Here is a 60948-nt window from a genome sequence, read left to right as displayed (position 1 = left end):
AGCCTCCTCAGTGCTTTTATCAGACACTGAGTAGATCCTAGGATGAGTGGTTTATACTCCCCTCGATTCGAGGGTTTATAGTGCTCAGCTGAGTTCTGCTCTCCAGGATGCCTATCTTTTAGTGGCCGCTAGCTAACGCTGCGTGTGACAGGCTGGCCCGCGGAGCATCCTTTGGGAACATACTGGCATGTACCTTTTGCGTTTCTTGACATTCTTTACTGAAGACAGTAAAAGGGATTTTTTTGTCGCTGGCTGGCCAGGGCTCTGGCTGACTTATGACCTCCTTTTGTAGTCGGTTTGCTTAGCCTGGAGCTTGATAACACTGCCACAAGCTGATGCCACATGTCTGCTGAGGTTATAGGCCTGTGGGGCCTTCTTTAGCACGTGATGGCGTACGCTGTACGCCCATCTCAGCGTGTGGGTTTGACTTGCTTACTGTCTTTTTGCAGTCACTCTTACCTGCTCTACTCTTTTGGAGTTTGCGCCTTGGAGACTCTGTATGTCAGACAGGGTTGGCCCAGACTATGTTTGGCTTTCGCTAGATTAGTACGGCCTCCTTGGTGGCATGGGGGGTGATTTTATCCCCTCTAGTGACTGGCCTGGATTCCTTCTGGTCTCCTGGCCACATTCCCTTTAAGGGACCACTTTCTACGGGTTGTTGGTCCAAGATGCCTTTAGCAGCCTTGGCAGGCCTTTCACGGAAGGCCTCTTTTAGGCTCAGCTTGGGCTGTTAGCCATAGGGAATGCTGTCACTGACAGCCTTGGAGAAGTTGCTCCCGGTTTTTCCCTGGAACTGCTGGACGTTTGTCCAGACATTTTGGTCATGCACTCTCCTCTAGCATGGCGGCATGGGTATATCATTCCCCATAGCGCAATCAGCGCTGAGTTGAGTTCCTTTTCGAAAGGGAACATCTCAGGTTACGCATGTAACCATGGTTGCCTGAGAACAGGGAACAAGACTCTGCGCTTCCTTGCCATGCTTCAGGATGCCTGCTGAACAGTCCCTCAAAGATGAGAAGGTGTTGACTGCTTCCTCAGGCGCTCCCTTTATACATTACGGTTTGCGCCGTAATGATGTCATAGGCTGTCGCCGGCCAGTAGGATTGGAGTGTTGTGATTCTTGGCATTTCGAACACCTGTCGTGACGGTTCCCCATAGCGCAATCAGCGCAGAGTCTCGTTCCCTGTTCTCAGGGAACCATGGTTACATGCTTAACCTGAGACGTTATCGCCAGCAGGTGGTGCTTATTGAACCCTTTTTTTGTTCAGAGATTATGCACTCATCAGTGAGAGAGAGACAGAGAGGTTTGCAATTTGTGAACACAGAGCAGGATAGAGTACAATAGGAAAAAGTCAATGACTCTATAAATGTTTTGTAAGTTTATTTTTAGTCCACCCTGAAAGTCTGTCTTGCAGATATGGACTAAAATCTTCCAAACTTCCAAACCTTACAGCCAGATTCATGAAGATGAATTCTTCAAAAAGTGGTGGTACAAGAGGATGTGGTGCTGGTCCTTCAAGAGTCACTCTCAGTCTGTCTTTATGTATTTTAAACACTTCAGCCTGTGATTCTTATTAAGTGCGGGTCATTTTGAAGGAATCTTTACCTAACCTACTTAGGGGAATTTACAGTTAAAGACCCAAAAGACCAGATATGATGAACGAAGACCTGGAGTCAGAGTTGAAAAAATAAATTGAAGAAAATTTTACTGAAGAATAGTTTGCAGTTTCATCAGCAGAAGGCAGCATCAAGTCTCACATTTTTTTGTTTGTAGGCCACTCTGCGTACATTCACATTTCCACAACAATTATACTCTAACAGAGTCCACTAACTATGTCATTACTTCAGGTTGAATGAGGTCAGGTCTCAAGCAGAGTGCCAGTTGTCCATTGATACCAATACAGGACCTACACACAGAACAGAACACATATACAGATACACATGATTCACAGCTTCTTCAAGGCTGAAGTTGATCTGAGCTCTACTCTGAACAGGAGACTTTGCCAAAACATACTGATAACATGTTCTTTTCTCTCATTGAGAGGAACAGACAATATTCATCATTATTCTCTAGTGTTTGAAGATGAAAAGGAAAATAAATGCTTTAACATAAGTTGAAGAAGTCATTCAAATAATGTAATATTTAGAAAGAAATATGTTGATTAAAGGGATAGTTCCCCCAAAAAGTACATTCTGCCATCATTTACTCACCCTCAAGTAGAATGTCAGTAACCAAACAGATCTCGCCCCCCATTTACTACCGTAGTAGGAAAAATAAATACTATGGCAGTCAATCGGGGATGAGGTCCATTTGGTTACTGACGTTCTTTCAAATATCTTCCTTCTTGTTCAGCAGAACAAAGAAATTCATACAGGTTTGGAACTATTTGAGGCTGAGTAAAGAGTTTCAGGTAAAGGAACGACTGCTCCATAACACGAGTCAAGCCATGCGTTCCATTTGGAAGGGCTCATCCCTATGTCCTAATCCCTTTAAAGGGTTTACCCTCTGGAGTGAGAGCTTCAAAGGGATGAAGGGTGTAGGGGTAAAAAAAAAAAAAAAAACTATTTTTTTTGGAATGCACTTCTGCGTCATCTTAATGAGACAGTCGAGGAGGATATATATATATATATATATATATATATATATATATATATATATATATATATATATATATATATATATATATTTATTTATTTTTGGTTTATTGCACCATAATTGTGTCTATGTATTTGAAACATTTGAATAGACTGATTAAGGGAGCTGTAAAGTATTTTTATTGAAGTACAATGTTGTTTTGACCATAATAATGTGCCAAATCTTACTCGTATAAATATTACAGTAATTCAGAAAAATACTATATATACATTTATAGGTAAAATCGAACTCTGAGCCTCCTGTACCTATTCTGTGACGTCAGATAACTTCCCTGTGCAAAGGATCATGGGGGCCCGAAGTGGAAAACGGGAAAAAAACAACTGGGGGACTTATACAAATTGACAAATTATGAGAATTAAATGACACTGAAATAAGAAAAAGAATTACAAACAGTAATGTTGTTAAGGCTTTTTTTGTTTTCAGACCATTGAATTGAAGCAAGTATTTTCAAAAGAAGTACTTTTACAAAAACAAGAAAAAGAATGTGGAATTTAGCTATAGTAACAAGATTATAACAATAACAAATAAATAATGACATAAAACTGATTTATTTTAGATTGTTCGTAGTCAACAAAAAAGAGCAACTGGAGGAAATATAATTTTTGAATTTTTTTAAGTAGTGGTTTGCAGGGTAGCACTTATGAAGTATTTTAAAAGATCGCTTTTACTTTTACTTTATTGGTTAGGAAAAAGAAATGTGGAAGCATCCACACCTTTTCCAACAGATATTATCTACTGCAGGGATTCCCAAAGTGTGGTGTGCACACCCCTAAGGGGTACGCGAGCTGCCGCCAGGGGGTGCGCGAGAGGAAAAATGTAATGGCGTTCTGTTTTTTTAAGTGGGATTTTTCCATACAATAAAAAACAACATTAATAGTAAACATTTCCTTTGTAATCACTTTTATTTTAAATAAAAAACTATAATTTATTAGTTTTTGATAGAAACGTAGAAGAAGACAGCTGCTGTCTTCTTCTACGCCAGTGGTTCTCAACCTGCGGTCCATCACGAATGTAAATGCGGCCCGCGATATGCCGACCACAATTAAAAAAGCATTACAATTTATTTTTGTTTTTAAATTTAAATTGAAGTGAATTAAATAAATATAAATGAGCTATAATGCTTTATTTGTCATATAAAATCATTTTGGTGAGCATTTATTATTTTCAGACATCAGGCAATGACGAAATCACCCAGTTAACGAAACGAACACTTACAAGTGCGCGCTTTGGAGGAATTCAAACAGTTGCCATTATTTTTTGTAAATTTAAGCCTCAAAATGCTCAAATTTGTTATTAGATGAGAAAAACTAAAAGTGGAATATACAAACAAGGAACATATGCAAACAAGAAGAGTCGCAGCATCAGCAGTAAAGGTAAGAAGAATGGAAGAATTAGTGCGAGAATTAATGAGCGAGATGGGCAGCCTTCCTGTTTGCTCTGTAGTAAAGTAACGTTACTAACTTGACAAGCAAAACCTACAATTTCAAAAGACTGAACTGTGAATTTGATGTGTGTGTTTGATGTATTTTAAATCAGTAAAATAATCGCATCAGTGCACTGCGGCTGGAATGAGCCCAACTCGGCCGCACGTTCGCGGATCCGATGCTGCGCGAGGGATTGCGACGTGACAGAATGCTTGATATAATCGTCAGAGATTGTAATTACAAGGCGCTCAGTGTTGTTTGTAAAAAGAGCTGAGTAACATTTGCTTATTAAGGCGTTTATGTGATTGTTTGGTGCTGTTGAAGAGAGTCATACAGAATTAAATAGCAACTTAAACTCGTCACTCGTCCTCTTAAAAGTGGAAGCTTGTGCGTAGCTTTGTTGCACTATATTGAAACTTTGTTGATGTTATTGTCATGCGTGTTCTGGTTATTTGTGCATGATTAAACATGAGTCTTTATATGGCGATAAAACAGCTTTGTTGCGTTTTTTTTTTTTTTGAAGTGGGGATAGGGGGTGCGCCAACCCGGTTGGGACATAGAAGGGGGTGCGCAGGAAAAAAAGTTTGGGAACCGCTGATCTGCTGCATTACTCCAATAAGCAGTAACAGATGGTAAAGTAACATTGTTTTGCTGGAATAGTGAGCGGACAGATTGTCTCAGGTTACGTATGTGTTAGATCAAAATCTCAATAATAGGTAGAATATTTGTAGTCTCAGTCATCAGTTAAGAAACAGGCGCCTCAACCCCTGTGATGTGTGGCAGCAGCAGTGCGAGATCTCGGGAGAATGACAAAGCAGACACAGATCAAGTGACACAGATCAGCAAAACATTTCTGGTTCGTGTGACATCAATCATCGTTTTGCAGACTGAATTTCCCATTTTGTGTTTACCATTCTGACTACACACACACAAGTGTCCCCCATTTCCAATTGCACTCTAACTTCTTCTAGGTCAATTCACTTTGTTGAAAGTTCACATGCATTTGAAACAGTCATAACTCCATTATTCCGATTCATTGTAAGTTAGGGGGACAACGGACCAAACGCTGTGTATGGCATGACAAATCAAACAGTCCTTCTAGGACCAACGTTTCCGAGGAAAAGTGGTCCCTGAAATTGAATGTGGCCAGGGAACCAGAAATACCACATACCAATGCTGACCCAATCCCTCCACATCTGCAAAATTTCCCCGCTGATGTGGATGAATTCTGGCTGAGTACAGGTTCTTCCATGCCTTCTCAATCTCAACGTGGAGATCGGGAAGGAATGGAAGGCTCACCGGAGTTACAGGGTTATGGCCGGAAAGGAACCGCTAATCAAGCCTTCCAAGTGCGGTTTCTTTCCTCATGCGCCCCCAAGGCAGCTGCAGCCTGCCAGAGGCGCGGTCCATAACCTCCATTAACTCTGCATATGCTGAGCAAGGAGGCCTGGAGGAAGCTGCGGGCTCGCCCACTTCTTCCTCCACTGCCATCTCCTGCTCTCTGGGGCTAGCTGCCAGAAAAGCACTGGCTCCAGGATCCGACGATGTTAAAGACAAAGAATCATCGTCATCCAGGAGCCGCTGCTGGAGGCTGAGAAAGGTTCACACCCCTCTCAAACTCCTTGGCGAGCTCCACCTGCGAGCCCCATGATCTCAGCCCCTGCTCTGCCTCAGCACGAGCAGGGCCGGAACCACCAGGAACAGGCGCCGGCGCCTCTCCCCTCGAGAAGATGGCCAGACAGGAACGGAGCATCTTCATAGAAAGACACTCACAGTTAAAGCAGACAGCACCCTCGAGTACTGTCCGCGCGTGCTCTTCGCCCAGACAAAAAACGCAAAGGTTGTGTGTGTCCTCGGGTGTCAGACACCTCAGACACGGGTCAGCACACTTCCTAAAATGTTTTTCTTTGCACACGTTCTCAGACATATTGCCAAGAAGTTGCTTTCTTACCGTTTTTGCTGATACAACAGTGGCTACAACACAACAGTCACGAAAGACAAAGAGATACTGACTGCTTCTCCAGGCACTCCTTATATAATTCCGGGTCGTGCCCCATTACGTCATAGGCTGTCGCCGGCCAATAGGATTGGAGTTTGTTGATATTTTTGCCTTTCAGACACAGAGTCACGTGGACGTTCCCCATAGCGTTTCAATGAAAAGTCTCGTTCCCTCTTTTGGAAGGGAACTATTGTTATTTTTATAGGGTAAAGCAAAACACAATTTGCCAACAGGAGTATTAACCAAACTCAGAGAGACTGAAAGATAGGATTGAGTACCTCTCAGTAAAGTAAGAACACCTGATGGGATTGAACCCATTACTATTGCAAATTCTTTGGGAGAAACAGGAAACTGAAATTCCTTATATGAGAACAACAACCTTTGAGTAACTGACTGACTAATAAAATATTTTTATCAAACCAAAGGAGCCACAACCAAAGGAGATGCTGACAGCCGACTCCAAACAATGACTACCATCATCTTTAGCTATGCCTCAAAAAGATTTGGCTGGGTAGAGAAAGGAAAAACCAAGCCCACCTCCTATATCATGAACCGCACAGCTACCAAGATAGACCACCTGTGTCATTTCAGGATGCGGGTCACTTCGGGGTCAGAAACATCAGACTGGCATCACATTGAGAAAGGAATAATAACAGGTTGTACCATCTCTGTTATTCTATTCTCTCTTGCCATGAACATGGTGGTCAAGTCAGCTGAGGTGGAATGTAGAGGGTCCTTAACCAAGTCAGGCATACGACAGCCCCTGTAAGAGACTATATGGATGATCTTACCATCACAACAACATCGGTCCCAGGGAGCAGGTGGATCCTACAAGGACTTGAGAGACTCATCACCTGGGCAAGGATGAGTTTCAAGCCTTCCAAGTCAAGGTTCATGGTGCTGAAGAAGGGGAAAGTGGTTGACAAGTTCTGTTTTTCCATCTCAGAAACTGACATCCCAACCATCACGGAGCAACCTGTCAAGAGTTTGGGGAAGCTCTTTGACTCCAGCCTGAAAGACTCTGCCACCATCCAGAAGTCCAACAAAGAACTTGGCCCACCAAGGTTGACAAGTCTGGGCTGCCTGGTAGATTTAAAGCCTGGATCTACCAGCATTCCATCCTGCCTGAGTCCTGTGGCCTCTACTGGTCTATGCAGTCCCAATGACAACAGTTGAGTCCCTTGAAAGGAAGATCAGTGGCTTTCTTTGGAAGTGGCTGGGCCTCCCATGCAGTCTTATCAGCGCTGCACTGTATGGGACGAGTAACATCCTGCAGTTGCCATTTAGCTGCCTCACAGAAAAATTTATGGTTGTACGCACCAGAGAAGCCTTACAGTACAGGGACTCCAAGGACTGCAAGGTGTCATCGGCCGGCATTGAGGTGAGGACAGGAAGGAAATAGAAGGCTGGGAAAGCTGTGGTGGTGGCAGAGTCACGCCTGAGACAAAAGGCATTGGTGGGCACAGTGGCGACAGGCAGAGCGGGCTTGGGCTACTTCCCAAAGACTCCGGTTAGCCAGGCCCGTGGCAAGGAAAGACACCATCTACTCCAGGAAGAGGTCCGAGCAGGCGGGGAGGAAGAGCGAGTGAGCAGGGCGGTGGGACTCCGGCAGCAGGGAGTGTGGAGTAGGTGGGAGAGTACACTGCAGCACAGGATCACCTGGGGAAACATCTTGCAGGCAGATTTCCATCGGGTCTGTTTCCTGGTACAAGCTGTCTACGATGCCCTGCCAAGCCCAGCGGACCTCCATGTCTGGGGGAAGAGCGAGACACCTTCCTGCCTTCTTTGCTCTGGAAGAGCTCTTTACAACATCTCCTCAACAGCTGCCCAAAGGCTCTGGCTGATGGGCGCTAACGCTGGTGCCATGACCAGGTGCTTAAGGTAATTGCTGAGAGTTTAGCCTCAGCTATCAGCTTCAGCAAGAACCATCATGCTTTAAAGAAGGCAGTCCCCTTCATTAAAGCTGGAGTGAAACCCCAGGCATGCCCATAATTAACACCAGGCCTCCTCCACAGTGCTTCAGATTGGCAGCTGCAGGTTGACCTGGGAAAACAGTTGAGGTTTCCTCAGCACATTGCAACAACAAGTCTCCACCCAGACATTATAGTTACCTCCAAGGTTTTAAAACAGCTGATCATGCTGGAACTCACGGTGCCCTGGGAAGAACGTATCGAGGAAGCTAACGAGAGGAAACATGCTAAGTATCAGGAACTGGTGGAGGAGTGCAGGGAGAGAGGCTGGAGAACCTTCTATGAGCCCATAGAAATCGTCTGTAGAGGCTTTGCAGGACGGTCTTTTTGCAAAGTCCTCAGTCGTTTGGGCGTTACGGGCTGGCCAAGAAGAGGGCCATTTAATCTGCAAGTGAACTCGCAGAGAAGGCCACAAGGTAGCTGTGGATAAAGAGGGCTGATCTGTGGGCTACTACTAGGACGCAAGTCGGGGCTTGTTCAACCCCAGCTGGGTCGCCTGGGTGAGAGTGTATGATGTTACGAGACCCGAAACACCCAATGATCCCAGGATACATCACTGAGGATGCGTCTCAGTGCATCCATGAGATGTTTCTTGCATATTCTAAAAAACAAAATATAGATTTATTCTTGTATAAAATATTAAAGTTATTCCAAATAAAATATTTATGAGGTGAGAAATTGTGCTTGAATATCAAAGACCAAGCCAAAAGGGCCTGTCTATGAAAAGCAGATAATGTTGCTTGTAATTTTTCAATTTGTAGTTACATAACAGAAGAAAATCAAGGCCACCAAACTGAGAAAAGACATAATTGGGAATAATGTTCCATAAAAACATTGGGTTCTTTCTAAAGTGTTTTAGCCAATTAATTTTGAAGGAATAATTTAGAGTACTAAAAAATTAAGACCACCCTTTTCGTTAGTGTTCATTACGACAGACTGTCTTATATAATGAATTTAATATTTCCACAAAAAATTAAAGAGTATCTGATCAATAATTTTGCCAAGCTTTGGCTTCAGATGAACAGATTAAGCAGCATAAATAAGCCCAGAGAGGCCTTCTGTTACAGTACAGACTGGTCAGAGACGGAAGATTACATGTAACGTTGTTTATTGACACAAGCAGAGTGGTTTGCGAACACAGGCGAGTAAAACTAAAGTAGCAATAGTGAATGATGAGAGAATGAGTAATGATACTGTCCTTTGTGTTTTCCAGAGTGAAGATCCAAGTGGCAGTAGAATAGTTGAGACACTGGAAGATGACGACACGCACAAACACACGGTGAACACAGGAGGTAACTTGGGAAAGCTGGAGACAGGCAAGTATAACACTGGAAGTCCTTGAAGTAAGCATGAAGTTAAGTCCTTGTTGCCAACGAGACTGGACAGTAGGGCTGCACGATATATCGCATGAGATTGTCACGCGCATTTCGTCAGTAAAGCCGGTTCCCTGATTACCGCTAAATCGCCATCACCTGCTTTCAAATGGAGCGGCATTTAATAGACAGAGCCGTAGATCACTGAAAAGCCACGCAATATCGCGTTCATTATCGAAGGCGATTCATCTGCGATATGAACGCGATATTGCGTGGCTTTACTGACGAAATGCGCGTGACAATCTCATGCAATATATCGTGCAGCCCTACTGGACAGTGTGTGTGAGTGTCTTTTATGTGCCAGTTGATTAGAGTGCTGATGAGGTGTAGGTGTGTGTGATCAGTACTCTGGTAAGGTAGTGTGCTGTGATTGGATGGTGCTGGAGCCTGGCGTTTCTTTGACACTTTCAGCCTTTGTAAGAAGTACCCTACCTCTCAAAGAGAGATCTCTTTGTAGGCACTGGTTAAATCTCTTCGGAACTTTAATTTTCAACTTCTTACGGATAAAGGTGCATCTTTCTTTTTGGTCCTTTACTATCTGAACTCCTAGATAACAAACCTTTTCTCTTACAGGAATATCATGAATAAGGAGGTCATTGCAGTTTTTTATGGGCAAAAGCACACATTTTCGAATATTTAAATGCAGGCCTGAGACTTTGGAGAGAAAATCAATAATATTTATTGCCAGAGGGATCTGCATAGCATCTCTAATGCCTCGTTTCCACTGAGCGGTACAGTTCGGAACGGTACACCTTGATCAGGCTTGCGTTTCCACCACCAACAGTATCCTTACTTGATAGGCGTGGTGTAGCCGGAAAGTAGTGATTGATGTCATTCTCGTGCGAAGAAGAAAACGACACGATAAACAACAATGGAGGACATACCATAGACATCATATATATGTATATATATATATATATATATATATATATATATATATATATGGGACATACAGCAGATCTTGTTCTTGCTTCTCGGCTTGAGGATGTCTGTCACAACAAGAAGACGAGCTTTGCTTGCTGCACGCCAACATTCGGTGTTTCAGAATACCAAGATCGCAAAGTTCAGATGTCCATGCAGCAGCACCTACCAGCAAGCGGAGGAGAAAACCTGCGTAATTTAAAAACTATTTTATTGTCATGAAATGTAGTTTTAAAAGTTTTTCAGGTGATGAAGTTGTTTAAACCTAAAATCTGTGGTTTATTTATAAACATAGCGCCTATTTGAAAATTTGATCTGATGTCAGAGTTGTGAGATCCAGGCGATCACCGGGCGCTCTTTGCTAATGTACCCAGCCGAGAGCAGCTGTACCTCGGCTAGTCCTTCTGACATTCGCCGCTGGCTCAGATGTCTCTGTAGTGGTTAAAAACAATGTATCATTCATCTTATAATGGGCAATCTTTGGTCTCATGAATTTATAATTTGTTCTCGGGCAAATCGTTTTTTGCTGAGGGCAAAGCGAAGTTTTATAACTTTATATATTTATTTAACTTTACCATTGTAGCGCGCTGTATGTTTGACTGAATTGTTTGCCTTTATTTTATCTTTGTCTTTATTTCTTATTGTATAGCTTGTCATATTTTATACTTATACTTTTATAATGGTTATTATTGATAATTAAAACTGACTTTTAACAAAAAGAGAAGGTTGTTTTGTCTTATTTCATTTTATTATAGGCTACATACAGTGAAGATACTCAGAGTACATATGCACATATTGCCCGAACCACACATTAATAGGTTTCTTTTTTTTTTTTTTTAAATAAAAACGAAAAGAGGCTGGGTTGTGTTTTATATTTTGTTTTGTTATATAGCCTACATGAAGTGAAGATAATCAACATGAAGTGAAGATAATGGAAACGGCAAAAAATGCGTACTGTACCGTACCGAACCGAACCGTACTGCTCAGTGGAAATGAGCCATAAGAAAGAGAGTTGAATGATGATCACCTCTCCTTCAGCAATAGCTATTCCTTTCAGACTCCTGGGGCTGTATTCACAACATTTTATCTTAGCACTAAGAGTTCTCCTAAATAGCAGTAAAAGTTCTTAGCTAAGAGTTTTCTCTTAAAACCTATTCACAAAGCAGCTGAGACAAACTTTTACTAAGGAATAGACAGAAGTCTTAAGCTAAGAGTAAGGGCGGGGTTGACCTCGTTGCTATGGAGTAAACACACAGTGATTGGCTGATGGGGAGGAGTCTGCGATTTAATCATAGAAATATTGTAGAATGAGGTGTCATGTTTCCATATTAAAATAAAGGTTTTAAAATACAAATGTTGCCCTATTCAAATAAAGATTTTTAATACAAATGTTGCCATAGTCAAAATAAAATGTCGCCATATTGTTGCCATAAAGGTTTTAAAATGTAGGCTAAGTGTCACTAATTAAACTAGTATATACAGTTAATTGTCCGCCTCTTAGATGTCTGCATCTCAAGAGAATGCAGAATTCAAGCGACAAATTATGTTTCATAAACAAAGTTTATGAGAAACACATTCAAACGGTCTATCTAATCATCTTGAGAGGAGGAGCCGACTCGCCTATAGTTACTTCAACAGTTTTCTGCATCCCTCCTCCACCCCGTCCCTCACTCTTGGCTGGGGATATGAGGAGAACTCTGGGTTTGGGTTGAATTCCAGGCTCAGAGCCCTTGATCCTCATGGACAGCACACCAAATACGCTTATTATATATATATATTTTATACTTTATACCTTACTGGCATAGGTAATCAGACAATATTTATTTATTTGTTAAAGATTTATTTTTGGCATCTCATCATAATTTCAAATCTATAAATCAAATTGTATTGTATTTATGAAGAAAAGGTTCAGCACCCAAGGCTCTATCACTATTGCCTCAATGGAGTTCAGTGTCTTTAGGTGGATTAGGACTGTTTGTGATTTGGTCTTAGTGACTTAGGAGTCCTCTTGACTACTCCTAACGCTTCACAGATTTAGGAGCTAGATTTAGTGCTAAAGTACTTTGTGAAATACTCTTAGAGCAAACATTTAGGACTCCTAAAATTAGGACTGACATGCCCATTATTTTTAAGAGTTTCTCCTAAATCGGCAAGTTAGGAGCTACTTTTAGCATTAAGATGTTTTGTGAATATGGTTTTTATGTACAGAGTACAGAGGAGTTGAGCTGCGAGAAGAAAAAGGTAAGGTGAAATAGGGCAACCCTGCCTGATTCCACTTGTAATTTCAAATGGCCTGTTTACACCTGGTCACTTTATGTGTTTTCTCGGATAGGATAGCTATCCGATCATGAAAAGACCAGGGGCCGTATTCACAAAACATCTTAAGGCTAAAAGTAGCTCCTAACTTACCGATTTAGGAGAAACTCTTAAAAATAATGGGCGTGTCAGTCCTAATTTTAGGAGTCCTAAATTTTTGCTCTAAGAGAATTTCACAAAGCATTTTAGCACTAAAACTAGCTCCTAAATCTGTGAAATGTTAGGAGTAGTCAAGAGGACTCCTAAGTCACTAAGACCAAATCACAAACAGTCCTAATCCACCCAAAGACACTGAACAGTGAACACCATTGAGGCAATAGCGATAGAGCCTTGGGTGCTCAACCTTTTCTTTATAAATGCAATATATTTTGATTTATAGATTTGAATCTATGATGAGACGCCAAAAATAAATCTTTAACAAATAAATAAATATTGTCTGATTACCTGGGGCAATGGTTTTCATGAGTTCACACTTACAAATGATTGAATAGAGTAATATATGTATATTTTGGAATATATACATTTTTATTAAAACATTTATTTGAATAGGGCAACATTTGTATTTTAAAACCTTTATTTTAATATGGGAATATGACACTTCATTCTACAATATTTCTATGATTAAATCACTGACTCCTCCCCATCAGCCAATCACTGTGTGTTTACTCCTTAGCAACGAGGTCAACCCCGCCCTTACTCTTAGCTTAAGACTTCAGTCTATTCCTTAGTAAAAGTTGGTCTCAGCAGCTTTGTGAATAGGTTTTAAGAGAAAACTCTTAGCTAAGAACTTTTACTGCTATTTAGGAGAACTCTTAGTGGTAAGATAAAATGTTTTGTGAATACGGCCCCAGGTCTAAATGCCCTCTGAAATGCATTTGAGATGGATATTAATTCGATCACTCAGACCACTTCAGGAGGTGGTCAGGCACAAAATGGTGGGTTGCACCATGTTTTAGAATAACAGAACTACTGCCATTCGTGTATAAAGTTATGGCACTGCAGAAGAAATCTCCAAATACAAACCTTTCAAGACACTTAAAATTTAACTCCAAAGTGTCAAAAGCTTTATAAAAGTCCAAAAAGAGAAGAAAACTATCATCAGAAATTAAGCTATAATAATCTAAGATATCTAAAACTAAACGTATATTATTTGAAATGTGTATTATTAATGAACCCAGATCGAGCTTCATCAATTTTAGAATTGAGCACATTCTTAATTCTTTTGGAGAGTATTTGAGCTAACACCTTATAATCAATATTTAATAAACTTATTGGGCACCAATTGTCAATAAAGAGCAAATCTTTATTACGTTTACGAATGAGGGAAATTATTCCTTAAGTCATAATGGAAGGAAGTTTGTGATTAATGCTCTCATTACAAATATGAGAATATCTGAGAATTGTTTATAGAATTTCTCTGTCATGCCATCGTTGCCAGGTGACTTATTACAGTTGAGATGTTTTATGGCATCAGCTACCTCTTCTAAGTGTATATCCTGATCACAAAAATCTTTTTCCATAGCACTAATTGAATGTTCATTTTCTAAGGAATCCAAGAAGTGGCAGAATCAGCACAGTAGCTAGATTTATCAAAAAATGTTATGATAGAAGTGAGATATTGTTTGATAATCATTCAGTAACAAGACCATTAATAATCAGGTGGTGAATTGTATTACGTTTACCCTGCTGTCTTTCAAGGTTAAAAAAGTATGACGAATTTTATTTGCCATTTAACTCTCGACCTGACAAAGGCTCCTTATGCTATACATTAATAGATCTCATCTAATTTATGATTTAAATTAGTCAATTTAAACTAGGCAAACTCTCTTCAGGTGAGAGCCTGTCAGGAATCACCATTGAGAAAGAGGTAATTTCAGACAAAATTTGCTCCTCAGAAATTCTGTTGAGTTTAGAAAGCAGAGCACCATAAGACCTTAGATATTTACCAATTTCATATTTTAAAAGTTCCCAGTATCCACAAAATGCTCCTTCCTTTTGTGCCAAATCCCAATTAAAAGGTAATAATTTATGTTGTAATTTAACTGAATCATGCAAGATATTCATTTTCCAAAAATTATGATGTGGTGCTACAAAGGAGGAGAATCTCATACTTGAATAAATTGCCTTGTGGTCTGTTAGGGGAGTAAAAATAATATTAACCAAAACATTCTCCTTTGAAATGCTGTCTGAGTCTGTGTGCTGAAACCAGCAACTTCAAGTAAACGGCAAATTAAAACATCATTGAAGAGACTATTGTTTAAATGGGAAAAAAACTTGAGAGCCATTACCAGTCCCGTGCAGCCGTTCAGCCTGTGATTCTTGGGCGTCTATTTTGTAGGATTCTTTACCTAACCTATGTAGGGGAATTTACAGTTAAAGCCCCAAAGACCTGATATGATGAATGAAGACCCGAAGTCAGAGTTTAAAAAAAAATAATAAATTGAAGAAAATTTTAATGAATAGTTTGCAGTTTCATCAGCAGAAGCCAGCTCTCACAAAGAGTTCATTAGCCACTCTGCGTACATTCACATTTCCACAACAATTATACTCTAACAGAGTTCACTAACTACAGGTGCCTGTCATATAATTAGAATATCAAAAAGTTGATTAATTTCACTACTTCCATTCAAAAAGTGAAACTTGTATATTATATTCATTCAACTAAGGAAAATCCCAAATTCAGTATCTCAGAAAATTAGAATATCACTTAAGACCAATACAAAGAAAGGATTTTTATTATTATTATTAATCTTGGCCAACTGAAAAGTATGAACATGAAAAGTATGAGCATGTACAGCACTCAATACTTAGTTGGGGCTCCTTTTGCCTGAATTACTGCAGCAATGTGGCGTGGCATGGAGTCGATCAGTCTGTGGCACTGCTCAGGTGTTATGAGAGCCCAGTTTGCTCTAATTGTGGCCGTCAGCTAGGGCTGGACGATTAATTTAAAAGTAACCGAAACCGAAATTCAGAACCTCTAACTGACGCATTTTTCCCATGTCGGTTACTTTACACTGGACCTCAAGCAACATGGATTGTGTGCCTTTCCTCTCTTCCTCCAGACTCTGGGACCCTGATTTCCAAAGGAAATGCAACATTTACTTTCATCAGAGAACATAACTCTGGACCACTCAGCAGCAGTCCAGTCCTTTTTGTCTTTAGCCGCTTCTGACGCTGTCTGTTGTTCAAGAGTAGCTTGACACAAGGAATGCGACAGCTGAAACCCATGTGTTGCATACGTCTGTGCGTAGTGGTTCTTGAAGCACTGACTCCAGCTGCAGTCCACTCTTTGTGAATCTCCCCCACATTTTTGAATGGGTTTTGTTTCACAATCCTCTCCAGGGTGCGGTTATCCCTATTGCTTGTACACTTTTTTCTACCACATCTTTTTCTTCCCTTCGCCTCTCTATTAATGTGCTTGGACACAGAGCTCTGTGAACAGCCAGCCTCTTTTGCAATGACCTTTTGTGTCTTGCCCTCCTTGTGCAAGGTGTCAATGGTCGTCTTTTGGACAACTGTCAAATCAGCAGTCTTCCCCATGATTGTGTAGCCTACAGAACTAGACTGAGAGACCATTTAAAGGCCTTTGCAGGTGTTTTTAGTTAATTAGCTGATTAGAGTGTGGCACCAGGTGTCTTCAATATTGAACCTTTTCACAATATTCTAATTTTCTGAGATACTGAATTTGGGATTTTCCTTAGTAGTTATAATCATCAAAATTAAAAGAAATAAACATTTGAAATATATCAGTCTGTGTGTAATGAATGAATATAATATACAAGTTTCACTTTTTGAATGGAATTAGTGAAATAAATCAACTTTTTGATGATATTCTAATTATATGACCAGCGCCTGTATGTCATTACTTCCGATTAAACGATTCAGGCCTTAACAGGAAAGATTTCCAAAACATACTGATACTTTTCTCTCAGTGAGAGGTACAGACAAAATTTATCATTATTCTCTAGTGTTTGAAGATGAAAAAAAAAAAAACTTTAATAAGTTGAAATGAAAAACATTGAATGAGTTAAAAATTATTATCAGATTCATGTCTCTCTTAAAAGTGTTATGATCTCTTCTTCAGCTCCATGAAGCACAAGAACAATGAGTTCATTTAAAAAAAAACTACTTCTCTCCTTCATAAAAGAACTGAGTGACACAAATTCATTACGAAAATTAACACAAACTCCTGAAATTGAAATTTGTCAACTTTGGATGATGTTTCTTTTTCGTGTCTCATTGCAGCTGATCAGGAAAGATTTCTATAGAAGAGATGCTTTATCGTGTCATGTTTGGTGTCACTGCTTGATCTGAAGATGATCTAGTTACTGTGATTGTGACCGTACACTAGATCATTGATCAAACTCTGATGTGTTTCTCTCCAGTGTGAATTCTTTCTTGTGTTTCAAAGGCTTCAACATACTTTTGTCTTTTGTGCTGTAATATTAGGAATGAATCTTCAGGTGTTTCTTCAGGACTGATGCTCAATGAATCGGTTTCCAGCAGTGATCACAGTTAAATGCCCTACTGAAAAATCCAGCTTAAACCAGCTACGACCAGCCAACCAGCTTAGGTTGGTTTTACCTGAATTTTTCAGCAGGGTGGTCTTTCTTCAGAATGAGAAGACATGATTTCAGAGCGAAAGCCTGAGCTGCTTCTTCCCAGTGTGAACTCTCATGTGAATCTTCAGCCTTCATTTACATCTGAAATGTTTTTTTACACAATTTTCAAAAATCAAAAATGTTTTAGAAAAAAAAATTTTTATTATTATTATTATTTTTCACATAAAACAATGTAACTCTAGTGAGCATCAGCATGTTCTTCAGCATCACGATGAATGAAGAACAAACACAAACCTCCTTGTTCTTCAGTATTTTATTGGTTCATTCTGCAGGTTCTGGATCACTGGCGTTCTCTCTGTCCTCCTCTTCCAGATGCTTTCTGGTAGTTCTGACAAAAACAAACATGTTTCATTTCCAACAGACACAATGTGAGATGAATAATCGGTAACACTTTATTTTAAGGGTCCAGAATAATGCATTAGTTAAGCATTAATTAATGATTAACTTGTTCACAATTAAGCATTAGTTAAGAATGAACACTAGTAATTAATGATTAACTTTACATTGTAAGGGTCAGAATTATGCATTAGTTAAGCATAAATAAACTAGTAATTAATGATTTACTTATTCACAATTATGCATTAGTTAAGAATGGACACAATAGTAATTAATGATTAACTGAATGTACAGTAAATGCCTTTTAGTCATTATCTACAACTTAATAAACCATATATTATTTTTGTGTAGTGATGTAATTATATTTCTGTGCCATTCTATTAAGTTAACTGAACAATAAACTAGTAACTATGCTTAATTACTGATGGTTTTGCAGTTATAAATTGCTAAAATAGCGTAATAAAGACAATTTGACCCCCATAGTGAAATGTATATCCTCATTAATTATGGCACTTATTGAGTGATATTCAAGTTTATTGAGCAGAATAAGCCAACAATTAAGGCAAAATTACCATTAGTACAGTACTAATAAAGGCAATTTGACCCCCTATTCTAAAGTGAAAGCTAAAGCCTCATTAATTATGGCACTTATTGAGTGATATTCAACTTTATTGAGGAGAATAAGCCAATAATTAAGGCAAAACTACCAATAATACAGTACTAATAAAGGCAATTTGACCCCCTATTCTAAAGTGTATACTAAATACATGGCCCTTATTAAAACAATTATTAATACATACATTTTACAGACACAAAATATACGTTTTTTTGTATGTTTGGATAAAGGGTGATAGATACAACATGGACGTATTGGCAACATTTAAACGTAAGAATATTAGGCTTTTAGCTACCGCCAAAATACTTAAAAGATTTACTAATCTTTTACATCATAAAGATATCTGTATAATTTCCCTTTTACCGTTTTATAGATAAATGTTTTATCCCTAAACTCAAACACAACCATTTTATAGAGAATATAAAATGAACGTAATGGATTTTAATATTAAGAAAAATGACAATTTTAGTAACACTATAGCATCAAAAGAATGCTTTGAGCCACTTAATCCACTTAAACCTCTAAACCTATACATAACCATTTCTTAAAAATATGTAGAATAGTAGAAAAACCTAACAGACAGAAAAGTATAAACTTAATCACAATAATTTCTTTATTAAGAAGATTTCAAAAGCGATACCAATAGCTGTTCGAATGACGATGTGTGCAGTTGCAGTCCTCTCTGGTGATATACAATCGTTTTATATCAGGTACAGAGCAGAATTTAAGTTATTAATCCACGAATGGTATTCCGCTTCACTTCACGGCATGTCGCAATCTGTGACGAAGCAGGCGAGAGCCAATGAGCGTTGACATCACTGCCGTAAAACATGCCGTGTCAAGCTTTTTGAGGCGGCAATTTTTGAATTCATAACGATCGCTAGAGTGGTTTAAATTGACGTCTTTTGTGAATTTATGTTGCATTTTGGTGTATTGTCTAGTCCTGTGTCTGAGAAAACGCCTTTTGTTTCCCACGGCGAACAAAATAAATATTACATGATAGTTAGATGATTACAGAAATGTTATTCATTTTAAGGTTTTAAAGTGTTGTTTTGTTTAACATAATTCTTTGAAATGAGTTTGCAGTGAAAGTCACAAATAGCAAACTGTTTTTACATGTAATAATTTTTAGTGCTGTCAATATTGTATGTTTCAGTGTATGAAAACGTAATTAAATATGTGTTGTAGAACCACACTTTGCGTAAAAATACATTCTTGTGCGATCACGCTGCAGAATAATTCAAAACAAATAGCGTAAATAAGAACCTATAAATGGATCAAATTATCTTTACTGTATTAGTGGCAGTTTAGCCTTAATTATTGGCTTATTCTGGTCAATAAAGTTGAAAATCACTCAATAAGTGCCATAATTAATGAGGATTTAGCTTTCACTTTAGAATAGGGGGTCAAATTGCCTTTATTAGTACTGTATTAATGGTAGTTTTGCCTTAAATGCTGTCTTATTCTGCTCAATAAACTTGAATATCACTCAATAAGTGCCATAATTAATGAGGATATACATTTCACTTTAGGGGTCAAATTGTCTTTATTACACTATTTTAGCAATTTATAACTGCAAAACCATCAGCAATTAAGCATAGTTACTAGTTTATTGTTCAGTTAACTTAATAGAATGGCACAGAAATATAATTACATCACTACACAAAAATAATATACGGTTTATTAAGTTGTAGTTAATGACTAAAAGGCATTTACTGTACATTCAGTTAATCATTAATTACTAGGTTATTTTTGGTTAGTTATAACATGTGTATTTTCAAATATTTAATAAATTGTAAATAATGGCTAATATGCCCTACTATATGTTAAACTAATCATTAATTACTATTGTGTCCATTCTTAACTAATGCATAATTGTGAACAAGTAAATCATTAATTACTAGTTTATTTATGCTTAACTAATGCATAATTCTGACCCTTACAATGTAAAGTTAATCATTAATTACTAGTGTGTTCATTCTTAACTAATGCTTAATTGTGAACAAGTTAATCATTAATTAATGCTTAACTAATGCATTATTCTGGACCCTTAAAATAAAGTGTTACCGAATAATCAATATTTCAGACTCTGTTCAGGCTAATCATGTGTTTAAATCACGAAATCCTTGAAAGTCTTGGGTTTTAATGTGGACCAAACCTTCAGTTTGTGTTGTTCAAAACTTTTACTTTCAGGATCAATGTAATAAAACTTTAAAATTGGTTAAATCCTACAATATTTATATGTAGTATACAAATTTATATTTTGTAGTTTTATTTGTTTACAGTGATACAGTACACACACATCCCTGACAGCAACATAGTGTTGGCCCAGATCCGGCCCACATCTGGTCCATATGCAATCCACATGTACCAGATGTGGGCCGGATCTGGGCCACATTCTGTTGCTGTCTGGGATTAAGACATTTATTAAAGCAGTTAAGAAACTAACTTACACAGAAGCAACAGTTTCTTAACACAAAGAGGCACTACTCACTGTAATTGTTTTTCGTATGAGTGACTAAAGAAGATAACTGAACGAACCTCTTCCCACACGGATCGCTGTGATGTGGTTTCTCCACTGCATGGATCTTCATGTGTATCTTCAGGTGACTTTTAAAAGAGAAACTCAATCCGCAATGATCACACGTGTGCGGCTTCTCTCTGCTGTGGATCCTCTCGTGTATTTTCAGATATGATGACTGATTGAATCTCTTGTCACAGTGTGAACACTTGTGCGGTTTCTCTCCAGTGTGGATCATCTGGTGTGTTGTTAGATTCAATGACAAACTGAATCTCTTATCACAGTATGAACACTTGTACGGTTTCTCTCCAGTGTGGATCCTCTCGTGTGTTTTCAGATATGATGACGCACTGAATCTCTTGTCACAGTATGAACACTTGTACGGTTTCTCTCCAGTGTGGATCCTCTCGTGTATTTTCAGATATGATGACTGATTGAATCTCTTGTCACAGTGTGAACACTTGTACGGTTTCTCTCCAGTGTGAATCCTCTCATGTGTTTTCAGATTTAATGACACACTGAATCTCTTGTCACAGTATGAACACTTGTACGGTTTCTCTCCAGTGTGGATCATCTCATGCGTTTTCAGATTTAATGACACACTGAATCTCTTGTCACAGTATGAACACTTGTACAGTTTCTCTCCAGTGTGAAACCTCTCGTGCAGTTTTAAATTGCTTGCTGTAGTAAAACTCTTCCCACACTCAAAGCACATGTACTCTCTCACATCATTATGAATTTTCTGATGCACTTGTAAACTGTAGAGCAGTGAAAAACTCTTTCCACACACAGAACATGAATGTGGCTTCTCCTTCGTATGGACTACCAGGTGTGTCTTCAGGTTTGATGCCCTAAGAAACGACTTGCCGCAGTGATCACATGTGAACTTCTTCTCTCCATTGTGGATCCTCATGTGAATCTTAAGGTGGGATAACTGCGCGAAACTCTTCCCGCACTGATCACATGAGTGTGGTTTCTCTCCTGTATGGATCTTCATGTGTCGTATAAGATGAGGTTTTTGTGAGAAGCTCTTTCCGCACTGATCACATGTGTGTGGTTTCTCTCCAGTATGAACTGTCAAGTGAACATCAAGATTAGATTTGTTTGTGAAGCTCTTCCCGCACTGATCACATGTGAACGGCTTCTCTCCAGGATGAACTGTCATGTGAACATCAAGATTAGGTTTGTTTCTGAAGCTCTTCCCGCACTGATCACATGTGAACGGCTTCTCTCCAGTATGAACTCTCATGTGATGCTCAAGACTATCTTTCCTTGAGAAGCTCTTCCCACACTGATCACATGTGAACGGCTTCTCTCCAGTATGAGCTCTCATGTGACGCTCAAAATTACATTTGTTTGGGAAACTCTTTCCACACTGAGTGCAGGTGAAAGATTTCTTGGCTCTTCTTTTCTTTAAAAATGTCTTTTTAGTCGTTGAGCGACTCAAAGCTTCTTCTCCAGGTTTGACATGATGTTTCTCCTCCACTTCCCTCAGTTCTTCACTCTCCTCCTTCACTTCCATCAGCTCTGAAATGAAAGAGAAAAGATTAATTTCATTTTCAGTAAATCAAAATAATTCATAGAGAGAAATATGAAGTGAAATGACATAAAAGATCCCTGATATAACAGCAGAAAGTAGACAACTGCTATAAAATACGACCATTTTGCTGTTTTTCTTCATTAATTAAATGAACAGTCAGATTTTATTGACTTCCATTCATACACATGTGAAAGTGGGACACCAGAAACGAAAGCTCGAGCGAGACGTCATATCACGACCGTTGCGGTGTCTGTAGAAATTTCACATGCTCAAAGTCGAGCAACTGTGGCTTTAACTAGTTTTAAATGTCTATCACGCTAGTCGAACTACTGGTTTATGTACATTACCGCACTGGTGCACGATTATTTAATAAATAATTCACTACATTTGTGTCTGTATATTGTTTCACAAAGTAATGTTTAAGTGAAGCCTGATGCCTTTCACAAAAGAAAGATCCCAGTCTCTTCCAAACAGTGAGGTGTTGGAGATCTCAGAAGTGAAGACCAGGAGACTCAGTTGTGTCTTCAACAGGATTCTTTATTGAGAACATGTACTGTTGGTCGCTGCAGTCATCAAGTCCAGCTAAGGCAGTGTAAGTTGCAGTTTAAATACATTTTAGGGATAGAGAATGTTAAATAATTTCTTATTTCTTGGGCTTCATTTTTTGACTATGTTTTTCTTGGGATTTTGGGGTTTGGGGGCTCGTCCGGGATATTCCTAAGAAACCTTAACTTTATTTATTGACTGATTGATTGCATTATTATTATTATTATTATTATTATATGTCCTTACCAGATACTATATTAACTTGATGTATTATTATTTTATGGAGCTGTAGCTGCTGGGGAAAAATGAGAACAGTTATATTTTCTGTAGTTCACCACTACATTACCAATGTACTTCCACTAAACAGAATCTATGTTTACCCAGCCAAAATTATATCAGTTCTGACAACTCCAGAAATGTGAAAAGTGTCCATTAAATAGTTTTAACTATGATTCTAAATCCAAAATTGCTTCATGTGGCTTTGAATGTAAGATGAATCACTTGTTCATATCAGTAAGCAAGAGTTGTTGTGTAAGCTTTTTGTTATTCTTTGTCAGTTTAATATATTGTCAGGTAATACATTTTCCATTAAATACAGTATAAAAGGGTTAGAGCTAGGGCTGGGCGATATATCGAATGCTTTTGTCATGCGCATTTCGTCAGTAAAGCCGGTTCCCTGATTACCGCTAAATTGCCTTCACCTGCTTTCAAATGAAGCGGCATTTAAAAGACAGAGCCGTAGTTCATGATAAGCCACGCAATATAGCGTTCAATATCGACGGCGATTCATATCGATATTGAACGCGATATTGCGTGGCTTATCAGTGAACTACGGCTCTGTCTATTAAATGCCGCTTCATTTGAAAGCAGGTGATGGCGATTTAGCGGCAATCAGGGAACCGGCTTTACTGACGAAATGCGCGTGACAAAAGCATTCGATATATCGCCCAGCCCTAGTTAGAGCACTTTACCCCGTTGAAAAGTTGCAGTTAAAGTTAAGATACAGTACTCCGTATGAATGACCATAACCCTCTGAAACCCAATTTAGAAAATAATCTTGATATCTATTTTAAATCTGATGATTTGCTGGGAAGAGATATAATGCATACATTGGGAGTTGAAATTATGTTTACTAAAAATGATGTTTCTCTTTTCTTCTCTTTTGTGCTGATGGTATCCACTGAGCCACACCCTCATCCTGCCGATTACATGCTGAGTGAAGCTAAGAGTGAAGGACGAAGCAGGTTTCATCAATCATAAACCGTACACTGCAGATGGACAAAGTTGGCGACTGACACAAGATTTGAGGAAGATCAATGACCTGATCATTCCGCTTTCACCAGTGGTACTGGATGTGGTAACTATAATAAATGTAATATCACCTATACAGAAATTCTATAATGTCCTTGATATATGCTCTGCTTTTTGCAGCATACCGATATCTGAAGAGGCGCAGCCATTATTTTAGTTTACGTACAAACAACAACAATTTACATGGACATGTCTTCCTTAGGGCTACGTTGACTTGCCTGCTGTGTCTGTATGACAAGGCTTTGCGTCAATGCATTGATACCAAAGCCTCACCACAACAAACAATCAAGTGGACTGATGAAATGGATGCTGCCTTCAACGAGTTGAAACACTCCATCATGTCGGCCCCCGTGTTGGGCCTTCCTGACTACAAAAAGGACTTCCACCTTTACGGTATTGCAGCGGGGAAACTGGCCCAGGAACACAGTATGAGTTATCGCCCTGTGGCGTATCTTTCCAAAACATTAGACAACATTGCACAAGGTCTGCCTTCGAGCAGTGGCTGCTGCCCTGATGGTACAAGATGCTGAAAAAACAGTCCTCTCACATCCATTGACATTACACACCTCACACCAATTAAATGCAATTTTACGTAATATTAATACACTAGCACATGACAACACAGTCTTTCAGGTTATGAGGCAACGTTGTTAGCGAATACAAATTTAATAATTAAGCCAACATTCATACGCTGTCATTGCTTTGAGAGAGTTGCTCGGCACTGCCGACCAAACCACTGACAGCACTGATGCGGTACATGATTGTACATGATTTACAGCCCTAGACGCGGGGGATAGTCTATATGTTGACGGTTCATGTTCTAATCCATCAGATGGTGTATATTTATGTGGCTATGCAGCTGTTAGACTCCCTGATGAAGTGGTAGAAGCAGAATCATTACCATTCACATCAGCACAGGCAGTGGAACTAGTGGCACTAACAAGAGCTTGTGAGCTTTCAAAAGATAAAATTGTCACAATTTATGCTGATTCTAAGTATGCGTACAGTGCAGTCCATGACTTTACCAAAACATGGAAACAAAGAAAGTAAGCCAGCAAATGGAAAACCAATAGCACATTCTGATTTGATAGGCGATTTAATTAATGCAGTGCAGCTGCTGAACAAAGTGGCCATAGTCAAGGTGAGGGGACACACAGCAGGAGATTAGGGCTGGGCGATATATAGCATGCGATTGTCACGCGCATTTCGTCAGTAAAGCCAGTTACCTGATTGCCGTTAAATCGCCATCACCTGCTTTCAAATGGAGCGGCATTTAATAGACAGAACCGTAGATCACATACAAGCGACGCAATATCGCGTTCATCATCGCAAATGAATCGCCTTCGATAATGATTATTAATGATATTGCGTCGCTTGTAGGTGATCTACAGAGGAAAAAAAGAGGTAATAAATTGGCTGATACAGCTGCTAAAGAGGCTGCTAAAAAAATGTGCAAAAGGGCAACTGAATATGGGGAAGTTGCTACGATGGCACACATGACTAATTTGCCTGATATTGATGTCAAAATATTACAGAGTCAAACTACAGAGGCTGACTTACAATACTGGGCCTCAAAAGGCTGTCAGCCAGACAAACAGGGAGTTATCCGAGACTCTGAAGGGAAAGTGGCCTTGCCAAAGTCGACACTTGTGCTGCTTATACGTCACTATCATGGTCTCTCACACACAAGTGCTGCAAAGACAGCTCAAGCAATTAATGCTTTGTATTGCATTGCAGAGAAACCAACACACCAAGCACCTGAGAGACGACCTTAAACAAAGCATGCAAATGAAGTATTCAGGTATAGGAACACGTCCCAGACTGTAGAGGTTCACCAGTCCTAATCCAATCAGCATAACTATTCAACAAATGGGACAGAGCCATTAAAGACAAAAGGTGAGAGTCTCAGCAATCTGACTCAGACAGATATCATCATCTTAAAATGCTAAATACAATGTTAGTATTTCATGGGATGTTATGTCAGGACGTAGAATCAGCAGATCTTAAACAGATTCTTAAATTTGTAATCCCACAGAGGCATTCAGGTTATTATGTAATTCAGCATGTTTTTTTCTTTTTGAATCAGATCAGTATACAATTTATGAGAAATATAACTTTATCAGTAACTATAAATCAGATTTTGCTTTAGTTGTGATTACAAAACTGTCAGCTATTCTGGAAAGTTCATTTACTTGATACAGTTTACTGATTATTCTTTAAAAAAAATGTTGTAAATATATTGAGAAATGTCCAAAATTTTGATAACATGGCTACAAAAAAGTGAACTAAATATTAATGTAAAATAAGAGCTAAAATAATATTTAGTTCGACCTGATGATGACAACCAGTATAAAAGCTCCAAACCTCCTTTTACTGAACATTTTTGAAAAACAAAAACGGATACAAAAGTTTCATTTAACTGTTTATCTAAATGAGCAGAAGTACTTGAATCTTTCTAACATGAATGTTGTTCAGCATCATGAATGAATGAAGAATAAACACCAACCTCTTTGTTCTTCAGTATCTTCAGTGTGTTTCATTCTGCAGGGTTCTGGATCACTCATGTTCTCACTCTCCTCTTTAATGAACTCAGTCTTTACAGATTCCATCTCTTCTTGATGCTCGTCTTCACTTCTGGACTGATGGGAATATTCCAGCATTTATTGGAGAATTGTCAACAGAAGGAGCTTAGCTGATGATGTGACTCCCGTGTGGGAGGAGCTTCATTGATGATGAATTCCAGTGTGGGAGGAGCTGATCTATCACAATCATAAATATATCAGTTACAGAGTTTGTTATAATATAATGTAACAAAATTATTCCAAGTATAATTAATGAGAAAAACTGTTGAAAGCATAACCTCAGAAATAAATGTACACATTTGTACCCAACCCAACAAATACCCTCAGTCTGTTTAAACCAATGAAACGAGCTTTAAGTGTCAATTTACAGCAGATCTGAATAAATGAGGTGAAAACAGTGTTTTCAGCAGCTCTATTAATATTGATGATCCTCAGACTATCAACAGTTATTCAACAAGACATTCAGATCATCATCAGATCTGATTATTTGAGTCAGGATATATGAGAAAAGACTATAAACTGCTCTGCTGAGAGACATTACTGTTATTTCTCAAAATATGACATGGATAAAACACCAATAACACAAAAACACGAATGACACACACGTTCATATCCACAGCATAATGTCCATATTAATCTAAATATAGTTTGATTTTCTGACAAGTACATTCATTGCAGTAATGAAATTAGATCAAAACGACAATGATTATAAAATATTTAAAAATAAAGAGCAGCACAAAGCGATATTTAATGTTTCTGTCAACCTGCATTCATATTGAGCTATATTAACATGCATTTAAAATGTCTCACGTGGCTCATTATAGGCTCAATAAAGTATTTAGCAGTTTCTGTTCCAGTATTTTAACAAGAAACTTACCAATTTGATCAGTCAAAGATGTGAAGAGTGATAAAATGGCAGCAGCAACACCTGAGATCGATTCCCATCGATTCCCCTCACAGATCTCAAACTTTGACTTCACTAAACATTACACTGATTCTTGAGAAGTGGGACAAAACAGGATGCAATATTGAAAAAAATAAACCTTATTCTCAGGCAAGTTAAACTACATTTATGTATCTTACATGTAATAAGCTACTGAGCAATGCTTTGATACAACCTCCCAACTTTACTCTTTTTAATCAAAATGTGCTTTTTACCTTGCCATCACTTATATTGTGTCAACACCGTCAGACAACAAAAACACAAATTAATTTTCACTCACATTATGCAAGACCTATAAAAAGTATAGTAAACACTCATTTTTACCAAGGCTGACAGAGGCCACAAAAAAATACTTTCAATATGTGTATATATATTTATTATAAAGATTTTCATTTGTGTTTCTTTAAATTGGACTGTGAAATATAACTTTAACTTTATCTTTAACAAAAATCAAGATGATTTTAACATTTCAAAACCCATTCTCATGTTAGCAGACAGATTACATTTTTACCTATGACCAACAATTCCTAAACAAATATAAAATATCATAATGATATATCAAAATATTCATCTGACGGAGTTGACACATCTGACGGTGTTGACGAAAACCTGACTTGTAGTCATGTTAACTATCAAATACTTGAATCAATCAATTACTCTATTAAAACAAACACAACAAACAGTGAGTATGTTAACAAAACAAAAATAATGACTTTATTCAACAATATCTGTAGAACCTGGAAGCGCTGAACATATAAACAGCATAGAAGAATGACACAGAAGCGAGGATACTGTTGAATAAAATCGTTATTTTTGTTTAGTTTTTGGGCACAAAAAGTATTCTCGTCTCTTCATAATATTGAGGTAGAACCACAGCACTTAAGTTGAACCACTTGAGTTTTAACAATGTCTTTAGTACCTTTCTGGACCTTGAAAGTGGTGATTATATTGCTGTCTATGGACAAGTCATAAACCTCTTGGATTTCATCAAAAATATCTTAATTTGTGGTCTGAAGGTCTTATGTGGAACGACATGAGGGCAAGTAAAGGATTAAAAGATTAGTTCACTTTAAAATGACAATTAGCCCAAGCTTTACTCACCCTCAAGCCATCCTAGGTGTTTATGACTTTCTGCTTTCTGACGAATACAACTGGAGAAATATTAATAATCACCCTGATGCTCCTAATCTTTATAATGGGAGTGCACAGAAACCACCTGTTTGAAAACACAAAAGTGCATCCATCCATCATAAACATACTCCACAAAGCTCTGGGGGATTAATAAAGTCCTTCTGAAGCGAAACGATGTGTTAAAAAAATATCCATATTTAACTAAGGAAGAAGCATTTTTAACTGTTAGAGTTTTACACTTTCTTCCTAAGTTGAATATGGAAGGCGGTCTGGCGGAAGCTAGATATTTTACTTCATAATGTGTTGAATATGAATATTTTTTTTTACACAAATGCATTGCTTCAAGTCAGATGGACTTTATTAACCCCCCGGAGCTGTGTGGAGTACATTTATGATGGATGGATGCACTTTTTTGAGTTTTAAACAGGTAGTTTCTGTGCATTGCCATTATAAAGCTTATCGGAGCAGCAGGGTAATAATTAAATTAAGCCTAACTCTGCTAGAAGTGATGACTAATCCACAAAAGCAATATACGCTGTCAGGTCATATAGTTAGTATTAGTACAATATTAGAAAAACTATACACTATTTTATATTTAATATAATTAAAAATGACTTGAAAACCACAAAAATATGATGACTTCATGTTGAATGTCAACTCCGTCATTGGCCTGTCACCACCATCAGACAGAAAATCTGACGGTGTTGACACTGACGGTGTTGACATATTGGCATTTCTTTCACAAAACAAATGGAGTTCATGTAGTAGCCATTTTGTTTTCTCTGTTGATGCTATATGCTAATAGAACCTGCTTCAGGAGAAAAAAATAATCTAAAAATTTTGAATAATTTCCTCATGAATTGGAAGAGGGTGTTGACATATCATGGTTGTGACACAGGGAATATTAACATTAAGATTTAAAATATTCTAAAATTATAAAACTTACTAGAGCCTGTCTGACATTGATGTACTCTGCAGAGGTGGAATGTGGCAAGGGGGTCCCTCAGAGTGACAGCTGCCCCTGATATTCCCTGATATTATTACATTTTAATAAATGTCTGACGGTGTTGACAAAAAGTGGGGACACAACTTGGAAATCTTATAAAACATGCATGTGTCATTGAAAAACAATATTGCTCTGACATGAAATATTATCAAGTATTGCTTTTTATAAAACAAGCTTTTTCATCATTAAATAAAAACATTTTTATCCATTTTATTGCATACAAATTTTTGAACCCTTCTCTGTGGACACACTGTTTTAGATGTAGTGAGAAGACAATAAGTGTTATACATTTGATATAATAATGATAAAATTAAATTGAAGGGGATAATTGTGATAAATACTTTCTATTATTAATCCCTCATAACATTTAAAATAGAAAATATTTTTATTTTTAAACCTAATAGCAGTTACAATTGCTGGACATGTTTTGTCCCATCTCTCAAGAATCAGTGATTAAACAAACACACAAAAGCACTCAGAATCGCTCAGGTCTGAATGAATTCAACACATTTTCCTCACACACTCACTGCTGCTGCTGCACTAATGTTATTTCAGCAGGAAGACGCCAGAAAAGACACAAAAGTAGCGCTGTGTCCGATGAAAACAACACAGAAACGAGCCTGTCTTAAACAAACTGTATCCACAAGTTCCCCACGCCCCATGAGGCCTTGCGTCAGAAGTGGGCGTGTCTTCCGGTTCAAAGTAAAGAAGCGGGACGTTACACTCGTTCATTCAACAGTTGACAGTCACTCAAGATTTAGAGATGATTCCAGCATTAATATTTGAACAATGTTTACAATAACAGAATGTAATTTATTCATTTGTGTCAGGAGTTCAAATCATGCTGACTCTAACTGATATTTATATTCACATAAAAAGATCATTGCATACCTATTCACCTGCTTCCATTTATTTACCATCACAATAATGCACAAAACAATTTCATTAGGGCTTTTAAGTCCAATACATTTAGAAAAATGATCCTATTGATAAAATAGCATGTTTACGTCACTTTTCCGAGCATTTCTATTTTTTTCCCCTGAAATTATGAGATGATTACAATGCAAGGAGGTTTGAGCGATGTCTTCAGCCAGAGCAACAAGAGAGCTCATGAGAGGAAAAAAGGAGTTAACATGTGTGACAGATGTGGATGCATTAGTCCAGTATCAACAAAATAACTATGAAATGCGACGGATTTCTACCATATTCAGACAAAGTTTGTTACTGAAGATAAGTATCTGTCAAATTTAATAGTAAGAGGTACAAAGAATTGGATGTTTGGTTTATGTTCTGTGAATGAATGCATGTACACAAGCTAAAAAAAAATGATAATGAAATTTTAAATAAACTATGATGTTCGTGTCAAATTATAAATAAGATATTTGTAGTAAAATCTCCCTTTATTTTTTCCTAGATTGCTTCAAAATATTTGAAGTAAGAGCTGAAGGCCATAATTGAGTTGTATTTATGATTTGAGCTTTTTTATTAAAACAATAATTTAATATCCTCTGTATCTGTTTGCTTTATTCTTAAAGTGGAGTTACGCAATCAGTGCAGGTTTAAAATACAGACCATTTTGATCAACATCTATCTGGAAAACAATGTGCAATTGCACTGAAATTTACAATTGCACACAGTTTTTGCACTGAAATGTACAGTTATCGCCAGCAGGTGGCGCTTATTGAACCCTCTTTTTGTTCAGAGATTATGCACTCATCAGTGAGAGAGAGACAGAGAGGTTTGCAATTTGTGAACACAGAGCCGGATAAAGTACAAGAGGAAACAGTCAAGGACTCTATAAGTGAAGTGGCAGTAAGTTTTGTAAGTTTATTTTTTAGTCCATCCTGAAAAGTCTGTCTTGCAGATATGGACTAAAATCTTCCAAATCAATTCATGAAGATGAATTCTTCAAAAAGTGGTGGTACAAGAGGATGTGGTGCTGGTCCTTCAAGAATCACTCTCAGTCTGTCTTTATGTATTTTAAACACTTCAGCCTGTGATTCTTATTAAGTGTGGGTCATTTTGTAGGATTCTTTACCTAACCTATCTAGGGGAATTTACAGTTAAAGACCCAAAAGACCAGATATGATGAACGAAGACCTGGAGTCAGAGTTGAAAAAAATAAATTGAAGAAAATTTTACTGATGAATAGTTTGCAGTCAGCTTCAAGTCTTACAAGGAGTTCGTACGCTGCTCTGCGTACATTCACATTTCCACAACAATTATACTCTAACAGAGTCCACTAACTTATGTCATTACTTCAGGTTGAATGATTCTGATTGGCTAAGAAAATTAGACAAGATTAGAAATTTTCCACACGTGGGCAGATAGTCAGAAGCATATCTCCCTTCGTCACAGTGATGATGATCAGACCCTGAACTTAGGCACAGGATGTTAAGTCATGAAAAGGCATCTGCAGGTCTCAAGCAGAGTGCCAGTTGTCCATTGATACCAATACAGGACCTACACACAGAACACAGATACACATGATTCACAGCTTCTTCAAGGCTGAAGTTCATCTGAGCTCTGCTCTGAACAGGAGACTTTGCCAAAACATACTGATAATATGTTCTTTTCTCTCATTGAGAGGAACAGACAATATTCATCATTATTCTCTAGTGTTTGAAGATGAAAAGGAAAATAAATGCTTTAACATAAGTTTAACATAAGTCATTCAAATAATGTAATATTTAGAAAGAAATATGTTTATTAAAGGGATAGTTCACCCAAAAATGTAAATTCTGCCATCATTTACTCACCCTCAAGTAGAATGTCAGTAACCAAACAGATCTTGCATTTACTACCATAGTAGGAAAAATAAATACTATGGCTGTCAATGGGGGATGAGATCTGTTTGGTATACTGACATTCTTTCAAATATCTTCCTTCTTGTTCAGCAGAATAAAGAAATTCATACAGGTTTGGAACTACTTGAGGGTGAGTAAATGATGACAGAGTTTGCATTTTTGGGTGAACTATCCCTTTGATAACTTGATTATACATCACTCAAAAGATATATCGTCCCCTTGGAATTATAAGGTTCTATCTGACATTTTTGTCAGAATTGAGTTATTCACATATTCATATTCTGTGACAACTTAATTACATTATATAATGTTTCTTTTTTTAAGTTATGTACATTTTGGTAATTTTTTTTTAGAAAACCAAAAGGTTCTATCTACAAACCCGATTCCAAAAAAGTTGGGACACTGTACAAATTGTGAATAAAAAGAAATGCAATAATTTACAAATCTCATAAACTTATATTTTATTCACAATAGAATATAGATAACATATCAAATGTCATGCCAAATATTGGCTCATTTTGCAACTTATTAGGTCAATTGACAACATGATTGGGTATAAAAAGAGCCTCTCAGAGTGGCAGTGTCTCTCAGAAGTCAAGGTGGGCAGAGGATCACCAATTCCCCCAATGCTGTGGTAAAAAATAGTGGAGCAATATCAGAAAGGAGTTTCTCAGAGAAAAATTGCAAAGAGTTTGAAGTTATCATCATCTACAGTGCATAATATCATCCAAAGATTCAGAGAATCTGGAACAATCTCTGTGCTGAAGGGTCAAGGCCAAGTTGTTATCAGCGCTCAGTTCAATAGCCTGCATCTCTGATGGTATGGGGTTACATGAGTGCGTGTGGCATGGGCAGCTTACACATCTGGAAAGGCACCATCAATGCTGAAAGATATATCCAAGTTCTAACATATGCTCCCATCCAGACGCCGTCTCTTTCAGGGAAGACCTTGCATTTTCCAACATGACAATGCCAGACCACATACTGCATCAATTACAACATCATGGCTGTGTAGAAGAAGGATCCGGGTACTGAAATGGCCAGCCTGCAGTCCAGATCTTTCACCCATAGAAAACATTTGGTGCATCATAAAGAGGAAGATGCGACAAAGAAGACCTAAGACAGTTGAGCAACTAGAAGCCTGTATTAGACAAGAATGCGACAACATTCCTATTCCTAAACTTGAGCAACTTGTCTCCTCAGTCCCCAGACGTTTGCAGACTGTTATAAAAAGAAGAGGGGAACATTTAGGGATAGACACCTGGGACACGTATTTAAACAAAGCATGCAAATTAAGTATTCAGGTACAGGAGCCCGTCCCAGACTGTAGAGTGTCTCTAATCCTAATCCAATCAGCATAACTATTCAACGAATGGGACAGGGGCTCTAAGAGCCATTAACAACAAAAGCTGAGAATCTCAGTAATCTGATTCATTAGACATACAATAAAGAGAACAAGAACTGACAGAAAACTCTTGCTGGAGACTTTACTAAACAAAATCATTCATCTGTTGTCATCATCTTTACCATAAAATGCTAAAAACACTGTTCTTCACCTTAGTATTTCATGGGATGTTGTGTCAGGACAGGGAATCAGCAGATTTTAAATGTGTAATCCCACAGAAACATTCAGGTTATTACGTAATTCAGCATGTTTTTTGTCTTTTTTTTAATCGGATCAGTATGATATCGGCCAATACTGAGGTCCCCGGAATCGGAATCTGAGGCAAAAAAGGCGGATAAGAACATCCCTAATTCAGGTGGTTTATAAAGTTTTATGTATATGTTTTATGTGTTTGAATTATTTTTACATGTTTTATTTGTCACTTGATCTTTAATAAAGTCATGATCTTCTACAGCATGATGGGAGCACAGGAAAATAATCTCAATCCATCGTCTCAGTGTTTCCACAAACTGTACATTCATCATCCCTGTTACCAATGTTATTATAATAAGAAGAATCTCTGTAACTGTGAATAACTGATACAATTTATGAGAAATATAACTTTATCAGCCACTATAAATCAGATTTTGCTTTAGTTGTGATTACAACACTGTCAGTCATTCTGGAAAGTTAATTTACTTGATACAGTTTACTGATTATTCTTTAAAAAATGTTGTAAATTATATTGAGAAATGTCCAAAATTTGGATAACTTGGCTACAAAAAAAGTGAACTAAATATAAATGTAAAATAAGAGCTAAAATAATATTTAGTTCGACCTGATGTTGACGACCGGTATAAAAGTTTCTCAAACCTTGAACAACAAAAATGAAACTTTTGTACGAGTTTAACTGTTTCTCTAAATGAGCAGAAGTGCTTGAATCTTTCTAACATGAATGTTGTTCAGCATCATGAATGAATGAAGAATAAACACCAACCTCTTTGTTCTTCAGTATCTTCAGTGTGTTTCATTCTGCAGGGTTCTGGATCACTCATGTTCTCACTCTCCTCTTTAATGAACTCAGTCTTTACAGATTCCATCTCTTCTTGATGCTCGTCTTCACTTCTGGACTGATGGGAATATTCCAGCATTTATTGGAGAATTGTCAACAGAAGGAGCTTAGCTGATGATGTGACTCCCGTGTGGGAGGAGCTTCACTGATGATGAATTCCAGTGTAGGAGGAGCTTTACTGATGATGAATTCCAGTGTGGGAGGAGCTTCCCTGATGATGAATTCCAGTGTGGGAGGAGCTTCACTGATGATGAATTCCAGTGTAGGAATAGCTTCACTGATGATGAATTCCAGTGTGGGAGGAGCTTCACTGATGATGAATTCCAGTGTGGGAGGAGCTTCCCTGATGATGAATTCCAGTGTGGGAGGAGCTTCACTGATGATGAATTCCAGTGTGGGAGGAGCTTCCCTGATGATGAATTCCAGTGTGGGAGGAGCTTCCCTGATGATGAATTCCAGTGTGGGAGGAGCTTCCCTGATGATGAATTCCAGTGTGGGAGGAGCTTCCCTGATGATGAATTCCAGTGTGGGAGGAGCTTCACTGATGATGAATTCCAGTGTAGGAATAGCTTCACTGATGATGAATTCCAGTGTGGGAGGAGCTTCACTGATGATGAATTCCAGTGTGGGAGGAGCTTCACTGATGATGAATTCCAGTGTGGGAGGAGCTTCCCTGATGATGAATTCCAGTGTGGGAGGAGCTTCACTGATGATGAATTCCAGTGTGGGAGGAGCTTCCCTGATGATGAATTCCAGTGTGGGAGGAGCTTCCCTGATGATGAATTCCAGTGTGGGAGGAGCTTCACTGATGATGAATTCCAGTGTGGGAGGAGCTTCACTGATGATCTGCTAAAATCATAAATATATCAGTTACAGAGTTTGTTTTTATACTAAATGATAACAGAATACAAGTTAAAATTATATTTAAGTATAAATAACTTCAGAAATAAATGTACACATTTGTACCCAACAAACACCCTAAGTCTGTTGACACCAATGAAACAAGCTTTAAGTGTCAATTTACAGCAGATCTGAAGACATCAGCATAATAAATGAGGTGAAAACAGTGTTTCAGCAGTTTCTCTGTTAATACTGATGATCCTCACACTATCAACACTCATTCAGATCTGATTATATGAGAAAAGACTATAAACTGCTCTACTGAGAGACAATACTGTCATTTCTCAAAATATGACATGAATAAAACACCAATAACACAAAAACATCATTTCATATCTTCATCATATCCACAGCAGCATAATATGCACATATTAATCTAAATATAGTTTGATTTTCTGACAGGTACATTCATTGCAGTAATGAAATTAGATCAAAACAGACAATGATTATAAAATCTGTAGAAATAAAGAGCAGCACAAAGCGATATTTAATGTTTCCTGTGTCAACCTGCATTCACATTGATCTATATTAGTATTTATGTGTTTAAAATGTGTCACGTGGCTCATTATAGGCTCAATGTAAGTCTGTTCCAGTATTTTAACAAGTCACTTACCAATTTGATCAGTCAAAGATGTGAAAAGAGCATCGATTCCCCTCACAGATCTCAAACTTTGAGTTCACTAAACATTAAACAAACACACAAAAGCACTCAGAGTCGCTCAGGTCTGAATGAATTCAACACATTTAATGTGTGTTTCAGCAGGAAGAGACACAAAAGTAGCGCGATGAAAACAACACAGAAACGAGCCTGTCTGAAACGATGGCTGCGTCAGAAAACTGGAAAATGCTGCCTTCCGAGGACACATTTCAAGGTAGTAAGGCATCAAGGCATGTCGGAATCCAATGTTAGCTTCACTTCCTCTCTCATGAGATACCTTCCTCAGATCGATTTTTGAAGGAAGCATAGATGTATCCTTAGCTGCCTTTGATATCCCACAATCCTTTGCTTTCCGTTCTGTGACAGTTGAGCTAGAAAAATAAAGATGGCGTCCGAAGGTTGCGTTTGCTGCTCAGTTTGTGTATAAATGTACGATTTTGATCAACATATTTCAATTTTGATATCATTTCTATCGAGAAATTACTACCGTAGTAATTAAATATTTGTTTAGTTCTCACCAAAGCTCGTGCTATATTGCTGTAGATCATTAAACTGTTACACTGCCTCAGAAGTCTGTCCGAAATCAATTTCGTGAGGTACCTTCATGCACAAATGCTGCCGTACAAGTCATTCTCTTATAAGATGGCGAGGCAGCAAGACAGCTACCTAGGTTTTCGGACGCAGCCACTGTATCCACAAGTTTCCCACGCCCCATGAGGCTTTGCGACAGAAGTGGGCGTGTCTTTCGGTTCAAAGTAAAGAAGCGGGATGTTTTTTTGTTTGTTTTTTTATTGAACATCAGAACAAAAGAAACAAAATATACACCTACAATGATATGATAATAATGATATAATAACAATGATAAATATAGTGTAGCGTATGCACACGTATCAGGATAATCAATAAACTTTGGAATGTTCAGAACGCTTTTAGCATGCTGGACTGGGTTGTAAAACCCCCCCAGAGACTGACCAGATCCACATTCCAACACCCCACACACACAGGGACACACAAAAACACACACACAGACAGACACAGAAACACACAATCATACATTTTCAACTGTATTTGTAAACTACCACTATGTTGAAATATATATTTCATATATTTTTAGGGCCTATGCATGTTTCCTAGTGTTTAAATGAGTGTATTTGTGCTAGTGTGCATTTTAACGATATAATTTTGTCTGTAAACCATAACTTCTCTCCTATGCCTTTCTGACCTATCGAGTTTGGTCTCTCCGTAAAGCTCCGGACACGAGCTATTCACTGAGATATGTCACACCGCTGATAAATGCATTTTTCTATGTGTTTAATGATACTGTGAAGAACGCACTCCATTTGGAGATCTGATCTGAGAGTCATAAATCATGCAGATTAAGTCGTGAGGCCAAACAAAGGAAAAGCTTTCCCGCCAACTTTGCACCCATGTTATTGGCTACCCCACCTCAAGGAGGTGTGTCGGCTTATCTGTCATAAAAGCAAAGACGCACAATTTCTTGTGTGTTCTCTCCCGATTGTCTCACGAGCATCTCGTGCACGTTTTTCCCGGACCCCTCCGGTGACCACGCGCTGCCACCGCGCTCAGCTTCGGGATCGCCATCTTCCAGCGAAACTCACTCTCGTCCTCAGTTCAAACCTTCCCGCTGAACGGAGGAAGCCGACGAACTGCACCAGCGCTAACCTGAAATTCGACACACGCAACCAATGCAAGTATACTGCCGTTTCTCAATCTTAGATGATGAAACTGATTTCCGTGCTGGCTTAGGACTGGTTGTGAGTTTGCTACGTGCCTTCTCTCTCTTTCCTTCTCTACTTCTATTCTTGTACATAGGTGTGTATTTTCTTGTATATATATTTAGATGTATAACCTCTGTATTCGTAGTTTGCATATATTAAAACGTTATTCACGCTCTATTGTTCTGTTTGTTCTTTCAGCGGAAAACCCAAGTCACTTTAACGTTTTTTCGATCGCTTTATGCTTTAGTTATTTTCATGGCCAGAGAATAACTCCGTTTATAATATTCTGTGAGGGACTTAGTTTGCTGGACAAACGAGCAGTTTCTCTAAATAATTATTAAACCAGAACTAATCATATATGTAATTGATTATAATTCGTTGTAATTGATTCACAATATATGTTTAATTCCCCATTGGGTCGATATATGAATCATAATTTATTCATAACCTTATGAATTATTATATTCATATTTCATCCATAAATTGATTAATAACCGCTACATTTCGTTACAATAGCTGCAAGCAGCAATTCGGGGCCAAGCCCCAGAAGGGGCAGTAGCGCAATACGGAGCAGGAAGAGCAAAAACAGCAGAAATTGAATGTACATGCTAAACAGCTGGTTCAGAAGGACAGGTGGAAATGAAATGAAAATCAATAGAAGTTCAGAGAATGAACAGGGAATGAACTAAAAACACTTGTATCTCATTCAAGAGGAATAAAGATTAGTACAATGCTTATTTGGATAAAAAAGGTATCAAAATGACTCATTACACACAATTGTATAAAGGAACCCCACACGGGATTCGAACCCACGACCTCCGAGTCCAGTGTCCATTTCTCATCTCATTGCACCACTGTGCAGGTGAATGTTGGCACACCTGCCGAAGTTCATTAGTTCATGTGAAAATGAACTCAAAATGAAGAATTTTTATAAAACTGCACTGAATGTTATATTTAATAACTACTTTAGATCATTCTGCAGCTCATCATGCTGTAGCGCAATACAGAGCAGGAAGAGGAAAAACAGCAGAAAATGAACAAACATGAAACAGCTGGTTCAGAATTACGGGCGAAAATGAACTCAGAATGTACATAAGCTTAGATGAGAATGAACACAGCATGAAACAAAAAGCATTTATTTCTAATCCAAGAGGCAGTAAAGGAATCAAAACACACTATTTCATAAAACCGCTCCACCTGGGATTCGAACTCACTATCTTGGGGTGCAGAGCTCATCAGGTAACTGGCTTTACACATTGAGCTACTTGAGGATGCACATTCAACAATCTGTGGAAGAGAACTTTTAGTGTAAGAAAGAATTTACAAAAAAGCATTACTTAGCATGCTAACCATATTAGCATGCTAAGCTAACTTAATGCTAATGAAGCTCATGGTTAACTTGATAGCTGAAGAGCCACATTAAAGAGAATGACAACTGGTTAGCATGCTAAGCAATTAGCATGCTAAGCTAACTAGCATAAGACAACAAACACAAGCAAGGTCACATTCAGAGATGAATATCTTGGGAATGGTAGCGAATATCAAAAATCTGTTCAGTCATTTCTGTGCGGCTCGGTCCAAAGATCACCTGAGCTGATTTTGGACAAAATTGGACAAAAATTGTAGGAGGAGTAGTGAAAAAATGGAATACTGTACTTTTCAAAATGGCCACTACTGTACTGGGTGGAGTCTTAATGTAAGATATTGAATGTGATCAGTATGAAGAGAGGAATCAGTTGTATTGACATTCATTTTTCTGGAACAAAGGGTTCAAAAGTTATAACCTTTACAAAAGTGAATATTTGAACTGGTGGTGGCGCTATAGACTTAGTCCTAGATACTCCAAAGTTGGTCAAATTACTTTTAATTACTATCACTACAAGCATGCCAAATTTGATAATTTTCCTTCTTATGGTTCATTGATTACCATACAGGGGGAAGAAGAATAACTACGAATTTGGACATAAAGGAATTGCATGTGATAGCTTCAGATTAGACCAGTTTTAGGCAGAATGCCTAGAACAGACACAAGTTCTGCATCTTTTCCTGCCACAGTACCTCATGCGGTCTGGGCATGTGTCACACTGAGTTTCGAACCCACGATGCAGAGCATTCGGGATCCGTGGCGTAACACATTGAGCTAATCAGCCATGCAAGTTCATCAGTATGCTAAGCAGAGGTTTCAGTGTGAGAAAGAGTTCACAAAAAAAAAAAAAGCTTCATAGCATGTTAACCATATTAGTATGCAAAGTTATTTAATGCCAACTAAGTTTTGGTTAACCTGTTGACTGAAGACCACATTAGAAAGAATAGCAATAGTTTAGCATGCTAAGCAATTACTGTGCTAAGTTAACTAGCATAAGACAACAAACACAAGCAAGGTCACATTCAGAGATGAATATCTCGGAAATGGTAGTAAATATAAAAAATCTGTTCAGTCATTTCTGTGCGGCTCAGTCCAAAGATCATCTGAACTGATTTTGGAAAAAATTGACCAAAATTTGTAGGAGGAGTAGCGAAAAAACTGTTTTTCATTTACTTCAATACGGCAGACAGGTACATTTAAGGAAAATGACAAATGATACATTGTCGGAATCGGCATAAGCCAGGGAATAAAATGACATGAAGCATACACATTTTGGAAAGTGTTTTCAAAAGTTATAAGCGTTTTTGTAATAATCATTACATCTGTGGAACAGTAGGTGGCGCTGTGCTGAAACTTCTCAGGTACCTTCACGACCTTCTAAAGGTCATACATACCAATTTTTGTGAAGATATGTCAAATTGTTTAAAAGATATCGCAATTTATGACAAAATTCAAAATGGCGGACACGTGATTCATCCAATATTGACAGAATCGGTATCGTCGGATTCGGCATGATCCAAGGAATCCATAGACACCAAGATCTTGATTTTCTGACAAACTGTTCAAAAGTTATTGGCCAAAATAGCCATTTTCTCATGACCTGTAGGTGGCGCTGTTCCCAAGTTTGGCATAGACCCTCAGTCCATGGTTCTGATGAAGGGTACCAATTTTTGTTTCGATTGCTCAAAGTTTGGCCGAGATACAGCCTCTATACTAATTTTGGGTCGACCTCGTTAACTTCGTGACATCATAACCTTTGAACAAAGATGAATAAAAAAAATCTGTTCAGTCATTTCTGTGCGGCTCAGACCAAAGATCACCTGATCAAAGTTTGGACAAAATTGGACAAATTTTGAAGGAGGAGAAGCGAAAAAAACAAATACTGTGCTTTTCAAAATGGCCGCTACTGTAATGGGTGGAGACTTAATGTAAGAAGTTGAATAGCATCAGCATGAAGAGACGAATCAGATGAACTAAATTTAATTTTTCTATGACAAACAGTTCAAATGTTAAAACCGTTAGAATGTTGAAATTTTGAACTGGTGGTGGCGCTATAGAGTTGGTTCTAGAGACTCCAAATTTGGTCCAATCACTATTCATGAGCATCTCTACAACTGTGCCAAATTTCATCATTTTCTCATGTTCCGTTGATAGGGCTGCCATAGACTCCCATTCGGGAGGAAGAATAATAATAAATATAGCTGCGAGCAGCGATGGCGGGCCCAAGCCCGGTGGCACCGCCACCCCGGTGGCTTCAGGGCAACTGTGCACAGCGGGCAATAGGCACTTAAAACGGTTAAACATCAAAGGACTATGTCAAATTCACTCCACATTTATTGCACTACAAGGTGCCGTTATAGAGCCCCTCCTCCCTGCCCATTTTCAAAGGATTACATGTGCCAAGTTTTAACATTATTCTGATGAATTTTGAAGCAAATCAGGTAAAAATAAGAGGGTGATCTCAATGTATGCTGAAAGTGACACATTTTCTGCTTCCAGTTGGTGGCGCTATGACTTTGAATCACAATAGTCAAATCCATGTGATCAGCCTTGTACAACGAAGACTAAGCCAAAGTTTCATCAAAATCAATTAATGTATGCAGAAGTTATAACACTTTGTTTCCCTTTTCTTGCCATAAATTCGTTGCCTCGCCACGGCCAAACCGTTTGAGATATCCAAAATCCGTTTGCAATTAAACAACTTCAATGTGTTAGCAACAAGTTAAAAAAAGCTTGGTGTAAATTGGATAAACCCTGTAGGAGTAGTAGTATAAAATTCATAGCCTGTTTTTTCAAATAATTAACATTCAAACCAAAATAGCTGACTTCCTGTTGGTCGGAGCTAATGAATGTAAATTAGAAAATTGTCCGGCTTGATGAGAATAATATGTGTACCGAGTTTGGTGACTGTAGGAAAAACTAACCCCCCCACTTTTGTCAAAAGGTGGCGCTACTGAGCCCCTCCACCACGCCCATTTCTATGGCTTTGTCCATGTCTACTGGTTGACAATATTGATGTGTGTGTCGAGTTTCATGCAATTTGAAGCATGTTAAGAGCCTCAAAAACACTCAAGAATATTATTACAGTTTGACCTGTTGCCATGGCAACAATATTTCAAATATCAAAAATCCTGTGATAGGTCTACATCTGCTGTGTATTGACATTACACTGATGAAGTTTGAAGCAAATCAGGTAAAAATAAGAGGGTGATCTCAAAGCATTTTAAAAGTGATACACTTCTTGCTGCCATTTGGTGGCGCTATAACTTTGACTCACAATAGTTACATCCATGTGATCAGACTACTACAACCAACACACTCCTGAAGTTTCATAAACATCAATCAATGTATGCAGAAGTTATAACACATTTCCTGTTTCCCTTTTCTCGCCATAAATTCGTTGCCTCGCCACGGCCAAACCGTTTGAGATATCCAAAATCCGTTTGCAATTAAACAACTTCAATGTGTTCGCAACAAGTTAAAAAAAGCTTGGTGTAAATTGGATAAACCCTGTAGGAGTAGTAGTATAAAATTCATAGCCTGTTTTTTCAAAAAATTAACATTCAAACCAAAATAGCTGACTTCCTGTTGGTCGGAGCTAATGAATGTAAATTAGAAAATTGTTCGGCTTGATGAGAATAATATGTGTACCGAGTTTGGTGACTGTAGGAAAAACTAACCCCCACTTTTGTCAAAAGGTGGCGCTACTGAGCCCCTCCACCACGCCCATTTCTATGGCTTTGTCCATGTCTACTGGTTGACAATATTGATGTGTGTGTCGAGTTTCATGCAATTTGAAGCATGTTAAGAGCCTCAAAAACACTCAAGAATATTATTACAGTTTGACCTGTTGCCATGGCAACAATATTTCAAATATCAAAAATCCTGTCATAGGTCTACATCTGCTGTGTATTGACATTACACTGATGAAGTTTGAAGCAAATCAGGTAAAAATAAGAGGGTGATCTCAAAACATTTCAAAAAGTGATACACTTCCTGCTGCCAGTTGGTGGCGCTATAACTTTGACTCACAATAGTCACATCCATGTGATCAGACTCCTATAACGAACACACTCGTGAAGTTTCATAAAGATCAATATATGTATTAAGACGTTATAACACATTTCCTGTTTCCTTTTTCTCGCCATAAATTCGTTGCCTCGCCACGGCCAAACCGTTTGAGATATCAAAAATCCCCTGGCAATTTTTAATCATCAGTGTGTTGACTTCATGCTGACCGAGTTTGGTGGCGATCGGATTAATCGTCTAGGAGGAGTATATCAAATTCCAGAGCATGCGTTTTTCAAACAACCCTTAATAGCTGACTTCCTGTTTGCGTGGCGATTAACTTAGAGCGCGAAAGTTGTTCGGCCCGATGAGGTCTATATGTGTACCGAGTTTCATACTAATACGTGCAAGCATGTTTAATATATGGACCAAATTTTCAGACTTTTTTCAAGGGGGCGCTGTCGAGCCCCCCTGCCACGCCCGGGTACCAGCCTCTCCGGCGTCCTAATGGCCGCGGATTCCAATGTGTGTGCCAATTTTCAAGAGTTTTTGAGCATGTTAAGGCCCCCAAAAAGCCCCGGAAGACGGAAAAAAAAAAAAAAAAAAAAATATATAGCTGCGAGCAGCGATGGCGGGCCCAAGCCCGGTGGCACCGCCACCCCGGTGGCTTCAGGGCAACTGTGCACAGCGGGCAATAGGCACTTAAAACGGTTAAACATCAAAGGACTATGTCAAATTCACTCCACATTTACTGCACTACAAGGTGCCGTTATAGAGCCCCTCCTCCCTGCCCATTTTCAAAGGATTACATGTGCCAAGTTTTAACATTATTCTGATGAATTTTGAAGCAAATCAGGTAAAAATAAGAGGGTGATCTCAATGTATGCTGAAAGTGACACATTTTCTGCTTCCAGTTGGTGGCGCTATGACTTTGAATCACAATAGTCAAATCCATGTGATCAGCCTTGTACAACGAAGACTAAGCCAAAGTTTCATCAAAATCAATTAATGTATGCAGAAGTTATAACACTTTGTTGCCCTTTTCTTGCCATAAATTCGTTGCCTCGCCACGGCCAAACCGTTTGAGATATCCAAAATCCGTTTGCAATTAAACAACTTCAATGTGTTAGCAACAAGTTAAAAAAAGCTTGTTGTAAATTGGATAAACCCTGTAGGAGTAGTAGTATAAAATTCATAGCCTGTTTTTTCAAAAAATTAACATTCAAACAAAAATAGCCGACTTCCTGTTGGTTGGAGCTAATGAATGTAAATTAGAAAATTGTCCAGCTTGATGAGAACAATATGTGTACCGAGTTTGGTGACTGTAGGAAAAACTAACCCCCACTTTTGACAAAAGGTGGCGCTACTGAGCCCCTTCACCACGCCCATTTCTATGGCTTTGTCCATGTCTACTGGTTGACAATATTGATGTGTGTGTCGAGTTTCATGCAATTTGAAGCATGTTAAGAGCCTCAAAAACACTCAAGAATATTATTACAGTTTGACCTGTTGCCATGGCAACAATATTTCAAATATCAAAAATCCTGTCATAGGTCTACATCTGCTGTGTATTGACATTACACTGATGAAGTTTGAAGCAAATCAGGTAAAAATAAGAGGGTGATCTCAAAGCATTTCAAAAAGTGATACACTTCCTGCTGCCAGTTGGTGGCGCTATAACTTTGACTCACAATAGTCACATCCATGTGATCAGACTACTACAACTAACACACTCGTGAAGTTTCATAAAGATTAATATATGTATGCAGACGTTATAACACATTTCCTGTTTCCTTTTTCTCGCCATAAATTTGTTGCCTCGCCACGGCCAAACCGTTTGAGATATCCAAAATCTGTTTGCAATTAAACAACTTCAATGTGTTCGCAACAAGTTAAAAAAGCTTGGTGTAAATTGGATAAACCCTGTAGGAGTAGTAGTATAAAATTCATAGCCTGTTTTTTCAAAAAATTAACATTCAAACAAAAATAGCCGACTTCCTGTTGGTCGGAGCTAATGAATGTAAATTAGAAAATTGTCCGGCTTGATGAGAACAATATGTGTACCGAGTTTGGTGACTGTAGGAAAAACTAACCCCCACTTTTGTCAAAAGGTGGCGCTACTGAGCCCCTCCACCACGCCCATTTCTATGGCTTTGTCCATGTCTACTGGTTGACAATATTGATGTGTGTGTCGAGTTTCATGCAATTTGAAGCATGTTAAGAGCCTCAAAAACACTCAAGAATATTATTACAGTTTGACCTGTTGCCATGGCAACAATATTTCAAATATCAAAAATCCTGTCATAGGTCTACATCTGCTGTGTATTGACATTACACTGATGAAGTTTGAAGCAAATCAGGTAAAAATAAGAGGGTGATCTCAAAGCATTTTAAAAGTGATACACTTCTTGCTGCCATTTGGTGGCGCTATAACTTTGACTCACAATAGTTACATCCATGTGATCAGACTACTACAACCAACACACTCCTGAAGTTTCATAAACATCAATCAATGTATGCAGAAGTTATAACACATTTCCTGTTTCCCTTTTCTCGCCATAAATTCGTTGCCTCGCCACGGCCAAACCGTTTGAGATATCCAAAATCCGTTTGCAATTAAACAACTTCAATGTGTTCGCAACAAGTTAAAAAAAGCTTGGTGTAAATTGGATAAACCCTGTAGGAGTAGTAGTATAAAATTCATAGCCTGTTTTTTCAAAAAATTAACATTCAAACCAAAATAGCTGACTTCCTGTTGGTCGGAGCTAATGAATGTAAATTAGAAAATTGTTCGGCTTGATGAGAATAATATGTGTACCGAGTTTGGTGACTGTAGGAAAAACTAACCCCCCACTTTTGTCAAAAGGTGGCGCTACTGAGCCCCTCCACCACGCCCATTTCTATGGCTTTGTCCATGTCTACTGGTTGACAATATTGATGTGTGTGTCGAGTTTCATGCAATTTGAAGCATGTTAAGAGCCTCAAAAACACTCAAGAATATTATTACAGTTTGACCTGTTGCCATGGCAACAATATTTCAAATATCAAAAATCCTGTCATAGGTCTACATCTGCTGTGTATTGACATTACACTGATGAAGTTTGAAGCAAATCAGGTAAAAATAAGAGGGTGATCTCAAAACATTTCAAAAAGTGATACACTTCCTGCTGCCAGTTGGTGGCGCTATAACTTTGACTCACAATAGTCACATCCATGTGATCAGACTCCTATAACGAACACACTCGTGAAGTTTCATAAAGATCAATATATGTATTAAGACGTTATAACACATTTCCTGTTTCCTTTTTCTCGCCATAAATTCGTTGCCTCGCCACGGCCAAACCGTTTGAGATATCCAAAATCCGTTTGCAATTAAACAACTTCAATGTGTTAGCAACAAGTTAAAAAAAGCTTGTTGTAAATTGGATAAACCCTGTAGGAGTAGTAGTATAAAATTCATAGCCTGTTTTTTCAAAAAATTAACATTCAAACAAAAATAGCCGACTTCCTGTTGGTTGGAGCTAATGAATGTAAATTAGAAAATTGTCCAGCTTGATGAGAACAATATGTGTACCGAGTTTGGTGACTGTAGGAAAAACTAACCCCCCCACTTTTGACAAAAGGTGGCGCTACTGAGCCCCTTCACCACGCCCATTTCTATGGCTTTGTCCATGTCTACTGGTTGACAATATTGATGTGTGTGTCGAGTTTCATGCAATTTGAAGCATGTTAAGAGCCTCAAAAACACTCAAGAATATTATTACAGTTTGACCTGTTGCCATGGCAACAATATTTCAAATATCAAAAATCCTGTCATAGGTCTACATCTGCTGTGTATTGACATTACACTGATGAAGTTTGAAGCAAATCAGGTAAAAATAAGAGGGTGATCTCAAAGCATTTCAAAAAGTGATACACTTCCTGCTGCCAGTTGGTGGCGCTATAACTTTGACTCACAATAGTCACATCCATGTGATCAGACTACTACAACTAACACACTCGTGAAGTTTCATAAAGATTAATATATGTATGCAGACGTTATAACACATTTCCTGTTTCCTTTTTCTCGCCATAAATTTGTTGCCTCGCCACGGCCAAACCGTTTGAGATATCCAAAATCTGTTTGCAATTAAACAACTTCAATGTGTTAGCAACAAGTTAAAAAAAGCTTGGTGTAAATTGGATAAACCCTGTAGGAGTAGTAGTATAAAATTCATAGCCTGTTTTTTCAAAAAATTAACATTCAAACAAAAATAGCCGACTTCCTGTTGGTCGGAGCTAATGAATGTAAATTAGAAAATTGTCCGGCTTGATGAGAACAATATGTGTACCGAGTTTGGTGACTGTAGGAAAAACTAACAAACCCACTTTTGTCAAAAGGTGGCGCTACTGAGCCCCTCCACCACGCCCATTTCTATGGCTTTGTCCATGTCTACTGGTTGACAATATTGATGTGTGTGTCGAGTTTCATGCAATTTGAAGCATGTTAAGAGCCTCAAAAACACTCAAGAATATTATTACAGTTTGACCTGTTGCCATGGCAACAATATTTCAAATATCAAAAATCCTGTCATAGGTCTACATCTGCTGTGTATTGACATTACACTGATGAAGTTTGAAGCAAATCAGGTAAAAATAAGAGGGTGATCTCAAAGCATTTTAAAAGTGATACACTTCTTGCTGCCATTTGGTGGCGCTATAACTTTGACTCACAATAGTTACATCCATGTGATCAGACTACTACAACCAACACACTCCTGAAGTTTCATAAACATCAATCAATGTATGCAGAAGTTATAACACATTTCCTGTTTCCCTTTTCTCGCCATAAATTCGTTGCCTCGCCACGGCCAAACCGTTTGAGATATCCAAAATCCGTTTGCAATTAAACAACTTCAATGTGTTCGCAACAAGTTAAAAAAAGCTTGGTGTAAATTGGATAAACCCTGTAGGAGTAGTAGTATAAAATTCATAGCCTGTTTTTTCAAAAAATTAACATTCAAACCAAAATAGCTGACTTCCTGTTGGTCGGAGCTAATGAATGTAAATTAGAAAATTGTTCGGCTTGATGAGAATAATATGTGTACCGAGTTTGGTGACTGTAGGAAAAACTAACCAGCCCACTCTTTTGTCAAAAGGTGGCGCTACTGAGCCCCTCCACCACGCCCATTTCTATGGCTTTGTCCATGTCTACTGGTTGACAATATTGATGTGTGTGTCGAGTTTCATGCAATTTGAAGCATGTTAAGAGCCTCAAAAACACTCAAGAATATTATTACAGTTTGACCTGTTGCCATGGCAACAATATTTCAAATATCAAAAATCCTGTCATAGGTCTACATCTGCTGTGTATTGACATTACACTGATGAAGTTTGAAGCAAATCAGGTAAAAATAAGAGGGTGATCTCAAAACATTTCAAAAAGTGATACACTTCCTGCTGCCAGTTGGTGGCGCTATAACTTTGACTCACAATAGTCACATCCATGTGATCAGACTCCTATAACGAACACACTCGTGAAGTTTCATAAAGATCAATATATGTATTAAGACGTTATAACACATTTCCTGTTTCCTTTTTCTCGCCATAAATTCGTTGCCTCGCCACGGCCAAACCGTTCGAGATATCAAAAATCCCCTGGCAATTTTTAATCATCAGTGTCTTGACTTCATGCTGACCGAGTTTGGTGGCGATCGGATTAATCGTCTAGGAGGAGTATATCAAATTCCAGAGCATGCGTTTTTCAAACAACCCTTAATAGCTGACTTCCTGTTTGCGTGGCGATTAACTTAGAGCGCGAAAGTTGTTCGGCCCGATGAGGTCTATATGTGTACCGAGTTTCATACTAATACGTGCAAGCATGTTTAATATATGGACCAAATTTTCAGACTTTTTTCAAGGGGGCGCTGTCGAGCCCCCCTGCCACGCCCGGGTACCAGCCTCTCCGGCGTCCTAATGGCCGCGGATTCCAATGTGTGTGCCAATTTTCAAGAGTTTTTGAGCATGTTAAGGCCCCCAAAAAGCCCCGGAAGACGGAAAAAAAAAAAAAAAAAAAAAAAAAATATAGCTGCGAGCAGCGATGGCGGGCCCAAGCCCGGTGGCACCGCCACCCCGGTGGCTTCAGGGCAACTGTGCACAGCGGGCAATAGGCACTTAAAACGGTTAAACATCAAAGGACTATGTCAAATTCACTCCACATTTACTGCACTACAAGGTGCCGTTATAGAGCCCCTCCTCCCTGCCCATTTTCAAAGGATTACATGTGCCAAGTTTTAACATTATTCTGATGAATTTTGAAGCAAATCAGGTAAAAATAAGAGGGTGATCTCAATGTATGCTGAAAGTGACACATTTTCTGCTTCCAGTTGGTGGCGCTATGACTTTGAATCACAATAGTCAAATCCATGTGATCAGCCTTGTACAACGAAGACTAAGCCAAAGTTTCATCAAAATCAATTAATGTATGCAGAAGTTATAACACTTTGTTGCCCTTTTCTTGCCATAAATTCGTTGCCTCGCCACGGCCAAACCGTTTGAGATATCCAAAATCCGTTTGCAATTAAACTACTTCAATGTGTTAGCAACAAGTTAAAAAAAGCTTGTTGTAAATTGGATAAACCCTGTAGGAGTAGTAGTATAAAATTCATAGCCTGTTTTTTCAAAAAATTAACATTCAAACAAAAATAGCCGACTTCCTGTTGGTTGGAGCTAATGAATGTAAATTAGAAAATTGTCCAGCTTGATGAGAACAATATGTGTACCGAGTTTGGTGACTGTAGGAAAAACTAACCCCCCCACTTTTGACAAAAGGTGGCGCTACTGAGCCCCTTCACCACGCCCATTTCTATGGCTTTGTCCATGTCTACTGGTTGACAATATTGATGTGTGTGTCGAGTTTCATGCAATTTGAAGCATGTTAAGAGCCTCAAAAACACTCAAGAATATTATTACAGTTTGACCTGTTGCCATGGCAACAATATTTCAAATATCAAAAATCCTGTCATAGGTCTACATCTGCTGTGTATTGACATTACACTGATGAAGTTTGAAGCAAATCAGGTAAAAATAAGAGGGTGATCTCAAAGCATTTCAAAAAGTGATACACTTCCTGCTGCCAGTTGGTGGCGCTATAACTTTGACTCACAATAGTCACATCCATGTGATCAGACTACTACAACTAACACACTCGTGAAGTTTCATAAAGATTAATATATGTATGCAGACGTTATAACACATTTCCTGTTTCCTTTTTCTCGCCATAAATTCGTTGCCTCGCCACGGCCAAACCGTTTGAGATATCCAAAATCTGTTTGCAATTAAACAACTTCAATGTGTTAGCAACAAGTTAAAAAAAGCTTGGTGTAAATTGGATAAACCCTGTAGGAGTAGTAGTATAAAATTCATAGCCTGTTTTTTCAAAAAATTAACATTCAAACAAAAATAGCCGACTTCCTGTTGGTCGGAGCTAATGAATGTAAATTAGAAAATTGTCCGGCTTGATGAGAACAATATGTGTACCGAGTTTGGTGACTGTAGGAAAAACTAACCCCCCCACTTTTGTCAAAAGGTGGCGCTACTGAGCCCCTCCACCACGCCCATTTCTATGGCTTTGTCCATGTCTACTGGTTGACAATATTGATGTGTGTGTCGAGTTTCATGCAATTTGAAGCATGTTAAGAGCCTCAAAAACACTCAAGAATATTATTACAGTTTGACCTGTTGCCATGGCAACAATATTTCAAATATCAAAAATCCTGTCATAGGTCTACATCTGCTGTGTATTGACATTACACTGATGAAGTTTGAAGCAAATCAGGTAAAAATAAGAGGGTGATCTCAAAGCATTTTAAAAGTGATACACTTCTTGCTGCCATTTGGTGGCGCTATAACTTTGACTCACAATAGTTACATCCATGTGATCAGACTACTACAACCAACACACTCATGAAGTTTCATAAAAAAAAATCAATGTATGCAGAAGTTATAACACATTTCCTGTTTCCCTTTTCTCGCCATAAGTTCGTTGCCTCGCCACGGCCAAACCGTTTGAGATATCCAAAATCCGTTTGCAATTAAACAACTTCAATGTGTTCGCAACAAGTTAAAAAAAGCTTGGTGTAAATTGGATAAACCCTGTAGGAGTAGTAGTATAAAATTCATAGCCTGTTTTTTCAAAAAATTAACATTCAAACCAAAATAGCTGACTTCCTGTTGGTCGGAGCTAATGAATGTAAATTAGAAAATTGTCCGGCTTGATGAGAATAATATGTGTACCGAGTTTGGTGACTGTAGGAAAAACTAACCCCCACTTTTGTCAAAAGGTGGCGCTACTGAGCCCCTCCACCACGCCCATTTCTATGGCTTTGTCCATGTCTACTGGTTGACAATATTGATGTGTGTGTCGAGTTTCATGCAATTTGAAGCATGTTAAGAGCCTCAAAAACACTCAAGAATATTATTACAGTTTGACCTGTTGCCATGGCAACAATATTTCAAATATCAAAAATCCTGTCATAGGTCTACATCTGCTGTGTATTGACATTACACTGATGAAGTTTGAAGCAAATCAGGTAAAAATAAGAGGGTGATCTCAAAACATTTCAAAAAGTGATACACTTCCTGCTGCCAGTTGGTGGCGCTATAACTTTGACTCACAATAGTCACATCCATGTGATCAGACTCCTATAACGAACACACTCGTGAAGTTTCATAAAGATCAATATATGTATTAAGACGTTATAACACATTTCCTGTTTCCTTTTTCTCGCCATAAATTCGTTGCCTCGCCACGGCCAAACCGTTCGAGATATCAAAAATCCCCTGGCAATTTTTAATCATCAGTGTCTTGACTTCATGCTGACCGAGTTTGGTGGCGATCGGATTAATCGTCTAGGAGGAGTATATCAAATTCCAGAGCATGCGTTTTTCAAACAACCCTTAATAGCTGACTTCCTGTTGGCGTGGCGATTAACTTAGAGCGCGAAAGTTGTTCGGCCCGATGAGGTCTATATGTGTACCGAGTTTCATACTAATACGTGCAAGCATGTTTAATATATGGACCAAATTTTCAGACTTTTTTCAAGGGGGCGCTGTCGAGCCCCTGCCACGCCCGGGTACCAGCCTCTCCGGCGTCCTAATGGCCGCGGATTCCAATGTGTGTGCCAATTTTCAAGAGTTTTTGAGCATGTTAAGGCCCCCAAAAAGCCCCGGAAGACGGAAAAAAAAAAAAAAAAAATAATAATAATAAATATAGCTGCGAGCAGCGATGGCGGGCCCAAGCCCGGTGGCACCGCCACCCCGGTGGCTTCAGGGCAACTGTGCACAGCGGGCAATAGGCACTTAAAACGGTTAAACATCAAAGGACTATGTCAAATTCACTCCACATTTACTGCACTACAAGGTGCCGTTATAGAGCCCCTCCTCCCTGCCCATTTTCAAAGGATTACATGTGCCAAGTTTTAACATTATTCTGATGAATTTTGAAGCAAATCAGGTAAAAATAAGAGGGTGATCTCAATGTATGCTGAAAGTGACACATTTTCTGCTTCCAGTTGGTGGCGCTATGACTTTGAATCACAATAGTCAAATCCATGTGATCAGCCTTGTACAACGAAGACTAAGCCAAAGTTTCATCAAAATCAATTAATGTATGCAGAAGTTATAACACTTTGTTTCCCTTTTCTTGCCATAAATTTGTTGCCTCGCCACGGCCAAACCGTTTGAGATATCCAAAATCCGTTTGCAATTAAACAACTTCAATGTGTTAGCAACAAGTTAAAAAAAGCTTGGTGTAAATTGGATAAACCCTGTAGGAGTAGTAGTATAAAATTCATAGCCTGTTTTTTCAAAAAATTAACATTCAAACCAAAATAGCTGACTTCCTGTTGGTCGGAGCTAATGAATGTAAATTAGAAAATTGTCCGGCTTGATGAGAATAATATGTGTACCGAGTTTGGTGACTGTAGGAAAAACTAACCCCCCCACTTTTGTCAAAAGGTGGCGCTACTGAGCCCCTCCACCACGCCCATTTCTATGGCTTTGTCCATGTCTACTGGTTGACAATATTGATGTGTGTGTCGAGTTTCATGCAATTTGAAGCATGTTAAGAGCCTCAAAAACACTCAAGAATATTATTACAGTTTGACCTGTTGCCATGGCAACAATATTTCAAATATCAAAAATCCTGTCATAGGTCTACATCTGCTGTGTATTGACATTACACTGATGAAGTTTGAAGCAAATCAGGTAAAAATAAGAGGGTGATCTCAAAACATTTCAAAAAGTGATACACTTCCTGCTGCCAGTTGGTGGCGCTATAACTTTGACTCACAATAGTCACATCCATGTGATCAGACTCCTATAACGAACACACTCGTGAAGTTTCATAAAGATCAATATATGTATTAAGACGTTATAACACATTTCCTGTTTCCTTTTTCTCGCCATAAATTCGTTGCCTCGCCACGGCCAAACCGTTCGAGATATCAAAAATCCCCTGGCAATTTTTAATCATCAGTGTCTTGACTTCATGCTGACCGAGTTTGGTGGCGATCGGATTAATCGTCTAGGAGGAGTATATCAAATTCCAGAGCATGCGTTTTTCAAACAACCCTTAATAGCTGACTTCCTGTTGGCGTGGCGATTAACTTAGAGCGCGAAAGTTGTTCGGCCCGATGAGGTCTATATGTGTACCGAGTTTCATACTAATACGTGCAAGCATGTTTAATATATGGACCAAATTTTCAGACTTTTTTCAAGGGGGCGCTGTCGAGCCCCCCTGCCACGCCCGGGTACCAGCCTCTCCGGCGTCCTAATGGCCGCGGATTCCAATGTGTGTGCCAATTTTCAAGAGTTTTTGAGCATGTTAAGGCCCCCAAAAAGCCCCGGAAGACGGAAAAAAAAAAAAAAAATAAATAATAATAATAAATATAGCTGCGAGCAGCGATGGCGGGCCCAAGCCCGGTGGCACCGCCACCCCGGTGGCTTCAGGGCAACTGTGCACAGCGGGCAATAGGCACTTAAAACGGTTAAACATCAAAGGACTATGTCAAATTCACTCCACATTTACTGCACTACAAGGTGCCGCTATAGACCCCTTCCTCCCTGCCCATTTTCAAAGGATTACATGTGCCAAGTTTTAACATTATTCTGATGAATTTTGAAGCAAATCAGGTAAAAATAAGAGGGTGATCTCAATGTATGCTGAAAGTGACACATTTTCTGCTTCCAGTTGGTGGCGCTATGACTTTGAATCACAATAGTCAAATCCATGTGATCAGCCTTGTACAACGAAGACTAAGCCAAAGTTTCATCAAAATCAATTAATGTATGCAGAAGTTATAACACTTTGTTTCCCTTTTCTCGCCATAAATTCGTTGCCTCGCCACGGCCAAACCGTTTGAGATATCCAAAAATCCTGTCATAGGTCTACATCTGCTGTGTATTGACATTACACTGATGAAGTTTGAAGCAAATCAGGTAAAAATAAGAGGGTGATCTCAAAGCATTTTAAAAGTGATACACTTCTTGCTGCCATTTGGTGGCGCTATAACTTTGACTCACAATAGTTACATCCATGTGATCAGACTACTACAACCAACACACTCCTGAAGTTTCATAAACATCAATCAATGTATGCAGAAGTTATAACACATTTCCTGTTTCCCTTTTCTCGCCATAAATTCGTTGCCTCGCCACGGCCAAACCGTTTGAGATATCCAAAATCCGTTTGCAATTAAACAACTTCAATGTGTTCGCAACAAGTTAAAAAAAGCTTGGTGTAAATTGGATAAACCCTGTAGGAGTAGTAGTATAAAATTCATAGCCTGTTTTTTCAAAAAATTAACATTCAAACCAAAATAGCTGACTTCCTGTTGGTCGGAGCTAATGAATGTAAATTAGAAAATTGTCCGGCTTGATGAGAATAATATGTGTACCGAGTTTGGTGACTGTAGGAAAAACTAACCCCCACTTTTGTCAAAAGGTGGCGCTACTGAGCCCCTCCACCACGCCCATTTCTATGGCTTTGTCCATGTCTACTGGTTGACAATATTGATGTGTGTGTCGAGTTTCATGCAATTTGAAGCATGTTAAGAGCCTCAAAAACACTCAAGAATATTATTACAGTTTGACCTGTTGCCATGGCAACAATATTTCAAATATCAAAAATCCTGTCATAGGTCTACATCTGCTGTGTATTGACATTACACTGATGAAGTTTGAAGCAAATCAGGTAAAAATAAGAGGGTGATCTCAAAACATTTCAAAAAGTGATACACTTCCTGCTGCCAGTTGGTGGCGCTATAACTTTGACTCACAATAGTCACATCCATGTGATCAGACTCCTATAACGAACACACTCGTGAAGTTTCATAAAGATCAATATATGTATTAAGACGTTATAACACATTTCCTGTTTCCTTTTTCTCGCCATAAATTCGTTGCCTCGCCACGGCCAAACCGTTCGAGATATCAAAAATCCCCTGGCAATTTTTAATCATCAGTGTCTTGACTTCATGCTGACCGAGTTTGGTGGCGATCGGATTAATCGTCTAGGAGGAGTATATCAAATTCCAGAGCATGCGTTTTTCAAACAACCCTTACAGTTTTTTCCAATTGCTAACACACTAAAATGACATGCACAGCACAATTATTTAAACTGACACACAGAGAGCAAAACTTCTTCTCAAGTCTCCAAAAGTCTAAACACCTTTTCTGTTTTACACACATTTTGCATTTCAAAATAGCACTTTTTAAATTCACTAAATACAGTTCTCTGCATAAGACACAACAATCTGACATAAAGTCACATGTTTGCCATTTCAAAACACTGCCATTCAAAATGACACTACATGAGCTAATTGGCCAATTACATGTGCCACCTGGCCAAACACCTCAGTGGTTAATTGTTAACACTTCAATCAGGATGTAAGCACTATGAAAAGACCACAGGTGAGAACCTTTTTTTTTTACAACAACAATGGAAGACATTGCAGAGAGAGGAAGAGGAAGAGGAAGAGGGAGGTTGAGAATAAGAGGGGGAGGAAGAGTGAGAGGTAGGGGTAGAGCAGGTAGAGGAGTTCATGGCCAAAGAAGACAAACACTTTCAAATGAAATCAGAGCAACCTTAGTAGATCATGTCATCAACCATGGGTTGACAATGCGTGAGGCTGGACAGAGAGTGCAGCCAAACTTGAGCCGTTTTACTGTCGCCTCTGTCATCCGGACCTTTAGACTGGAGAACAGGTATGTAACCAAAATTTCATGTAGTACACATGTAGTATACCCCATGTCATAGTGTATCAGTTGGGTGACACCTGTTTACTTAGTGTATGACATCAGCCATTCATGAACTGTACAAGTTTCCTGTACAATGTACTCTACTGTGGGGGAAAATATTTAGGCTGCATTGTCCAAGCCCTATATATATTTTTATTTTATTTTTTCTAAAGGACTGAGAGACGACACCATGGTGGAGGAAGGGGCCAAATGTTCACCGGGGTACAGGAAGCTGCCATTGTAAACTTGGTTTTGGAAAATAATGAAATCAGATTACGAGAAATTCAAAGCCACATCATCCAAGACAACACCTTATTCAACAACATTCAACGAGTTAGTCTGTCCACATTGGCTCGCATTCTCAAGCGAAACCAAATCAGAATGAAACAAATTTATAAGGTGCCGTTTGAGAGAAACTCTCAAAGAAACAAAGAGTTCAGACGAGCATATGTGGATGTAAGTACTATATTGACTGCAGTACACTACACACAACATTGTTTCCCAGTGTACTGGATAACACCATATTGAGTGATTTTTGTTCTTTGTTTTCAGGGAGTACTGGAAATGGATGCTCATGCAATCCCACATGAGTTCATCTTTATAGATGAGGCTGGGTTCAACCTAGCAAAGACCAGAAGAAGAGGGAGAAACCTCATTGGCCACAGAGCCATTACAGATGTTCCTGGCCAACGTGGTGGGAACATCACAATGTGCGCTGCCATCTCCAATATGCATGGTGTCCTCCACCGTCATGCCAAACTTGGACCATACAACACAGCCCATATTCTCACATTTCTGGACAGACTTCACAACATTCTCATACCACCAGAGCGTATGAATGATGCAGACCATCAAAGAAACCGGTACGTTGTAGTATGGGACAACGTGAGCTTTCATCGTGCAGCCCCAGTCCAAAACTGGTTTGCTGACCACCCAACATTTCTCGTGCAATACCTCCCACCATACTCACCATTTCTGAACCCCATAGAAGAATTCTTTTCGGCATGGCGGTGGAAGGTATACGACCGGCAGCCCTTTGTGCGCATGCCTCTTGTGCAGGCCATGGAAGAGGCATGTGATGAGATTGATGTGGGTGCAATTCAGGGATGGATAAGGCACTCAAGGCGCTTCTTCCCTCGATGTCTGGCAAGGGAAGATATTGCCTGTGATGTTGACGAGGCGTTGTGGCCAGACCCGGCTGTGCGGCAAGATGCTGCCTAATTATTTTTCTTGCCTTTTTTTTTTTTTGTTTTTTTTTACTGTAATATATTTTTTTTCAGAAATTTTCTTTTTCAGTTTACTTTTTTTTTTTGTAAGAATATTTTTGTTCAGTCCCATGTAAATATATCTGCTGTGCTTATGTTGTACTGACTTGTTTACTGTAGTGAAGGAAAAAAAATAAAAATGTTGCAACAGCATGTGTGTGTATCTGCAAATATTTCTGTGCATGTGAACAATCTGATACATATTTTAGTATTATGGCAAAGCATACTAAAGATGGGGGTGCTTTTCATTATGCCCAACAGTGTGTAGGTGGTTAGGCAAAAATCTAGTAATATGAATGAAGTGTGTGCCATTTCATGCAAAAGTTTGATTTTGATAATGCTCTGTGTAGTTTCGGTTGCAGTGCTTCATTTTGCAGGATATATGAGGTATTTTGCAGTTTGGGTGTGTGGTTTTGTGAATTGTGTTAAGTGTTTTGATAAAACCAGACTAGTTTGAAAAATTGTGTGTTAGCAATTGGAAAAAACTGTAAATGTGTTCAAAAGTCTGAAAATCTGTGTGTAACTTTAAGGAACGTCACTAACAAACACCTTTTTCTGCAATTAAACAAACTTTTTTGAGTGTTATTTCATAAAATGTAGTATGTATGTGTGTAAGGGTGCTTTCACACTTGGTTCGATTGCCTGGACCGAACCCGAGTTCGATTGCTCCCCCCTCCCCCTGCCCCCCCGGGACTGTGTTCACATTATATTATTTGGGTCCGACCCGCGGTTCGTTTGCGTCATCAAACCAGCAGCTGTTTACTACGTTGCTTAGTAACGACGGCGCAGGAGAAGGCGGCAAAATGCATAACGTTGCTCTCCTCACTTTTATATTTTTGTTTTTGAACCGTTGGTTTTGTTCATAACGACACTTGCCTCTATCTGCCGCGACTGTAGTACGGAAGGTGAGCAGAAATAAGAAAAGCTACACTACAGCTCTCTGTTTGCAGCACGCCAGTCACGTTGGGAAAGTGAGTGAAACACACACACAAACACACATTTTTATCAAATAATACGGCATTAATAGCGGTTCACTTCCGCAATTTGCTACGTTTGCATTCATATCAGAAGCGAACCGCACCGGAGTTCACTTGAACCGCACCCCAGACCACCCTTTTTAAGCGGACTCGGGTACGGTTCGCGGGTGCGCACCCGAGTTCAGAAGACCGTGGCTGCGTCCGAAATCGCATACTACATAAGTAGGTACTACATTTGAATTTGAACGTACTTCCCGATCGTTAAAACAGTACGTTCTATATAGTGTGAATATGGGTAGTATGAATGGAATTCGGACGTACTACATCCGCCATGTTAATGTTGTCACGTGTCGTCGTCACTCAGCAATGTTTTTATGCTTTCCGCTTTCATCGTTGTTTTAACGTCAATTCAATCAACAGCTCAAAGGAGGCATCGGGCAGCTTCTCGCAGATCACGCTTTCTTCAACAGCTTGTTTAATATGTCAAAGTATAATCACCTATTTAGCTAGGAAATTTTACCTCAGAATAAAAATACATCTGTGAATATCACGACAGAGGCTGATTTGAAGCAACGAAATTAAGTAATTTATTGTTAACAATGAATGAATATAAAAATACACGAGAAACAAAAGACATGAATCAATAAAAAAACTTGAATACATTATATATAAATAATGTGTAGATAGACAGAGAGGGTGAGAGAAATACACAACATGGCCTAAATATTGTATTTATTTGTATATATTGTATATAATAATACTAATATACATATTCTAAAAAAATAAAAAAAAAACTACAAACTGAGCCCTATAAACTACTGCCGCCTGAATGTTGCTGTCCGTTAAATTTTCTAATCTCATTAAACTGCTTAACAACGAACGTCTCCGTTAAATAACAGTGTTAACAAGCGGATGTAACGTTATCTCGACCTGTTCGTTAGCTTGATGTGCTGTCAGTAATAATGAGTAAACATCTTTTTACAGCCAACTCTAATCTTCTCATTACATTGTTTAAACTTTCAATAAGTCAGCCGTTTACTTACATTATGTTAAACAAGTGCAATTTAACCACAATAAACACAGTTTTTCCCTGAGGTACTTATGGACTTGAATGAGCTGCATATCGCCGCTTTCCGCCATTTTTTAATATGAAGAATCCTCTCCTGTGGCATCACGGGATAGCGCAGCGTCCATCGAATGCGTACTACAGAATTCGGGCGGAAGCAGTAGGTCATCCGGGTACTTCTCGCCTACTGTTTTTCGAATACTATGAATTCGGACATACTACTCTCCTCGCATACTGTTTTTCGCATACTATATAGTAGGGAAGTATGCGATTTCGGACGCAGCCCGTGTTCACATCATCCAAACGTACCGAAGAGAGCATCGATTAATTATGCAAGTATGACTGCATAACAACAGCAGTAGTAGCAGCAGTGATATTCACACAGGACACAAACCCCCCCCCCAAAAAAACCTAAAAAAAACCCCAAAAAAACCCCCAGAAGAACACAGGATTGAGACGCTCCACTTGTGATACTGTCATATCTTTACTTGCAGGTAAGAATAATAAAGTATCTTCAATTAAGGGATCCATGTACAGTTCTTATTGTTATTCTAATGCTTTAAATATTTATTTAAAAAAAAATTATAAACCCTTAAATATATTAAAACAACTTAA

At 38.6% G+C, this 60948-nt stretch overlaps 1 protein-coding gene and 1 pseudogene across 1 annotated transcript; one reads left to right on the top strand and one right to left on the bottom strand.

The window, feature by feature from the left end:
* The first annotated feature begins 6545 nt into the window (after positions 1-6545).
* Positions 6546-8563, top strand: LOC137014846 (uncharacterized; annotated as a pseudogene).
* Positions 8564-17104: 8541 nt separating this feature from the next.
* LOC137015303 (zinc finger protein 227-like) lies at positions 17105-26861 on the bottom strand. The gene is made up of 4 exons (XM_067380177.1): positions 26658-26861; positions 20775-22281; positions 17516-17609; positions 17105-17362 (listed from the first exon to the last, which is right to left on the bottom strand). Exons 1-3 carry the CDS (start codon positions 26809-26811, stop codon positions 17543-17545), a joined length of 1728 nt encoding a protein of 575 aa, XP_067236278.1. The 5' UTR covers positions 26812-26861; the 3' UTR covers positions 17105-17362; positions 17516-17542.
* Positions 26862-60948: the final 34087 nt, after the last annotated feature.

Source organism: Chanodichthys erythropterus, chromosome 24, assembly GCF_024489055.1.
Source record: "Chanodichthys erythropterus isolate Z2021 chromosome 24, ASM2448905v1, whole genome shotgun sequence".
NCBI lineage: Eukaryota > Metazoa > Chordata > Actinopteri > Cypriniformes > Xenocyprididae > Chanodichthys > Chanodichthys erythropterus.
This window is presented reverse-complemented; position numbering and strand designations above follow the sequence as displayed.

Bases quoted from the DNA above. Each gene is read 5' to 3' on its own strand.
- LOC137015303 (XM_067380177.1), bottom strand. From the start codon at position 26,811: ATGCTGGAATATTCCCATCAGTCCAGAAGTGAAGACGAGCATCAAGAA. The intron at 22,282-26,657 runs GTTGGTGTTTAT...CTTTCATTTCAG, and splicing joins AGATACTGAAGAACAAAGAG to AGCTGATGGAAGTGAAGGAG. The intron at 17,610-20,774 runs GTTCGTTCAGTT...TGTTTTTGTCAG, and splicing joins AGCGATCCGTGTGGGAAGAG to AACTACCAGAAAGCATCTGG.